Source organism: Globicephala melas, chromosome 20 (genome assembly GCF_963455315.2).
Source record: "Globicephala melas chromosome 20, mGloMel1.2, whole genome shotgun sequence".
NCBI classification, from domain to species: domain Eukaryota; kingdom Metazoa; phylum Chordata; class Mammalia; order Artiodactyla; family Delphinidae; genus Globicephala; species Globicephala melas.
This window is the reverse complement of record NC_083333.1, coordinates 14,133,863-14,204,852: the sequence shown is the minus strand read 5'-3', so window position 1 is coordinate 14,204,852 and position 70,990 is coordinate 14,133,863. Positions and strand designations below refer to the sequence as shown.

Below are 70,990 nucleotides of genomic sequence, written 5' to 3'. Positions count from 1 at the left end.
CAGCGCCCAGAGATCAGAGCATGCTATCATATTTTGTTCTAAGCACAGGCGCATAAAGATCCATAAATATCATTTTTAAAAAACGGGGCCGATCATACCATCCACGCTGCTTTTTAACAATAGGATGAACATGCTTTATTGTTGTCGCTTATGCAATTGTCTGCCTTTCTCAGTAAGTTTTCGCCTCCGTGTGAGCGGCACCCAACTTCACCAGGTTCACTGTGCCTGCTGGACAGAGACCCCAGCACATGGCCGTGACCCCATAAACGTCAGCTGGAGAGATGGCATGTCCCTCAGGATACTCTGGGGTTGCAAGTCACCCAATTAAGTACCCAATTAAAACTGGCTAAAGCAAAAAGTCTGTATTAGCTAAAAAAAAATCTGGGATGTTCAGAAATAGTTCTAGCTTCAAATGAGACTTGACCCAGTAATTCAAACCATGGCATCCAGGACCTAATCAATCTCTGCTCCATGCCTCTGTCTCTGCCTCTGTCTCTCTCATCTTGTGTGGTGTTAGTGGCACCCTTAGGCTCCTCCTGGTGGCCCAGATCCTCCAGGTACACTAGACCTCATGTCCTCACACCACATGGTCCAGGAGAAGAGAGCAGATCACTTTCAGTAACTGCAGCGTACGTTCCAGGGGGCGGGGGTGGGGTGGGAAGGAGAGGCCACTCTCTCTTTAGCCTAAATTGGGGTACATGCCTTTCTCTGAACCCATCCCCGTGGCCAAGGGGATGCTAGAGCTGGGGTGGGGTCAACCCCAGCCAAGCCCCAAGAGTGAGAATAGAGAATAGATGAATTCACAGAGGAAACTGGGATTGTACTGAAAGGGAGAGGAAAACACAAATGCCCACTAGAAATGAATGACCACAGATGGATGGACACTGTGGAAGAATGAATCAGCTATTGAGGAAGGTAGGCAAATTATCTTCTGCTGAGATAGTTTAGGATCTAATAAAGGAAAATAAAAGGAAGGAAGGAGCAAGCCTCACTTTGCCCCAAGCTCCCAGCTCACCAACAAGGTGCAGAAGCAAAATCCAGTGACACCCACATCAGTCACACATCCCTGGGATTACACTCTTCAAATATGAAGCGAAGCGTTTCTCCTCTCTCTCTCTCTCTCTCTCTCTCTCTCTCCCCCTCCCTCCCTCCCTCTCTCCTCCCTCCCCTTCTCTCTCTGCATGCAAGTGTGTTTTTCTCCATCTCCTCTCTTTGCCTTGCTGCTTTCTATTAGGTATTTGAACTTTATCAAACGCAGCTACTATATTATCAACCAAGTAGGCACTCAATATTTGTTGCATGATTGTAGAACTTAAAATCTCCTTTCTGATAAATGAATCCTGCTTCTTTCCATAGACTACAATGTCTTAAAACACACTTGGAATGTAATTCAATTTTTAAAAGAGCCATAACGCAGGTCTCCTCACAGAGATCAAAGGCCCCACTTCCTGCAGGTGGTACACGGGGCTGTATCTGTTTGTTGGCAAAGATAAGAAGGGCCAGTATCTAAGCTGAACTAATTTCAGAGCACGCCCAGCAGACTTCTGGTAAGTCTTTTAACAGACTCTGTTAAAATGTGTCATAGCACTGTCTTGCAGCCACCGGAAAGCTCTGTGCTCTGGGTGGTGGTAGGTTAGGGTCATTTCAAAGAAATGCTCCCCAGGCAGAAACAGGGAATCGGGAGCCAAGTGAGGAAGGGGCTTTAGGCAGGAGGACATACTATTGACCAGGAAGCAGGGGCAGTCATTTCTGGGTCATGTGACACTCTAGTTCCAGGTCACCAAAGCAACGTCTGACCCATACCCATAAGGAACCTGCCCAAGGGATTACGGATTTTTTACACTTAGCTCCCAACTTTGGGACCAGAATCAGGACCTTCCCCACAAATTGTCCTTTTTCTCCATAAAGGACCATCATTATGGCAACGAAAATCATTCTGTGGGTGAAACAGACTCACAGACTTAGAGAACAAAATTATGGTTACCAGGGGGGAAGGGTGGGGGGGAGGGATAGTTAGGGAGTTTGGGATTGACATGTACACACTGCTATATTTTAAATGGATAACCAACAAGGACCACCTGTATAGCACAGAGAACTCTGCTCAGTGTTATGTGGCAGCCTGGATGGGAGGGGAGTCTGGGGGAGAATGGATATGTATGGCCGAGTTGCTTTGCTGTGCACCTGAAACTATCACAACATTGTTAATCGACTATACTCCAATATAAAATAAAAGGTTAAAAATAGAAAGAAAGAAAATCATTCTGTGGGTGCATTTTCCAGGCCAGCACAGAGCTGGGCATCTCTTCACTTGTTCATTCATCCTACAGTTCTTTATTGGCAAACTACTGTGTGCCAGGCTCTGTTTGAGGCGTTGGGGATACAGTGATGGGTAAAATACATAAAGCCTATGTTCTCACTGGGCTCACATTCAAGTAGGAAGAGACAGGTCATTTAAAAATGAGTAAATAAACACAGAATATCAAGCAATGAGAAGTGCTTAGAAGAAAAAGAAAGCCGAGTAAAGGGATAGAAAGTGAAGAAGGATGCCATTTCTGATAGAGTAGTAGTACAATCTTTAGGATAGGATGCAATTTGAGAGAACCCTAAAGGCAGTGAAAGATCAATCCATAGGAGAGGGAAGGACAGTCCAAGTGGAGGAAATAGCATCAAGAAAGGTGACAGCTGATTGATTTGTTGGAGGAAGCTGGGAAGTCAGTAGGCATGGTGCAGAATGAGCAAAGGGGAAAGGGTAAAACACGAGACCAGGGAGGTCAAGGGCCATGTAGGAAGGATGCAGACATGGGCCTTTATTCTGGTATCATCGGAGAGTTTTGAGATGGGGAGAATCTTGATATTTTTTTAAAGAATGGTTCTAGCTACCGTGGGGAAAATAGAGTTTAGGACAAGAGCGGAAGCTGAGGCATCAGTGAGGCTGCAAATGCAATCATCCGGGTGACAGACATTAGTGATGACCCCAAGGGTGGAGAGGAGGGTGGATTTCAGAAGCGGAAGCAATAGGATTTGCTGCTGAATTAAGTACAGGAGAGAACAATAAGTCGAGGACGACTCCAAGGAGTCTGGCTTGAAGAACTGGGAGAGCTGGTGGTGCCACTTCCAAACGGAAGGAGCCCGTGGGGAGGGATGGAGGATTTGCCTTCACACGGGTTATCGCATGTCGGGGCTGGGTGCAGAGAGAGCAGAGAGGGCTGAAGACTGAGCCGGGGGTAGTTCGATGTGTGATGGGAAGATGACGATCAGGCAGAGGAGGCTGAGAAAGAGTGCCCAGGAAGGCTGAGAGGGACCTAAGAGAGACAGGTGGCCCCTGCCCGCAGGAAATGAGTATTTCAAGAAGGGCCTGATCAGCCATGTCCAAAGCTGCTGGTAAATGGAGCAACAGAAAACCGGGGATAGACTTTGGAACTGACAAGACAGGCCAGGAGAGGCTGAGTAATGCGCCCAGGGCCACGTAATCAGTGAGTGGTGGGGACAGGATTGGCACGCGGAGGTATCCGTTCTACCATCAAAGTCATCACACCCCAGCCACCCAGGCTCCTCAATCCGCGGCCCCTGAGAAGGCAGCCTTGAATTTACTGCAAATGGGGTAGTGTCAGCGTGCAGTCCTTCTAGAAAGTAGCTTGATCCGGTTCAAAACATGAGCCTGGCATTTCATTTTCATTGTTTTTACTCCTAAAACTTACTAGACTTTCTCTCAGCTTAGCTTTAAGATGACATCTTAAAAAAGTCATTGTTTCTAACTGGACCATAGGTGAGCAAGTGTTGAGGGCTAACTCTGCCACCCTTGATGACCAGGGGAGGAGGTGGCTGCTGTCTATACTACAGTCTCAATTCTATAGCCACTCTAGCCTGAGGAGAATCCCACCCGCAGTCTCCTCTCCCAGGTCCTGCCAAAATTCGGTCCCACCTGGTCCCAACTTTCCCCGCCCCTTCTCTGTGCCTCCTTGCTTATCATTCCCTTGAAACTGATGCAAAACGACAATGATTAATTTTCTATTCCTGCATCTTTGGATTGTCTTATCGATTCCAGCAAACATTAGCTACTTTTGAAATACATTTTTTCAGCTTATGTTATTTTTTTTGACAGCTCATTATGAAAATTTTCAAACACAGATCAAAGTTGAAAGTATTGTGCAGTGACCACCCATATACCACCACCTAGAGTCTACATTTAACATTTTTTCTACTTGCTTTATCCCACATCTATCCATCTATTCATCCCTCTGTCCATTATCAATCGATCTTATTTTCTGACACATTTTGGAGTAAGAGGCAGATGTTAGTACACTCTGTCTCTAAACACTTTGGTGTGTATATCATTAACTAGAGTTCAATATTTGCTTGAGTTTTTTTTTTTTTAGATAAAGTTTGCAAACAGAGAAGTTAACACATCTCATGCATACATATGCTGAATTTGGACAAATGCATACACACCTGGGCAAGCGAAACCTCTACTGAGATACAAAACATCATCACCACCCCAGAAAGTTCCCTCATGCCCTTTCCCAGTCGGTTCCCACCCCCACCCCAGAGGCAACCGCTGATCCGATGTTTTTCACCATAGATGACTTTGACTTTTCCAGAATTTCACATAAATAGAATCCTAGAGCGTGTACTCTCCGTGTCTGGCTTGTTTAGCTCAGCATAACGTTTTTGCAATTCGTCAATGCAATAGCGTGTTATTGGTAATCCTCTTCCCTTTCTTGCTACTCGTATTCCATTAATGACTATAACAGATTGTTTATCCATCCTCCTGCTGACTGCAATGATTATTTTAATAAAGGAAATTATCCTTTAATGAATTTCTAGTTAGGATGTTAAGAATCCACTCATCATCTGAAGCAGACTGGGTCTGAGTCATGGCCGTGAAGAGCCTTGTCTGTGAAATCAGAAAGCTCTGGTTTCCAAGTTCAGCTCCAGCTGTTCTAACTGGGAGCCCTCAGGTCAGTTACCGAGCCACACTGTGCCCTACTTCTCACATCTGAACACTGGAAATAGAAATATCTAAAGGAAGTGAGATGCTTACTAGGATTAGAGCCGTGTGTTCACTCCTGTGCTCACTCATGTACAGCAGTAGTTAACAAGTGCCTGCTATTGTGACTTCGCTAAACGCGGGGAAAACAACAGGAAACAAAAACAGGCCCAGACCTCATAGTGCTTTCAGTCTGGTGGGTAACACAGACACCAAACAACTAACTGCATAATTAATTGTTTAACTGCATTGTTATCAGTGCTGCAAGGGGAGCTGTGACAGTTGCTGAGGGCACGTGACAGGGTCGCTCAAGGCGCTGAGAGTGGTGTAGGAGCCAGAGAGAGGCGGGCAGAGGGGAGCCTTCCAGGCGGGAACTGCCCACTGGAGAAGCCGAGGAAGGCTGTGTGCAGGAGGTGCTGCGCGTGGCAGGAGTTGGGAAGGAGGCGGACAGGGCATGCATAGAGGCGACAGGCTGGGCTTCCTGGACCGTGTTCCAAATGCAGGGCTTTACCCTCAGAGCCATCGGCAGCCAGGGCGGCGGGGCTGTCAGCGTCACACAAGACTGTTTACTGTTCCATCCCTCATGCTCAGAACTGCCTGCATCAATTTGAGGAAGGGACAGGGAGGCGGGTCTGCAAGCAGAAGTTTGAGATGTGTCTTATGCAGAGCCCGAGTGCGAGGAAGCTCAGAGCCTGCTGGGGCTGCTCGGGGGCTGAAGTAGCAGAAACGCATCTTCTCGCAGTCCTGGAGATGGGAGTCCAAGATGGAGGTGCCACCAGGGTTGGTCTCTGGAAGGTCTCTCTTTCTGGCTTGTAGACGGCAGCTTTCCACCCTGTCCTCACATGGCCACTGTGACCACTGTGCGTGCACAGAGACGGCAAGATCTCTGACATCTCTTCCTCTTCTTAAAGGGACCCAGTCCCATCAGATTAGGGCCCCACCCTTATGACTCTATTTATGACCTCATTTAACCGTAACTATCTCCTTAAAGGCACTTTCTCCCAAGGCAGTCACATTGGGGGTTAGAGCTTCAATACATGAAAGGGGGTGGGGGGCAATTCAGTCCACAGCAGGGTGGGTGCCGGGAAACCAATCAGGAGGTTAGGGAGGAAATGCCATCGGCCTGGACTAGCTGTTGGCAATGAAGGTGAAGGGACCCTGGACAGAAGAGTCTACCAGAACCAGTGGTGGACCAAATGAGGAGAGAGGGGAAGGAAGGTGTCAAGGGTAACTCCTAGGTTCCTGTGGGTGCAGTGAGCTGAATGGTGGCCCCCAAAAAGGCCCATCCACGTTCCACCCCCTGGAGTCTGTGGATGTGACTTTTTAGAAAAAGGGTCCTGCAGATATAACTGAAGATCTCGAGATGAGATGATCCTGCGTTCCCCAGGTGAGCCCAAGTCCAAGGACAAGTCTCCTTATAAGAGACAGAGGGGAGAAGACAGACACCGAGAAGGCAAGATAAAGGGGCAGAGCCTGGAGTAAAGTGGCCACAAGGGGCCCCCAAAGCTGGAAAAGGCAAGAAATGACACACTCCCTGCTGACACCTCGATTTTGAACTTCTGATCTCCAGAACTGTGAGAGAATAAATGTCTGTGGTGTTAAGCCACCAGTTTGGTGATCATTTGCTAAGGCAGCCGTATGCAAGAAACACAGAGTCACTGAAAAGGGGACAATGCCACTCGTGGAGGGAGGGAAGCCTGAGGGGTGGGCCCTGTGGGATAGAGGAAGAGGACAAGTTTAGGGTCAGAAATGCACAATTTGTGGTGACTGTAAGATGTTGAAAGGGCAGCAGCCGGGCTCATGGTAAATACTCAATAATTGATAGCTATTGTCATTATTATTTACTTTTGGAACGCTCCGATATTAGAAGCGATGGCTCTCTTTAAGCATATCTGATTTTCCTGGAATCCTGGGATGGCAAACAGTTTGAAGCTCTGCCAGGACACAGCAAAGCTCAGCTCCAGGTCAGCAACACCCCTGCTGGGACCACGTTATTTCCTGGTACAAAGTTCTGTTTGTACCTCTTCACCTCAGGCAGATACCAACATCATACCCACCCAGAAAGGCTACATCACAGCCACGCAGGCGGAGCCGAGGGGAGCACGGCCGGCCCACTGTGCCCTCCTCCCGGCAGAGTTGTTGGAAGCAGAAGCCCGCCACCTTGTGGACACCCACATTTCTCAGCCCGGTCCAAACTCAGAGAGTCAGGATTGGAGAAGAAGGGGGCTGCAAAGACACTCACCTTTTCCTACCTCCGAATACAGCTTCATCTAATCAGCCTCTAAAAGTCAAGGTTTGGGTGGAAAATCCCTCTGGTCTTGAAAATAGCTAAGAGATAAGCAAGCTGGCATCAAAGCAGGCCCTGAAGGACTGCCCCTCCAGCCTGTGTCTATGGATGACCCCTCAAAGCCTCCCTCTCCCAGCTCTGGTTAGGAGCAACTACTCAGTGAAATGCTTCTCCCTCACGGGTGGGAGAGCTTTGGGCCTACCTTGCTCGCTGCTTCCATGAACCCATAGAACCCAATTCTGACTGGCAGGTCAGAGAGCTGGGGTCTTTCTCAACCAGTGTATTTAAAAGCTAGTCTATGCCTCAGTTTCTTCATCCATTCAATGGGGGTAATAATAGTATCTACCTAATTGACCTGTTGTGGACATGAAATGAGTTAATCTAGACAAAGTGCTTAGACTATTGCCTAACCCAGCAGGCCCAATACCTGTTAACTAGTACACACTCCCCGCTCCCATCAAACCCAACTTTCAGCAATATTCTTACAATGCCTCAAGGCATCCCCACTCACTGTTGGATACCATTGGTATCCAGGTATGCCAGGTACTGTGGGAGGGGAATAAAAGTAGGTAAGTTATAGTCCTTTTCTCCTGCCATTTGTGGGACAGTCCAGGAGTGTGGACAACACATGTACACACGTAACAATCAGTGCAAGGTAAAAACTAAGAAGTGCTATAAAAGCAACAAAAGCGAAGTGTAAAAAGAAGCAGGAGAGGAGGACTCTCATCCCCACATGGGGAGATAAACTGCTAACAAGCCCTGATCTTCCAGGGAAACCGCACGGAGCCAGGGAAACAGGGAGGAGGGGTCCCTACATGGGCAGGTGCCAAGGTGAGTCCACCTCCTCCTGCAGCCAGTCCTCAGCCATGAGGCCCAAACTCTTAACTATGTCCCCGCACACAGCCCTGTGGTTCTACCCCATCGAGGTGGCTCATCCGTGCTGCATGGTGTCTTTCCTGGTCTCCTGCAGGGACCTCAGAGCCAAGCCCCCTGCTGCTCTGGGCTCTCCCAACATCAGGGATAAGCCAACCTCCCGAGGCGGCACCTCTCCAGCCTCCTCTGTGTCTACACATGCCCATGCCAGCCCTGGAGAGCTCAGGGCCAGTATCACCGCATTCACCCCTTCATCTTTCAGGCCACGCCCAAAAGTCACCTCCCCAGTTTCTCGAAGCCCCTGATAGAGGTCCGATTCCCCTCGTTGACACATCTCCCCGAGCGGCCCTGGCTTTTCCTTCACAGCTCGAACTGCTGGGACCACCTGACTGTTTGGGTGATTCCTGTGAGGTCTGTAAGCTCTACAGAGCAAGGCCTGTATCTCTTCTGTTCACGGTCACGTAATCAGTTATCAGCTCAGTGCCTGAACGTAGTTAAGGCCTGTATAAATGTTCAGTGAACAGATGAAATAAATGACTCAATGAGTGCTTCACTCATTGAGGGACACAGTGATGAAGGGGAACACATGGAGGGTGCCTTGAACCAGCACACATTCTCCTGCTGGAGGTGTAAGGGGACGGCCAGGATTTCGAGGAACGTTGTTTGAGCCAGGTGTCTTTCAGTGTTAATCGATACGAGTAAACTTAGGGCTTTCATGATATGGTCTACGTTTCGCTAACAGGAGAAACCTGAGTCCTTCACGGAGACCAGATGGGTTTGGCAGAAGCAAATCAATCCCTGCCCTGGTGAGGTGCGTGTCTGAGTTCAGAGACCTTAGGAGCAGCCGGTACAGCCCAGGCAGAGTCCCTCTGCTGTCCTATTCCAAACCCCTCCCCACCCCAGCTCCTCCCCAACACAGAACCAGCAGACTATGCGAGGGGGAACCTTGCTGAGCCGGGTGGTGGACAGAGGGAGGTGGACGGGCAACATCGAGCACGGGGCATGACTCTTATTCCAGCATCCCTGTCCCCAAACACATCATCTGGTGGCCATCACCAACACCCACGCTCAAGCAAGCACCTCTAGTTCCAAGTTCTCAGAGGACAGACGTCCGCATGCCACCCAGGCACTGTCGGGTTCTGGTGGAGAAGCGAGTCCCCCTTGCCTGGCGCCAGTGGCTCTGACTGCTCTCATGACGCTGCCACTGACCTGGCAGCCCGGGAGCAGCCTGGCAGGATGAAGGTCCCGCATGCCGCCCTTTCGGCAGGGGGAGGCCAGCGTTGACAGGCCCCCGGTCCCTTCCAAACCTCCTCATCCCCGCAGCGTGTGACACCGCAGTTAAAAAGGGAAATGGAGTGAGCTCCCAAGCAGAGCTCTCTGGGATACTGGACTCACTTAAACTTATTTCTCACGACTTTTCAGGCTGAGCCTATGTTTGCAAAATCCGGACAAACATGCAGCGGGAGGTTTAGAGGATTTCAAGCAACGGCCTAACTACTGAATAGTGATTTTACAAGTCATCATTCTATGTCGTGAGTGACAAAAGGCTGACTCACACAGGCTTGTGTATGAGGAAGGGGCTGAGATGGCTCACGAAGCTGCTGAAGGGTGGTGAGGCCGTGCCCAGCAGTCGGCGGGGCTGGACCCAGAGCCTCGCTCACGCCATGTTACCAGGTTCCTGCCTTCCTTCCCTCTGAGCTCTGCTTCCTCTACCTGAGCTCACCCTCCGAAAAGCCTTCTCCTGGCAGCTCCAGCTTACATGCTACCAGTCTAACACCCTCAGCAAAAAGAAAGCTTCTCTTTAATGGTCCAGCTAGGGTTACCAGATTTAGCAAATCTTTAGGACACACTTATACTAAAAAATTATTCCTTGTTGATCTGAAGTTCAAATGTAACTAGGCTTCCTGTATTTTATCTGGCAACCCTCCCTCCAGCACAGGACTGAATCTGGGCAACCTGCATCACATATCATCCCAGACCCAATCGCTGTGGTCAGGAGGATGGGCTACGCCAATCGGCAGGCCACGGTCACCTGCCCATCTCTGGAAAGGCGCCAGCACGCCAGCCCTCCTGGTATACATGCCCTGACAGTGGGAGCTGGGTCCTTCCCCAGTAACTGGGATGCTGATCCTATAAGAAGGGGAATGAACCCTGCGCCAGCAAAAACAACACATGTCCACACAGTGACCATGAATGCCCCAGACAACACTGAAAAATATAAACTGCAGGGGAGTTGCACAGCACACAAGTTTACAAAGTATTTTCACACCACTCTCTCCTTGCCACCCACACCTCCGTTTGGTTGGCAATGATCACTTCCTGTATTACTTTGCTAGGACTGCCATAACAAAGTACCACAGACTGGGGGACTGAAGCAACAAACACCTATTTTCGGACCATAATTCTGGAGGATGGGAGGGCAAGATCAGAGCGTCAGCAGGGTTGGTGTCTCCTGAGGCCTCTCTCCTTGGCTTGCAGACGGTGGTCTTCTCGCTGTGTCCTCACGTGGTCTTTCCTCTGTATACGTCTGTGTGTAAATCTCTTCTCGGACACCAGTCATATTGGATAAGGGCCCACCCACATGACCCCATTTTAACTTAATTATCTCTTTAAAGACCCCATTTCCAAACTATCCCGGAGAGCGTACAGCAAGTCCCTTTCATGGTCCCTGCACCAAGCACGGGGCCAGGCATCCGGCAGACAACGTTCTTGAAATAAGCATTATTTGAAAGGAATGAAACACAGAAAGAAAAAAAAAAATTCCTAAAGAGTTTTAGGAGATTTAGCGAAAAGGAGTGGAGCACAGGAGAACAGGCTCATGATTTGAAATGATAAAGACTCTTTAGAACAGCAAAAATGATGAGGCCTATGGATGTGTAAATGAGCCCCGGGAAGAAGTAATCAGAAGGGTAAATTACAAAACAGAAAAAGACCATAAAACAAGTGAGGAAAGAAAAGTGAATATTTCAAGTGTCTTTGGTTCATAAGAAATTCATGAGCAACGCGTGTGGAGAATTTGTTGGTTTTGGTGGTGGGAAAGAATTGTAAATATGTATAATATGTAAATACCTCTGATAATAAAAGCCCATGAAGATAAACTAGGCTGTCTTAAGAAAAGCTGTGAGCTGTATGAGATGCTAATGTAACTGTCGTCACTCTAAGAGATTACCATAATGCTTACAGGGCTTTGAAAGTTTCTGAGCTTTGGAAAGAAATGCATAAACACTTACCAGAAAGCGCGTACGCATACACACGCATACACACACACACACACACACACACACACGCCTCTATTTTTCTCTTTCCTTCTTTCCTCCCTCCTTCCCTCCCCTTTAATTTCCTCTGATTTTTTTTAAATGTGAAGAAGGCAGCTTTAGTGAAAACTGGCATTGGAGTTGCACCTTTTTGGGTTCAAATGCGACTTCCTGCCCCCAAGGACGAGCTGTGCGACGCTGAACCAGCCTCCCCGGCGCTCCGTCACTCACTCTCCGAGTCTGAGAAATGGGCAGATACCTACGCCTCTCTACGTTTGACGAGGAGCGAATGCGGGCCCACAGGAAGGCCCGACCGGCGCCCCTCCCACCCGGGCGCTCGCCGGCCAGTGGCCCCGGGACCGGACGACCGAGGGCCTTCCGGGGATCGGGCCGGGCGGAAGGAGGGGCCGCGGCGTGGACCGCGCCGCCCGACAATGGCGCTTGCGGCCGGGCGCGGGGCGCCGGGTCTGTGGCGCGCCTGCAACTGGCTCATGGGCGCCTTCTTCGCGCTGGCGGCCTTCGTGCAGGTCAGCGCCCCGGGCCGGGCGGCGGGCGGCGGGACCCCGGGCTCCGAGCTCCGCCCCAGGCCCCGTGCACTGTAGGCCGAGCGGCCGGCGGGGTCGCAGGAGCCGGCCCTGTACGGGGAGGGCTGGAGCCAGGGTTGGTGATCCCGGAACCCGCACTCTGGCTCCAGCTGAGACAGGTGTGATCATATGGTCGCGTTTGCTCACATGCTGGAAGGAACTGGTTCGGCGCGTGTCCCTTTGCAGGGACCTGAGCAGAAGCGGCCCTGGCACCTTTCTAAAAACGCAGCCTGGGGGCGAGGCTGAACTCACGGCCTAGGAGAGGAAGCAGAGCAAAAACCCTTTGCAGCTAATTATCCTTCCAAGCCTGCTTTGGGGCCCCTTTGTGGTAGCTTTCCTCATTCCTTGAGACTGGAGGGCGCTTAAGACACCCATTCTGGGCTTGGCTCGCCCTTTGTGGACCCCCTGTGCCCTTCTTTACAAATAGGTAGGTGTGGCTGTGTGTTCAAACCAGGTGCTGGGTTCAGCCAGAAGCCCCTTCCCCGTCACCATCGGCTACACGCTATGTCATACTCCTCCTTGTATCCTCGGTCCCTACTGCAGCGTTTAGAAAATGACTGAACTGAATAAAGAGCAGACCAAATGCTGGAATGGAACATGACAGCATGTCGCTAATGCTGACGTTTTGGCATTCCAGGTAAATGATCCAGATGCAGAAGTGTGGATGGTGAGTAGGAGCTGCCTTCCCACACCTGAAAGAATTGTGGGGCTGCGTGAAACACGCAGGTTTATCTATTTGCCCTCCTCCCTGCTTCGTCTACTTAAAAACTTAGAAATCAAATCCTTAGTAAGTGCTTTTTCCTAAAATATTAGGAGAAGGATCAGATTGAGTAGTCAGAATTTTCCAGATATAGAGGTGCCTTTCAGCAGTATTCCCTTTGAATAAAATGGGCCAACTGAGGACACTTTTCTGAAGACACAGAACAGACCTCTCAAGGTTAAGTGAACCAATCCTCATGAATTTCTATCCAGAAACTCCAACAAACATTTGACGAGAAAATGGCAGGCTTGAGTTATGTGGTTCTGCTAATTCAGTGAGTTACATTCATAAAAAGTAATTAAAGCCCATAAAACCTACAGTATACATTGAACCAATGCTCTGATTGAATCATTTAGAGGAGGGGGAGTTCATTCCACACATTTTTGGAAATATCTAAATTTCGGTTCTTTCAATACAGATATACAATACTGTACAATATCACTGATGAGATGATTTTAGGCTTTGGAATAATGTTGACTGTGTATAGAGTAACAACAAGTGAAAGCATTTGGAATTATATATAATGTAATATATATTATATATATATGGTTATAAATATAACCACATTCTGATATTCTTACTCTCCAGATTCACATGCCCCTGACTCTTCCTCAGCACTATGATCCATGTCCTTAGTTCCAAATGCTATTTCTCCTGCAGTTCCAAATATCCAGCTTAATGCCGAAGTTCCAAACGACTGCTACATCTGTCCACCTGTACGTTACAGTGGCTCCTCAGATACACACAAGGTCCCACCCAGCATCTTTCCCTCCAATGCCCACTCTTCCTTCTGACTCACCATTTCTGTTATCAGCAGTCATTCTGAGCCATCCTTGCTCAAAACCTCAGCCATCTCTAACATCTCTGTTTCTTACCACTGTCTTTGAGATCCCCTCAGAAAACAAAGAACAAAGCAATTCAACAAAAAACAATGTAGGTCTAATTGCTTATCTGTACAGTATCGGCACATTTTACCCTTCACCTCATGCTTGGATGATGTAATATGAATAATAAAAAACACCAGGCCCCCAAAGACATCCTCCCTCACCCCCAGTTTAGCCCTCCATTCCTCCCACACGGACCCTTGTGGGTCCTTCCTAACTCTTCGAGCTGCCTCTAATATCTTCCATTCCTATAATACTCCCCATATATTGCTTCCTGCTTCAAAAACTTTTGTCATTTCCCAAAATGTCTAAGTTGAAACTCCCAACTTGGCATTCCAAGCCCACCACAATACGGCCCTAACCCACCTTCCCAACTTGGTCTGGGAAGCCCAGTCCACTTCTTGCCTTGCCCTGAGAATTCCTGTATGTCAGACTCTACTCAAGCTTCCAGGTCTATCTCAAATGCTATCTCACCTGCAAAATCTCTCTGCCTCTTTCCCATAAGTTCCAAGCATCCTTCCTTTGAACCTTTACTGTACCACTAACTCATTCTGCTTTGCATTAGAGTTGGCTCTGTATATGCCAGCTCCCAGGGGTCAGAGGCCAGTTCCCTCTTCTTGCTGGTCCTTAGGCAACCTAGCATAGAACCTTTCTATGGCAGTTCTTCCCATACTGATTCTTGACTGAATAAAACAATAAAGGCACAGATGAATCAATTACATGTTACCGGGCATTGGGGGCTGTACTGTACCTGATTTCCATGTTCCCTACCACATCTTGCTTATGGAGGATACTTGTATCAGGATGCATACAGGAGCAAATAATAGAAAATCTGACTAGCATCAGGTTATAAAAATACAGACCATCTCACAAGAAGTCTAGAGGCAGGTGCTTAATGGTCAGCAGTGTCATCAAGGACCTGGGCTTTCTGTCTTGCTTCTCTGCCAATCCTCAATGGGTAGGTGATAAATCCTCTCATGTTTACAGAATGGCTGCTGCAGCTCCAAACATCTCATGCCCAGACAAGAGCATCCCAAGTAGGAAGAAACAAGGCAGGAGGCAAAACCAGTTTTCCTCCTGTGCTTTTCTCCCTTTCATCAGGGAGGAAATGTTTCCCAAGAAGCCTCTAACATGGCTTATGGTCTGGGATCCATTCTGCTTGGTGAGCACTCATACATAAGTGCTCAGACCCCTTAATCTATTAATCACAGATATCTGATACATTTGAATGCACATTTAAAAATCTCTGCCAAACATTTCTTATGGAGAGCACAATTAAATACTGCATGATGTGTATGTGTTTAACTTCTGTCTGTCTCGATGTCTCTGTTTCTCTCTCCCTCAGTAGCTGAGTCATGTAGTTCTTCACTAGGGGGAAACTAACCCCTTACTGCTCTAAAAGTGGCCCTTGGAACAACAGCCCCAGTATCCCCTGGGTGCTTGTTAGAAAAGCAGAATCTAGGGCCCTACCCCAGACCTCTGGGATCAGATCTGCATTTTAGTAAGATCTTCAGGTAATTCATATGCACACTAAAGTTTGGTCTAACCCTCGGCAGCGTGACTGTCCTTGCAAATGCTGATACTGGCTGATATTCTAGTCATCATTTGGGATGGAGTAGGAAGGATGAACATGGTCTGTAATCCAGATGCTTTCTCTCCCCAGGGTCAAGACAGACATGTTTTCATAGTGACAGCAAATCACTTAAAATGTTCAGCTCTGACAACTTCCTTATAAACTAAAGGTTTCTAACTAAGCATCACAGTTGATGTTAAGCAGCTACATCTCTGGGGAGGCCCCACGCTTCTTATAAACCTACCACCCCCTACTTGCCCTCTGCCCACACCACACAATAGGTTTTTCCAGAATCTGCCTGCTTGCCGTGAACGAGGCTTGAAAATAGGGCCTCTTCGGGGCCAGCCTTCCCAACTCCAAAGCAACTTACAACAGTTTCCAAAATGAAGGGCCTGATCTTATTGGGCACATCTGATCTGTACACTGTCATAATCTTTATGTGGTCTCACTCGCAGAGATGGAATATGGGGCTGGATGGTCCATGGAGCTAGACCCAGCAGGGCCATGTGGCTAATTATGGCTGCCCCTGCCCTGCTTTTCTAAGAGCATTTTTTGAAAAGTAGGGAAAGGCCATTTAGGCATGGATGTTGCTTGCGAGAGATTAGGAGGTCACTGTGTCTTGAGACCAAAACTCTGCTCAATGCTAGAGCTTGAAGATGGAGAAGTCTTTCCTGGAATAGCCTACAGTCTAGGAGGAAGGCAGATAGAATTACAGCCTGACACGGTAAATGCCATAAGGCAGAGGTCACCACTTCCTCAGCTGCTACTGAAAGCTAGAGGTAAGTCACGGAGTGTGGTGGCCACTGCTGTCATCTTTCTTTACTCCCTACACATCTCTGAACACCTCCTATACTGGGCATCCTTCTTTCTTTTTTTTTTTTTCTCTTTTTGGGCATCCTTCTTAACCCATATAATTTCCTCTTTTTCTGCTAACAGGTTGTGTATACAGTTCCTGCCGGTCTGACCCTGCTTGTTGGACTTAACCCTCTTGTCACAGGTATGAACCTTGGATTCTGAATGGAGATACAGCAAATCTGATTTCCTTTCAATGACGACAGTCTATCTGCCAACGCCCAGGAGAAAACTGGAGCTCTCCACGTCTCTCTTCTCCCTTCTGATCATAAGAGGAGGCGAATGCCAATCTAGATCGTCCTCACCCATCTTCAGGAAAACTTGATAAGGCCGTGCCATACTAAGACAGTCTTTATCAATTTGGAACCCAGGATCTCATACTGATGCGGTACAGCAGTTATGCCGTTTAGCCCCTGAGAGAGAAGGGCTTCAGTCACCGCGTTGACTTCTTAAGCCACCAAGCTAATGGAAGATGGGCAACAATCAAACTGCTAACCTTGTCTCCATACTTAGTGGTGCATCATTGTCTATTATGCATTTACTCTATACAGTTCTTCTCCCAGTACCACTCCCATTAGTCATTTTCTGATTTTGAATTCATTTAACGCCTATGGATCTGAACTGCTACTTTTGTAGAGAAACTGTCTATAATGTCTATAACAAATCTTTAGATTTTTCACTGATACATGTTGCTCTCTCTAATCTCCTTACGTACCATCACAGTAACTCCAGCAATTTCTTGCACACTTTTATATATGTTTCCTCCATCTAGGCTGTAAGCCCCTTGAAAGGATCATGTCTAACCCATCTTTGCCCAAGTCTAGCTTAAACATGGCCAGGAATATGGCAGGTACCTAATGTTTGTTGAGTCAGTGAATGGCTCTAACACAGAGGCTTTATCGTGTTTGTTTTGTAGCCTGCTCCTTGCATTCCTTACATGTATATCCCAGGTGAGTATACACATAAAAAATTCACTTAAAATAGCGGTTTGTATTGCCCACAGGCCACCTACCTCAGTTAGGGGCAAAATGTAGCTGCTTCACCTTTTATGGCCCTAAAAACTCAGTAAACCTTAGTTAGACAGTTTCATTCTATGAAACAGTGTCTTAGAGCAGAAAAAAAATTTTTTTTACATTGTTTACTAACATTCTCTTATTAATGGGGAATGTTAGTCCAGCAGGTTATTTGTCACTTTCTTTAAATCAGCTTCTACTAGTGGGGCTTGAAAATTCTCAGGGCCTTAGAATAAAGACTAATGATTCCCACCTGGGTGGGGAAAACTCCCATCCCCCAGATGCTCGGGCTCCTTGTACAAGGCCCCTAGATCTCTGTTTACATCTTCAAGGTGTATCAGTTAGGACTCCATTAGTTGCAAGCAAGGAACAAACAACTCAAATGGCCTATAAGATGAAGGGAGATGTACTGGGATCCTTTACTGAAAAGGCTGGGATGGTGCTGGCTTCAGGCACTGGTGGCAGCTCAGAACTTAAATTTGTCTGCAGTCTTAGTTCCACATCTACTGCACTTCAGCCCTGGGCTCCACGTGGTAGCCCTGCCACACAAAGGTCACAGCTTCACCATGCTGGGTCCAACAGAATCTAGAAGCCACTTCCCTGATAGCTCCACAAAAGCTCAGAATGGAGTTGTTGGCCCTGATTCGTTATCTGTTCATCCTGAGACAAATCACTGTCACTGAGGGGATGGAATACATTAATTGACCTCACTAAGGTCCAGTTGTCTGGGACACATAGACCAGGAGTGTGGGAAGGGTGGATCCCCAGAAAAAATAAGGGTCGTCATCATAGGAAGGGGAGATGCTGGACAATCAAAATAATAAATGTCCACTTAAGTTTATAAATACTGTTTTAACCTCTGTTTTAACCTTTTGATTTGAGGGCAAATTGAAACAAAAAAACGCCAGCCTTTTCTGAATGCTTTACTTGAAGGCAGATTATGGCAAAACAATACAAAGAGACCATTTTTCTCTGGGATGTGATTCCACGATTAACAGCACCAGGATATCTGTTTTTAGGTAACTTTATTTGGAAGAGTGTCTCTGCAATACACATATTCTTCTGTATCGTGTGGGCTGTTGGCTTGGCGTACAACCTCTTGCTTCATACAAAACAGAACATCTTGCATGAGGAAGAAGGCAGGTGAGCAGTGATTTTTTGCTCTTTGGAAGGGGTGGGGAAGAACTGAGAAATCTGTTCCTTTACGACACCTTATCTGTGCATGACGATGATTTAATTCCCCCAACACCATAAGGAGCAGGGAAGATATTATCTCCTTTATAAGCTGAAGAAACTGAGGAAATGATAGAGCCAGCATTCAAAGCCAGCACTGCCTACCAAACCTGTGATCACTGCTACACGTTGCATTATATTATCGTCGGGCAGATGGACCCTGACCCCCTTGTAACGAGCAAGGATCGCGTACAGTAACATTCAGTCCAGTCTAATGAGGTGAAAACTCCATCAGCCTTTGTATTCAGTCCTGGTTCAAGCCAGAATCTCATTTACACGTGTGATCAGCCCCATCAGAGGTCAGCCTCTGCCAGCCTTGCCCTTATATATCTCATGTCCTCTCCTCCTTTTGTCACCACCATTGGCTCTTGTTTTATCACCTCCTCCTTTGCTTCCTCCCACCCTTGACTCCCTGGTCTCACGAATAGCCCCCCTCCTTTCCTTTCTATCCCACTGGTAACATCTGCCAACACCAAAATTGAGAGACCTGTAGCTTAAGTCCCACTGGTGAGGTGCTGCTACATTATAGGCCCTAATCTTTGGAAAACTACATCAGGTTGGGTCAGTTGATGGGAATGTGGACCAAATGGTTTCAATCACCTCCACCAACCTGAAGCCCATGAGGCACAGTGAAATCCAAGTGGGGGCTTCTGGTGGTATTTGGCCAAATACTATTATTTTCTACGCTATGTAAAAGATACAACCTTTTAACACATATTTCTAGAAGCATATACCCACCCCAAAATCATTAGACTCACACTACAAGTCATTCCACTCCACTAAGACGTGACCCAGTCTCCTGCAATCTGTGCTTAAATTTACTGATTTGAGCTCAACCTGCCTAACAGTGACCCCTCTAACACAATGTGAAAAGAGTGCCTGATCAAATCTGGGATTGTCTTCTTGGTTGTGGTATTCCTCCCCGTGACATGAAGTAAGTGATTTATATATGTTTTTGTTTGTTTTTTGTTGTTGTTTCTCTGTTCACCTATAAATTGGGGAACAGTCATGAAGTTCTTATCTGCCTCATAAGATGAAATTTATTTTCATATAGGGCTTTAAAAGGTCTGAAAAAAGTAATTTATGAGTCATGGTTAGACGTGAAAATATTTTGTACATGCTATATATCTTGGAGGAAGTCATCAGACAGTCAGCAGAATCAAGGGTCAGGGAGAAAATGACACTTCGCAGCCACTTCAAAATATGAAATCTATGCTATTTTATAGGGAGCTCTTTGGTCTGGTGATTATCACAGCATGGCTGAGCCTGTGCCACAGCTCATCAAAGTAAGTTTTCAACTCAACTGTTAAAATCAGATGCGTTTAAGGTTGGTCAGATCAAGTAGGTAAGTGAGAATATTGACACAACTGGAAACAGGAATCTTTTGAGAGAAATCTTTCCTTTTCGCAAGGGAAGCTAACAAGAGTTGGTTCAGTGTTTCATGATCATTCATACTTTTATGAATACCACAGTTTCCTGTGTCATCACAGGTAGTTGCCAGTCTATTCTCCAGAGAGAAGGAAAGTGATCTGAAAAGGATCCTTGGATATTTAGGGAAAAGTGAATAGCAAACAAAATATAAAACTGTGGGTACATGTAAGTGAATATTAACTTTATAAAACAATAATAGAAAAAAAAATACATGACAACCGTAGCATATAAGCTGGAAGGGTATAAATGGGGCTAAAGTGCTCTAAGGTCCTTGAATTATCTGGGAAGGTTAAAAGTATCAATTTATATTAGATTTTGATAAGTCAAGGATTCATGTGGTAATCCTTAGGGTAACCACTGAAAGAAAAGGAGTACAGAAGGCAGGAAAGGAGAAGAGAAAAAGAACAGATGGGGAAAATAAGAAGCAGATGTTAAGACAGAGAATTAAACTCAAATATATGAGAAACTACATTAAATGTAATTGTTCCAAATATTCCAATAAAGATTTTCAAAATGGATAAAAGATTAAAAACTAAACACTGCTTACAAAAGAGAACACAAATATACAGAAACAGAAACACTGAAAGTCAAAAGATAGAAAAAACATACTATACAAGCACCAATAAAACGGAAGCCAGTATAGATAGTTTAATTTTAAAAAGTAGATTTTAAGGTCAGCATTAGAAAAAAGGAGGACTTTTTGGCAATTAAAAAAAATTCTGCTTTAATTTTTTATTTTGAAATATTCAAACACATTCAAAAGCAGAGACTAATATAATGAATCAGATGTACTCATCACCCAGCTCCAACAACTATCATTATATATCCAATCTTGTATCATCTATCACTGTCCTAATTATTCTGAAATAAATCTCAAACAACATGTTGTTTTATGTTTTATATATTTCAGTATGTATCTCTAAAAGATAAGCACTTAAAAAATAACCACTCTACCATCATCACACACAAAAAGTAAAACAGTAATTCCTCAGTATTATGAGTTTTCCAGCCAATGTTTATATTTTCACAATTGTATTACAAATGCTTGTTCCTCTGTGCTTCATGTTTCCTATAAATTGGTGGTAAGATCTAGAAACTTGGCCAGATTCTGGTCGTCTTCTTCTTCTCCTCCTTCTCCTTCTTCTTCTTCTTACCATCATCATCACTAAGCAAGACCACTTCATGGGTGGTGGTATGTACTTCCATCATAATGTGCATAACACCTAGCTGTTTCTCTTTAATGTTAATATAAAATCTTTGATGATCACTGCCTAAATCCACTAATTCATTTGAGTTGCAAAATGGTCATAATCTAAGTATACCATTCCTTGATTATTATCTGGAAAACTTCCACTTATCAATTCTTGGACTACTCAGACACAGATCATAAGAGGAAAAGGAGTTGACTCTCTTAATTCACCAGTTTTCAGAATAATGAGTTTTTCTTGCCTGGGCACCTTCCAAAAGTGACCAATAGTTTTGTTTATTTAATAATACCATTATAAAGTCATGGATTTCAAGATATTTGATGTTTCTCAGTCCATGGCAGTTGCTGAAACTGTCTCATCTTTGACCAGGGGCACTTATGCAGGTTGGCACCAGAACTCTGTTTGACACGACCCTAGTAAACGTTGATTGCTTCCTTGCTTTCTGGTATGACAAAATGTTCCAAGCTAAGATTATACATTTTATGCCCCAGACCTGGAATCAACCATTTTTCCAAAAAGCCCTCATTACTTTCAGTAGGTAATAATGGTATTTAGAGGTCACATTCTGGGCACAAATGGTGCTCACTGCTACTGGGTTGAGTTGGGTTCTTTTAGTGGGCAGAACTAGGAAAATTCACGTTATGTGTGCATAGGTATGTATATATATGTATGTGTGTCATAAATATATATATATACACATATGTATATGTGTGTGTATTACATATATAAAGATATATATATATATATTTTTTTTTTTTACGTATATAGTTAAAGATAAAATCTCTTATGAGTTCATATCGATCCTAGAATTCAAATTCAGGAACACAAGTTTTCATCTGACCTTATCAGCAATCTTAAATCTGTATTTACTTTTAATCATGTCAAAAAATCTCTAGTCTCAGTGACCTCAACATAACTCATCTGACTCATCCCACAATACAAACACAATCTCAGAATAACAATATAATTACTGAAAATAGGTATTTTGTGTTGCTGGTTCTAGGGAACATCTCTCTAAGGGATGTACATTCAAATTACTTGGAATAGTAACTGTGTGCTAATCCCACCAAGTGAATAGACAGTTAAGTTCATTTATTTCATTTTACTTTCAATTTCTAGGGATACTTTATTAAAAATATATTAATTTTGTTTTATAATTATATAAAACATCTACGTGGTTCCAAAGTCAAATCTACAAGACAGAGTACCTTCAAAGAACTCTAACTTCTCTATCTCCCAACCCTATGTCCTCCCTTTCTCTATAGGTGAAACTTTTTTCAACTTTATGGTTCATCCTTCCATGGTTTCTATTTTTTTTTTTGCGGTACACGGGCCTCTCACTGTTGTGGCCTCTCCCGTTGCGGAGCACAGGCTCTGGACGCACAGGCTCAGAGGCCATGGCTCACGGGCCCAGCCGCTCCGCGGCATGCAGGATCCTCCCGGACCGGGGCACGAACCCGCGTCCCCTGCATCGGCAGGCAGACTCTCAACCACTGCACCACCAGGGAAGCCCCCTTCCATGGTTTCTTAATGGAGCAAATACGTACATTCATTGGTATTCCTGCTTGTCTTAGCTAAGTGGTAGCATATTATACACAACTGTATTCTTGATTTCCCCTTACTACATCCTGGAGATCATCCTGTGGTATATAAAGACTTTCCTTATTCTGCTGATAGGTCCACAGTATATTCATCCAGTCCTCTACTGTTCAGGTTGTATCCAATCTTTTGTGATTCAAAATAGTGCCAACAAAGTGTATTGTCAAATTTTTGAATTTTTACTAATTGGATAGTTGAGAAATGGGTAGTTTTCATTTGTATTTCTCTTATTAGGAGCAAAGGTAAGCATATTTTCATATGATTAAGAGCCATTTGCATTTTTTTTTCTATAAATATTGGTTCATCTCTGAGAGTACAGGTTTAACCAATTTCTAAGGTTGTTGGTCTTCTCTACTTTTAGAAGCTCTTTACATACTAGGGCTATTAACCCTCTGTGATATAATCTGAAAAATTTATTTTGCAGTTTCTTATTGTCCTTTTACTTTGCTTATGCAAAGTACACTTTGCCATGAAAAAAAAAATTTTTTTTAATGTGACCAAATTTATCGGTCCATTCCCTTATTGCTTCTGGATCTGGAGTCATAGTTAGGTAAACTTTCCTTCCTCTCAGGTTGTAAGTAACTTACCTAAGTTTTCTTCTAATACATGTATGGTTTCATTTTTACATTTAAATCTTTGACCGATTTAGAGTTTATCCTAGTGTAACAGCAAAAAGAACGGATCCAATATTATCTTTTTCCTTTTTGGCTCTCTGCTGATCTCAACACCACTTATTAAAAAGCATACATAACTAATAACATAGCCTCAAAATAGATAAAATAAAAATGGACAGAACGAAAAAGAAAAACTAAAATATTGACAATCATTTTGGGAGACTTTAATACACTTCTTTCAGTTACTAACAGAACAAGAAGATTTAAAAAATCAATAAAGATATAGAAAATTTGAACTACACAATAAGAAACTTGACCTAAAGGACATATATAGAATACCAGCACCAAGAATGGCAGAATCCACTTTTTTTTTCAAGTAAACGTTGAATATTTGCAAAAAGACTTTATGTTGAGCCATGAAATAAGTTCCAACAAATTTCAAAGAACTGAAATCTTATAGAGGACGTTCTTTGACCACAGTGCAACTAAGCTAGAAATCATTAACAAAAATAATAATCAGACAACCACTGTATGTTTGGAAATTAGGAAATGTATTTCCAAATAACATTTGGAACACATCACAATGAAAATTAGAAAATATTTTGAACTGAATGATAAGGAGACGACTACATATTAAAATTTGTGGGATGTGGGTAAAACGCATGCTTAGCATTATATACATATATTAAATATGTATATTTAATATACATATACATATATTATAGCATTAAATACATATATTAAAACAAAACAAAACAAAACAAAAACTAGGCAGGCTGAAAGTCAATGAGGTAAGCTTCGAAGAAGTTAGGAACTCTCCAGTTCAAGAAGTTAGTAAAAGAACAGTAAATTAAGCCCAAAGAAACAAGAAAATAAATATAAAAGCAGAAACCAATGAAAGGAAAAAATCAGCATTAAAAAATAAAGGAGTAAGAGGGACAAATATTCATTCTCTGAAATGATTAATAACACTGATGAACCCTGGCAAGGCTAAAAAGGGAAAAATAATTAAAGTGAGAGCAAGGAAAGGAAGGCACAAAAATAACTAATCTCGGATGAAAAAGACAAAGATATTTACCCATGTAACAGACACTGCAAAAATCATAAGAGGATATTATGAACAACTTTTTCCCAATAAATTTGAAAATGTAGATGAAATGGACAAATTCCTTGAAAGATACAATTTACCAGAACTGACACAAGAAGAAATCCTCAGAACGGTCTCATAACTATTAAAGAAATTGAGGGTATAATATAAACTTTTCTTAAAAGAAAACTCTAGACCAAATGGCATAACTGCAGAATTCTACCTAACATTTAAGGAAGGAATAATGCCAACCTTCAACAGACTCTTCCAGAGAACAGAAAAAGAAGAAATATTTTCCAGTTTATTTTATGAGGGCAGAAAAATCTGGACACCAAAAGTTGACAAGAACATTACCCACCCCCAACCAAAAAAAACGAAAGAAAAAGGAAGTTACACAGCAATCTCACTCATGACCACAGATGGAAAAACCCTAAACAAAATATTAGCAAAAAATAAAAAACATTAGCAAATCAAGTCCTGCAATTCATGACCCAGCCACCAAGTTGTGTTTATTCTAGGAATACAGTTAGTTTAACATTTGGAAACCAACCAGTGTTTTTCACTACATTAACAGAATGAAAGAAGAAAATAAACTATCTTCTCAGCCTATACAAAAAGAGCATTTGATAAAATTCAACATCCATTCATGATAAAAGCTCATAAAAATTGATTTAAAAAGGAACTTACCCTGTTAAAGGGTATCTATACCACAGCATGATACTTAATGGTGAGCAGCTGAAAACTTTTCCTCTGAGATCAGGAATGAGAAGTAGCCACTGTTGCCACTAGTTCTACTCAACACTGTTCTCTCTCTTGTCCTAGCCAGTACAGTAAGGCGAGAAAAAGAAATAAAAGCCCCCAAGGATTGGAAAGGCAAAATTAAATTTTCCTTATTCACAGATGACAAAATCACATATGTAGAAAATTTCTAAACATCTAAAAAGTTATTCAAATAAGTGAGTTTAGCATGATGGCTGGATACTAGGTCAATATACTAAAATCAACTATTCTTATCAGCAAGTAACAGAAAATGATAAAAACAAAAAGTTATCATTTATAGCATCAAAAAATCAACTCCCCAGGAATAAATCTAGCAGACATGTGCAAAATCTCTGCATACAAAACTATAAAACATTATGGGAGAAATTAAAGACCTCAATATTAAAATAAAGAACACCTAAATAATTATCCTATGGCAGTATAAGATAAACCCATACTGGAAAAATAAATGAATGAAACAACAGAATCTAGAAACAGATCCATATATATATATATATGTATGTATGTATGTATATGGCCTTTACTTAGGACAATGGTGGCACTCCAGGGTAGCAAAGGAAGGCAATCTTTTCAATAAATAGTGCTGGAGCAATTGAATATCCATATGGAAAAAAGTGAAACAACCCCTACACCTTAAAACTTTCATAAAAATCAGTTCTAGGTGGATTATAGATCTAATGTGAAAAGCAAAACAATAAAACTTTTAGAGAAGATAATCTAGTATCCTTAAGACCTTGGGGAAGAAAAGTTTTCTTAAACAGGACACAAAAATCATTATGTAAAGATCCATTTTAACATTGCTTTATCAGTGACCTTCAACTGAGGTCACTGAAATGCAGAATTATAAATGCAGAAATAAGAATTATATTTCAATTTAAAAAATTAAAAAGACCGTACAAAAATGTAATGATGTGTTTTAGTAAAATCAATCTTCATATTCGTTACCAAAGCAATTCATAATTTTTATTGGATTGTTATTTATAATAATTTTTGTGTGTCTTTATAGGAATCCAGTTGGTGGAAGAATTCAGTTGGCTATTGCTATCATAGTTGCTCTTTTCCCATTTATCTCATGGGTCTATGTATATATAAACAAGGAGATGCGGTCCTCCTGGCCAACTCACTGCAAGACAGTAATTTAAATGAAGAATCCTGTTCTTAAAATGAGAGTTTACAATTTTTTGTAAACATGATTGTAACATGCCAGTTTTCTAGGAATTTATTTCAGGTAATTTAATACTAGAGATGATTTTTTTACAAAATCCTAAGTTAGGCTGCCTACAACACAGGACTGGAAGGGACTAGTAAGAGAAGGAGTCTGACATTCTGTTGTGTCACAGTGTAGTGGAAAAGGCAAAACACAAAAGTTCAGAAATATGAATTCTAACTCAGCTACGTTACTATCCATGTGACTTGGGCAAATGTGTAAACCTCCCATGGATAATTCTTTATCTATAAAATAGGGTTACTACCAGACCTCCTACTTATTTATATAGTTGCAAGGTTTATAACCGAGATAATATGAGAGCATTCAAAATATAAAGAGCTGACAAAGGGCTGCACCTGATAACATAGAGGGAAGCAGGGTTTGGATAATGATAGAAAGAGTTCAGGAGAGGGCTGTACCCCTGAACTAACCTCAGTATACTGAACTGGTACAGTGCTGTGAATTAAATGAGGACTCCAGATGAACCAAGTGAACAAGCATGTCTTGGAAAGAAAGTTAGCTAGAATAAAGGAATGTGGGACCAAAAAGAAGGAGAGAGAGAATATTAATTACATTTTAAATGAAAAATAAGACCAAAATCTAGACACATATTTTTAATGTCAAAAGTAGCCCTGTAGAGAAGACCATTTCAGAGCTGTGCAGTCTGGTGGCCACTAGCTGCATGTTGTATTGAGCGCTTGAAATGTACACTGAAGAAGTTTGAATTTTTTCATTTTTATTTAAAAACATCAATTCAGTTATGAGAAAACTTATAAGTGTGTTTGGAACACTTGTTTTAAGTATGTTTGGAACAACTTGGATATGTGAATCTACTTCTTCAGCTGCAAATTTTATGTCTAAATACGGACCAAGTACTTCCAATGAAAATTTAGTGTCCAAATGGATGGATTATAAGCATAAAATATACACTAGATTTTACAGACTTAGTATAAAAAAGAATGTAAAATATTTTTATATTGATTACATGTTAAAATAATATGTTAGATGTATTGGGGTAAATAAAATACATAATTAAAATTAATTTTATCTATTTCTATTTACTTTTTAAAATGTGACTGCTAAAATATTTCAAATTACTTATGTGGCTCACATTATATTTCTGTTGGTCAGTGCTGTCTTAGAGCATCTGGATGGCAACTCTTTTACATATGCTAGCATCAAACTCCATAGTGGAGACAGTTTCATGAGATTTAGGAAATATTTGACTCAAAAAGTATTAGTAGAGTGAAAATGAGTCTGGTAGTTTGCCTATTTTTATAGCCTTTAATACGATATTAAGTATTTTATAAATATTTGTTAAAGGAGATAGGCATGTTTTTTGTTTTACATAATGACCACTGGATAGTCAGAAATTCTCTATCAAGATTTAGAGGGTAAAGGAAAAAAAATCTAGTTGATATTAAAGCAATTAAAGTAAAATTTATTTTAAGGGTCAGTGAAATACAAATAAAGGATTTCAGTTTTCTGGTATATTTATGGTTTTTATACCTCCGTTAGTATAACTATTAGTCAGACATGAAGAAACAGATTTATTTCCAAATTCTATATAGGACCTACCCATCCTCCAAGTAATGCCTGATTCTGTGCTTAAAAGACTATAATGTTTCAATTTTTTTTAAAGTAATGTCCAAAATACACTTTCATCATATTTGCATCTCCCATATAACACTATGAATTTTGTGAATATACACAGTTCCTTTCGTATCTCCAGAAGCATGTAAAAGGCAGTAACTTGGTAAAGTACTGCCTTTTGAACAGTATTACTGAAATTGCTTTTCAACTCTATTTTTCAATTGAATTTAAGTATTATTAGTAAGTTTAATAGTTCTTTGTCAAAATCTCTGTCCTCCCACCCTCACAATCTTTTTTCTCCCCATTGTCATTCTCCTATATCAGCCTCTCATTATCCACTGCCTGGAATTGACACAAATTTCCTCACACATTCCCCAGCTCAGACACCGGAGGGTTCCTCACTGCCTGACAAGTTTAGTTCTAACTCTGGCTCGTCACTCAGGACAAGCCCTAGCTTGTCCTTTCCCACTTTACCGCCTGCCATCCCCCAGCGCTGTTTGGTGAATCCTCATAGCATTACTTGCAGTTCCTGAACTCAGCATATCCTATGACGCTACGCTGTTCTGTCTACATGAAATGCACCTGCACATCTATTTAAACCATTTTTCTTCCTTCTTCAAGTCATCCCTATTCCCTTCAAACAAAATTAAATCCCTCCTCCATGTTGCCACTGTCCTTTCTTCATACATTTGTATGCAGGGTTGTTTCTCTCTCACTTGTGGAAAGTCAGTGAAGGCAGGGAGCGCATTATAGTCACGTCAGTGGCTGAATAATGACCCTCAAAGGTATCCAGGTCCTAATCCCCAGAACCTTTGAATGTTACCTTACATCACAAAATAGACTTCCCAGATGTGATTAAGGATCTTGAGATGGGAAGATTATCCTGGATTATCTGGGTGGGCCCTCAATGTAATTACAATATAAGAGGGAGGCACAGGGATATTTGACTACAGACGGAAGGGGAGAAAGGCATTGTGACAACAAAGCAGCAAGAGACTGGAAAAAGCTGCATTGCTAGCTTTGCAGATGGAGGAAGGGGCCATAAGCCAAGACATGCAAGAGATGCAGCTCTAGAAGCTGGAAAAGGCAAGGAAACCGATTCTGCCTCCGAGAGAGCATGGCCCTGATAACACCTTGATCTCAGCCCAGTGAAGACAATTTCAGACTTATGACCTCCAGAATTGTAAGAGAACAAATATATGTTGTTTAAGCCACCAAGTTTGTGGTAATTTGTTACAGCAGCCAGCGGAAACTGATACGCCTCTGCAGCCCCACAATGCTTCGGTACTCAGCAGACACACTTACGTTGACTAGTACTGGTTTTTTGTCTTCCTGTTTTTCAGGCCCTGAATCAAACTTTTTCTACATTTGAACAGTCCCCATTTGCCACTGAGTAAGTGTTTCTGCAAATAAGTCTTAGAATATATGACAGCTCAGTTAAACATGCCCCGTTTGTCTATAAAGGGAGTCAAGGGTAAATTCATCTACCTACGATAGTCTCCTATAGCACCAGCTGGGGGCCCAAACAGACATGCTGGCAGGCACACAGCTGCACTGGCACTCGGTCCTGATTTGGCTGAACTCACAAGAGGTTCACAAGGGAGACCACACATTCACCTGTGTGAATGGGGGTGCTATTCGTTCACCTGTGAAGTAACTAGTGATGCTTTTGGCTTACGAAACAGGAGTATAAACCTATAAAAGTACAAATATGATGGGTACTCTGAGCATAAAATGTCTAAAGCTCATTCACACAACTGGGTAAACGGAAAAAGTTTACCTGAGCTTATTTTATTTCTTTTTTATTATGAATTTTAACTTACATAGCTAATACAGTGAATGAATACATTCTCCTTGTAAAAAGTAAAAAAACCTCAGGTAAGGCTAAATAGAATCTGTTTGGAGGACTGTATCCCCCCCACCTCAGTCTCCTCCCTGGTTTATTCATGCTACTTTCATTCATTTCCTTTCCAGTTTTCAACACGGGATATATTATCCAAAAATGACATTTCAGAATATCTTACGAGCTAACACACACTGAAGTCAGTTATGGCCATTTGTTATGCAAACAATACTAAACAATGAGACTCAGGATGTGGGGAGAGGAAGGCGGAACAAACCCACAAAGCCAAGTCAGTCTCTTTCTATAAAAGTAAACAAATAAAATCACACTAAAAATGGAGAGCTTTTTCCTTCTTGTAATTCATAATTCTGTCTGGAACTCTGCCCCTCCCTTTCAGCACCATTTTGTCAGGATAGACATGAACTGTGCCAAAGGCCTGGCTGTCTGGAGCCGTTTCAATAACCCCTTCTATGTTGACGTGGTGCACACCAAAAGGATCCTCAGAGTAGCCACCATCGTGAGTGTGACCGGCGAAGAAACACACCACACACTTGTGAGACCAAATGACTGCCAGGGCGTCTCTGTAATTCCAGGCCAGGCACACACTGTCAGAGGCCTCGGGATAAATGGGAAGATGGCCTGTTAGTTAAAGAGAAGAAGAGTTATGAGCCAATTAAGAAATACCTTTTTCACCAAAAAAAGGCTAAAAACTAGTACTCAGGATAAAGAAAATGTGTATTGCTACTCATATGGACCGAGACCAGAGAGAATCCACATACATGAAAAACTAGATCATCTAGAGCCACGTTTCTGGAGCATAAAGAAGGGCGAGACAGTTTGCATCCAAGGGGAGAGAGGCTGCTGTATACGCAGAAAGCCTGAGATCTATGGCCTACAAAGTCTCAAGATGCACAAGCACCACCATGGGAGACTGAGGGCATCCCGGGCAGGGCGGTCCGTAAATGCAGCCAGAGATCAGACGGATGCTGCACTGGAATCCAGTCTCACTGACTTCCCTAAGAGTATGAGTGTTACACACACAGAAAGAGCTACTCCCAAGTAAAAGAACAGTTTAGGGATGGGCCAATGGATTTTATATATATATGTCATTTATATAAACACTCAATGTTTTATAAAGAACTGACTTATGCTACTTGAAATACCTCCATGAGATCAAGGTGGCCATAGCCATTTTACAGATGAGAAAACTAAGTTAAAGAAGGGAACATTCATACTAGCTTCCACCGGAGATACAGCCAAGAGAATTTCAAATTCTTGATCTCAAGGCACCTACGAGGCCACATCAACATCAGGCCACGGTTTCACTCCAACGTACAGGTACAACAGCTCACTGGTCTTTGATTCTTCCCATTAAATCATTTTCCTTTTTTCTCTATTACTGTTTATTTTTATCCTGAAATTTTATTCTGAAAATTTTATTCTGCTTAATATCTATTAGTTTATAATAAAAGTAAAAAAAGGGGAGGTAACAGAGCGCGCGCGCGCACACACACACACACACACACACACACACACACACACACACAAAACCACTCTTCAAGCTGTGATAAGGGCTGAGAGTCCCAGGAGGCTGTGTGACTTTGTAGACCCAGATGCCATGCTGGACTCATCGGACACAATTCGTCGCTTCCTCCTCTTTGAAATGCTTGGCTTCCAGAACACCGCTGTCCCCCTAGTTTTCTCCCAACCTCAACAGCTTCTGATCCTCACTCTGCTGCTTTCTCACTTCCCTAGTGTCCTGTCAGGAGTGCCCGAAGGCTTGGTCCTCAGGCTTCACTACTCCGTCTATACCTAATGGCTTGGTGATCTCTTAGTAATTTACAGTTTTAAATACTATCTGTATTCTTTCAACTTCCACGTTTATATATCTGACCCAAACTTCTATTCCGAATTTCCGACTCATACGTCCCTACTGCTTACTCACCATCTCTCCTGATGTCTAATAGGCATCTGCAACTTCGTATTTTCAAACCTGAACTCCTGAACTCTTCACTCAAAACCCCTCCTACTGCAGTGTTCCATATCTCAGCTAATAGCAATTCTATCCTTCCAACTGCATGGCCAAAACTTGAGCAGGCCAAATACTTCCGAGAAGCCAAAATGAAAGTGAAGAAGCAAACAGAAACAAAAGAAAATGTCTATTAGCCATTTTAAACTTTGCTAAAGAAAACCCGAGGCACTCAGTTGTTCATCCAGTGTCTGAGCTTAGAGCAAAATGGAAGAAACGTACGAGACGCTAACGCAGACAGGTGCACTGACAGAAGTGCAAAGAAACGGGAAGAATACGGTACGGAGGGAGATGACGACGAAAGGGGTCTCCAGTCTCAGGAGCTCTATGACTTGACCTACGTAGTTTAATCTCTTTGGGTTCAGTTTCCTTATCTTTAAAATTAAAAGGTTTGACTATATGATCTCGAGGTCCCTTTTAGCTCCAGTATTCTCTACAATAACAGGTACATTATGGCAGTGAAAACTAAAAAGCAGAGACAAGAAGTATCCCATTTTGGAAACCACTTATTACAGAGCCAAACAGTGTCACATCATGCCTATAACCCGAGGGCACCTTATAATTTTCTAAGCCTTGAATGACATTTGATATTCTAGAAATACCCCTACTCCATCTCATATCTTTACCACACCAGTGAAAGTTAAATAAGTAAAAACTGATTAGTAGAAATATAATGGTTTTCTTTTGGCCACACCGAGTGGCTTGCCGGATCTTAATTCTCCCACCAGGGATTGAACCCGGGCCTCGGCAGTGAAAGCGCCAAGTCCTAATCACTGGACGGCCAAGGAATTCCCTGAAATATAATTTTATATTACCAACTATCTGAAGAGCCTGTCATTTTCAAAAGGATTTCATGTTCATAAGTCCATTTGATACCATCCTGAGAACCTGCAGTTTGCACATTCAACATCTGTCCAGAGTCACACAGTTCATAGAAACAAGAGCCAGAATGGCATGCCGTCCCTGTGACCCTCAGTACTATCTTCTCATCCATCAGGCCACATCGATTTTAACCGAGAGAACTAATCCCAGCCCCCAAACCAAGTACACCAGGCATACTGCAAATCCAGATTCAGTTCTTCGTGTGTGCGTGCGTGCACGCACGCACACACGCTCACATACACACACGTCTATTTTAAGCACCTCCAGGTTCCTATAACCTCTAATGGCAGTATGTCTGTGGAAAACAATTCTAAACGAAAACAACACATTTTATTTCCTTGCAATCATATGGTGGACACAGTTACAGACCTGCCAGATGAGCCTCTCACACTCGTCCCAAGACACCAGCTTTGCTTTCACCTCATCAGCAGAGGTCACTGCACTCACAGGTAGGTCTCCTGAGGCTGGGATTTGGTCTGGGGCCTGGATGGAGTTTTTCACTTATATGTATTACTACACCAATTGAACCCATTTGGGGAAATACTACTTTTAAACTTAAAGGGCCAACTCACAGGCTCTAATATATGGCAAGATGTTTTATTTTACAATTCTTTCCTGACTCAAGCTTAAATGTTAATTTTACATTCAGATTGTTTCTCAATAAAAAATTTTAAACTAAGCTTTCATTTTATAAAAATATCACAATATTAAATATTGTTAGTATGTTTTAAAACCTAACTAGACCCATTCTCTAAAATGCCAGTGTAATCAAATCATTTAAATACTTACTCACAATCACCACCTTTTCTTGGTTTCTGTCAGAGAATGTAAGAACTTCATTCAGCCAGTTCAGCTGTTCTTGGCTGAATCCTCCATTAAACTGGACAAACTGGGGCTCAGCAAGTCCTGAAACAAATTTAGTAATTTAGACCCATCAAATGCTGATTTTCCCTCATTTGGGCATTCAAACTTAGCTAACAATTTAGAGCAGTGTAAATCACACTGTATCTTACTCCTAATCTCAATTCTCCTCTGCTTACTTCCCCCGCTTCCCGTTACACTAAATATACAACAGACTGTTTTCTGTGTCCACTGAGCCACTGTAAAATCACCTTGCACCCCATGGGCCCTTCTGTGCTCTTCAGTAACAGTGCCTTACACTGCTTTGCGCCTATGCACTGGTTTTTGTCTTGAGTGCTCTGCCCCACCCGCTCTTCCCAAGGCTGACTCCTTCACATCACTTAGCTGAAATGCTTTTCTCCTTAGAGAGGCTATTTCTGGCCACCTGACTAAAATGGTACCCCTAGTCGTTTTCTATAATATTGTACTTTATTTTCTTGGTGGCACTGATCACTTATTTCTGTTGCATTTATTATCTGTCCCGTCCACTTTCCTCTTGTTTCCTCTACTCCATCCCTAAAAAAGTGGGACTGTCAGTATTGCCTACGCCTCTGAATAGCTGCCCTAGAAAAAGTACCCGGCCAGAATATCAGGCACTCAGTTATGTGTTAAATAAATGAATCTTGAACCAAATGCCACCAATCCATGTGCCATGAGGCGTGTGAGAAATCCTGACCCTGAACAACAGGACAATATACTTTTACCTTAATCGTCCATCTTCCTGCTGAATAAAAGGTAGCTGAAGAATTTAAAGACAATGTATTAGATTCTCAGCTCAAAGGAATAATTCACCTTGAGGACTATTCAATTCCGCATTTGGGTTGTGCTCCCTCAGTATCTTCAGACACTGCTGGTATTTTGGAAAAGACGGATCCACGCCCAAGACACTCATGTCATAAGCATCGAGTAAAATGAACCGGAATTTAGGGAACGGTACAAAGTGATAAGCATAATAATTCTCTGAAGGCACAGTCTCAGGATGATGGGCAATCTGGTCCTCCAGAAACTTTGTGTTAAGTTTGGAGTTTGTTAAATAGTCTCTGCTGAAGTTATAGAATTCGTGATTTCCCCACGTGTGATGAACTGGGACTTTCAGCCTTTGGAATGTGTTCATGATGAGTTCTAGTGACTTTTCTGATGCTTGATACTGTGCATTATATCCATCGATGATGTCTCCAAGCTGAAGTACACAACTGGGTGGGCTGCTTTCTTTATTCCAGTGTTCGATAGCACCCTGTAAGTGAAGAAGACTGTATCTGTAGTATCTCCGTCTGCTTCCTTGGAAATTATAGCCATCTTCCAAATCAGCATACTGAATATCTGCTATAACTCCAAAGGAGAAAAGAAGTTCTGAACTCTCACTGAGGGGTCCAGGTTCGGGCTTAGCATCCATAATCTCCAAATAGTTTTCTAAATTAAGCAAGGAAAGTGAGAAAGATAAAGTTATAAACATCTCATTTTCTAACTGGACTGAATAAAATGGTAAAATGAATATTAAACTTAATAGTCAATCCACTAGGTAGCTTGGCACAGAGAAAAGTGCATGGGCTTTAGAGTCTGATGGTCTTAGGTCCAAATTACCAAGTCCTCAAAATGCTTCAGTTTTCTCATCTGTAAAATAGATGATAACCTCTATTCTGCAGAAGAACAGCAAGTTACAAAAGGGTATTATCCTATTCGTGAACAGGCATTCTAGTTCTAGTAAAGTCAAATTCAAATCTGGTATAATTTGTAATTTTTAATAAATATACACTAGTTTTAAACAAACACACACACACACACACCCCTTCTTCCACAAACACCAAAATAATTCTATCAAAAGCTCAAGATTTTTTTTTGGTGGGGGGAGTTGTATATTACACTCATTCATTGTACTTTATACATTAGTTCCCACTAGGAGTATATTAGGTTAGGCTAGATCTTTTCTCTTTGTTGATGGGTAGGTCACCTCAAATAATTTTCTCATATTTTATATATGCAATAACACAGAGAGGAAAAAAAGATGAGAGGATTAATTTAAACAAAAAAATCCGGCACAAAAACTATGATATTGATATGACTGTTTTCACTTCTGTGAGTAGTGATGCCTGGTTCTTCAAAAGTTGGATTCAAATTTGTACCAGCTTTTTAAAACCTGAATAACACATTCCCCTTCTCTCTAAACAAAACAGGAAATATGTATTCTTTTTTTCTCATACATGATCTCTTCCTCAGTGGACCACAAATGCTAGGGATTTAGACTTTAAAAAGCTATTACTTTATTAGATTGTTTACAATCTACATTTATAATCATTTGTAATCTCTTAAAAGTGCCAAGAACACTAAGGATTAAAATAAAAGGCTAGGACCCTAAATTATCAACTATTCTTGTTATAAAAACTACAGTAATAAATTGTGTTGTGGTGTCTAGGTTATTAAAACCTAGTTGTTTCTAAAAATTCACTTGTAGTTTCTAAAATTACTTTCAGACTCCTGGTCTCCAGTCATTTGCTGAATATTCCTACTGAGTTCTTTTTAACACTCTACAGACATGTGAAATCCTGTCAGAGTGCTCCTATGAGGTGGAGGTGACAACTCCACAATCAGCAACAAGGGCCAGATTTCTATTTGACACTTTTGAGAATTAAGGGTCTCTTTTTGGTCTAAACTGTTGGTCAATAATGACACACTTTCTATGTGATCTACCCAATTATGAGCTAAATTCCTTCCTTAATCTGGTTGGGTAGAATGAGCCCCAAAACAGGTAAAACAGAACCAGAAAAAATGATGGAAACCCTGAAAAATTCCTTGGTGTTCTTATACTTTTTTGTTGTTGTTGTTCATTTCTTCCTGCAGTCCCATCTGAAAAGCCCACTAAATACCAACTCAGTTAATATGTACGAGGGATAGTATAGATGAGATAATCTGATTTGAAAGGTGAGATACAATTAAAATAAATACAAAACTCATTTAAGCTGAAAACCCCTAGTCTTTTAAGGCTTCAAATATTTGGGATTCCAAGTATAGATTAATAAGAGAATCAAACCAGAAGATAATTTAGCAAGTGTTATCATTGGAACGTTATCACCAGAGTTTAAGAGAAAATGGTTTCTGGGAATGCTTTTATCCCCTGCTTGTTTGTTTTTACCTTTAAACTCAGCGCCTTTAGGGTAACAATATGTACTGTACATCTCCTAGAGGGTATTTTGTCCCAATTAATTTGATCTTGTCCAGTAGACACCTGTCACTGCCGACCCAGCATTCATTTCCTGTTCTGGTCACAGCATCCCAATGTCTGTTTAGGCACCTACCCACTCTCACTCTCAGTCTGTGTGGTTTAACCTCAACCTCCCGCCTGGAGAGGGGCAGACCCAGGACCCAGGCCTGGCCTCTAAAAGCCCAGTTTCCCTCTGGTCAGTGAGATCAATAAGCATGAGCCCTGGGACTTTCACTGGAACTACTAGCAAAACTACTGGAACTACTTCTGCTAAAACTGATAACTAAGACTGGAGCTGCTAGGGAAAAGTTAACTGAGAAGAAACCCAACCTAGAAGGAAGCAATGTGACCGATGGAAGGAAGTCAAGTCCTGGAAACACTAGTTGAACACTTGGATCCACCTGTTCCTGCTAGAACTATTCTTGGTCATTTAGTTTTATCAGCCAACAAAATCTCCTCTGAGTAAAGCCAAAGTGAACTGGCTTTAAGGTTTCTGTCATGCGATACCAAAAGCCCTATCAGATGCACCTTCCACTGGAACACAGTTTAGTTTAGGGAAACTCCAGGGTATCTGAAGATTTGCCAGCTTTTTAAAGAAAGTTAAGTAATGTGAAGAGAACCAGCAAGGGCCACATACTTCAAAGCAGTAATGTGTTCTAGGGTAGAAAAGAGATTCCAAATGCTCATTACATATAGCTTTCAAAGATAAGGCTAAGGATAGAAAAAAATATGCATTTTATTAAACACAGAAATTATTTTGTAAAACAGAAACTTAAATTTATACCGTGATCTGTTAAAGAAAAGATAAGAGATAAGGGAGGACAAGACCACATTCACGGAAAGACAATTGGAATCAACAGTGAGTGAGTCAGGGCAAAAAAGAACCAAGTGGGCCGGGAATTGACTCTTCTGGCTCATTTAGAGTCTTTTGTTTTATGGTTCAGGGAGATGCCAGGGAGCTCAGAAAGACTGATCCTGGGGGACAGAGAGATCAACAACTCAAAGACACCTCCAGTGGGGAGACTTAGAATTAACAAGCATTCCAGTGCCATAGAACTTTTTCAAAATACTCCCCATCCTTCACCAAATACACACAAACAAGTAGATGAGTAGAGAATAATTGTTAAAGCTAAAATGGGTACATGAGGTTTATTCTCTCTACTTTTATGCATGTTTTTAAATGTCTATAATATAAAGTTTTTAAAAGCATTCTAAAGTTTAGGGAAAAATGAAGTCTGGAAGAATTAGAAGATCTAAGAAAATAATTTGCTTTTGAAAAGACAGCAAAATAGCAAGTTTCTAGTGAACTTGGTTCTGGAAGTTTTGCCTGCACCATTTACATATGCTAAGTTATCTAAGTTTTAGTTAAGGGGTATTATGATGAACTGCTGGAAGCTGTGAAGCTGAAAACCTAGAACTGATTGCAGTTCCAGTTTCTTAGAGCAAAATAACCCTCATCACTTGTGAGATTCAACTGAGCTCTAATGCACAGTGGTCTACTTTGTAAACCATAAAGCACTCTATACGTGTTAAGAAAATTATTATTATTATTATTTTTTTTTTTTTGCGGTACGTGGGCCTCTCACTGTTGTGGACTCTCCCGTTGCGGAGCACAGGCTCCGGACACGCAGGCTCAGCGGCCATGGCTCACAGGCCCAGCCACTCCACGGCATGTGGGATCTTCCCGGACCAGGGCACGAACCCGCGTCCCCTGCATCGGCAGGTGGACTCCCAACCACTGTGCCACCGGGGAAGCCCAAGAAAATTATTTTTTAATTATATATCTGCCTAGTGAACCTCAAGATAAATGAAACTACCCCAACTTTTTATAGACCAGAATAATGCAGAAAACTTAACAAGATTTCCTCAAAAAAGGTCCTACAAAAATTCATGGTGCAGGATAAGCAGTCAGCATTCTGCGAAAACCACCTTAGGCACCAATGATTTTCAAGAATAGAAGGAAATGCCCAGGGATGCTTACTTGCTGAAAACTTGCTACAAGATGATATAAAAAACTTCTATGATAATTAAGACTGGCAGAAGGCTGAAGGTCCTTGTAGAAAGCCCTCAAGAATCTATGGTGAGGATGTGAAGAAAGACAGCCCTTCAAACTACTGTCAAAGGAAAAAAATGTGACAAGCCTAGACTTTACTAAGGAGAGACACTTAAGGGGAACTACTGCCATAAAGAGATGCTCGAAGCCTAAGCCAGAAGCATCTCAGGGAAGGGATGCGTGAGCCAAGTTTTTTTTTTTTTTTTTTTTGCGGTACGCGGACCTCTCACTGCTGTGGCCTCTCCCGTTGCGGAGCACAGGCTCCGGACGTGCAGGCTCAGCGGTCATGGCTCACGGGCCCAGCCGCTCCGCACCATGTGGGATCTTCCCGGACCAGGGCACGAACCCGTGTCCCCTGCATCAGCAGGCGGACCCTCAACCACTGCGCCACCAGGGAAGCCCGTGAGCCAAGTTTTTATACATAGACCCATGTGGGCTAGGTAGCTGTGGAAAAAGAAGTGGGGGGGGGGGATAGCCTTGAAATTCACTGTGCTAGATACAGCAATAACAGGCAAGGTGAGGCAGGAAATGTTTGTGGCTAGACACGCAGGGCGAGGGCGGAGATCTGCACCTGAGATGAAGCAAGTGAACTACAGGGCCGGGAAGTTAGGCCTAGCTGTCCTAGTCAAACAGCCTAAGGTTATGTCAAGCACAAAATTTGATCAGCCTTGTCACTGTTGATAGAAAAAATACCAGATGATAGTATCTACATCCTGTCTCGTTCAAGGAAAGTATCTAAATTGGGGGAAAAAAAGAAAAAAAACTCGTTTGTGATCTTGGTGGTTTAAGAGGAGTAATAAAAGTGTGTCAAACAAAACACAATGCAGGAGGCTACAAGTAAGAAATGAATTTATTTGGGGTCTTAAGAACTGCAATTTGGGAGACAGATTCAGGTAGAACTGAGAGTGTTCTGGGGAAGAGAAAGAGTCAGGGGCTCATAAATACGAAAAGCCACAGAGTTAGCTGCCTGTTGAGAACCGTGATTGACTCTGACACAAGTCAAGAAATATTTGTCTTTAAGGAATCACGAATTATTCCAGGCTAGGGGTCCGCTAGGTATCGTGAGTTTCCAGCACATGTTCTGGATGACTTCATTAGGACAATAAATGGTCAAAGGTCAGATTCCATCCAGGCTGAGACATGCCTAAGTCACACATCCTCAAGGGCCTCCCGACTCCATTTCAGTGAGCTCTCTTAGCAATACCAACACCATTCTGATTTTCCTCTCACAAGTGACAGGTGTACACTAGACAGTGTTTTAGGTATCTTTTAACACTAACGTTTTACAGGTGCATGAAGTCAGGCTCAGAGGTGTTAGCAATTCATCCAATGTACAGCTATAAAACACCTACTTTCAGCCAGGAACTGTTTTAGAAGCTAGTATTTTATTTAGCATTATAAATTTAATATGAAGAAGTTGTATAAAAATGCTTTGGTAAACAAATAAAGGGTCCAGCTATTAAAAGAATCACTCTGGAAAATAAAAATTAACAGACCAGCTGAAAAAAAATCTTGAGTTCAATTTTAATGTATCTGACGGCTGTCTGATCAATTAACCTACAACTGAGCAAAGAGGTGAACAATAATTTTACACACGCACTGCCTGAATAAGCAGGGTACTTTTGTGTCTTTTTGTCAATTTGAGGACTACCTTCTCCCTGGAGAAACAAACACAGAGAAATAAGGTGGGGGCGGGGGAGAAGATCTGAAGCATGGGCAAGTTCAAGACAGAAAAATCAGTTTGATTAAAAATGATTTGAAGTGCTGAACATTTACTTTGAGCCGATATTCCAGAGAAGTCCAGCTCAATTCAGGAATCAAGAAACACAGGTAATTACAGACTACTACAAACCTCCTGGTGGGCGAGCAGAGGAGAACACTGGCTGATGATGCCAGTTCATAAAAAATTACCCCGCCCCGGGGCCACCATCACCAGGCATCGGATGCTTCTGCTCAGCGGACGCCCTGAAAAAGGCCCCGCGGGAGTGGGATCCAAAGTTAAGAACGTTAGAAGGCTTTTTTTTTTCCTCCTTTTTTTGTATTTTGCACATCTGCACGGAGGCGGGGAGGAGAGAGATTAAGACTGCAGATGCTGAGACAAAAACAAAGGCAAGACAGAATGAACGCGAGTTAAACTTTCGCAAGGAATGAAAAGTCAACCTACGAACGCTCTCCGCCTCGTTAACAGGGGGCTTGTGTAAATACAGGCTTGTAGAAATCCTAGGGCCCAGGGAGCCCAAGTCATGGGCTGGGACATGACGCAGGAGAGACACCACTCCGTACAGTGCCGGTATTTCTATTCAGGTTCCTTATACCCTGCGAATATAAATCCCAGGCAGTTCAGTCATACTTGACTAGTCCTTGTCACCCTAACCGCTCAAATATCCTAATCAGCAAATGTGTTTAAAAAGTCGCACAAGGCTTCCCTGGTGGCGCAGTGGTTGAGAGTCCGCCTGCCGATGCAGGGAACGCGGGTTCGTGCCCTGGTCGGGGAAGATGCCACATGCCGCGGAGCGGCTGGGCCCGTGAGCCATGGCCGCTGAGCCTGCGCGTCCGGAGCCTGTGCTCCGCAACGGGAGAGGCCACAACAGTTAGAGGCCCGCGTACCGCAAAAAAAAAAAAAAAAAAAAGTCGCACATTATTTCAAGCGCAATGGGTCCGCTTCTACGTTAGGGGTGTAAAGCAGTCAAGGACCGGCCTCCAGGCTGAGGACGGAGACTGCCCGGTCCCGTCCGTCTCCGGACGCCGTTTTCTCTTTTCCGAGGCTGGGGGCACCCGGTGGGGGAGGAGAGGCTGCGGTCGCCGAAGCCCCGGGCCCCTGAGCTCCACTCAGGCCTCCCGGCCCAGCTCCCGCCGCGCAGCCCGATCCCCGGTGCGGCCCGCTCCTCCGGGCCCTGCCAGCTCCCGAGGGCCCTGCCGCCCGCCCGCGTAGGCCTCAGCCCAGCCCGGCCCACCCCGCCCCGCCTCCAGCCGCGAGGAACCACCTACCGCGCGCCGACTCCGCAGCGAAGGGCTCCCAGACTACCGGCTAGCCGACCGCGTCACCATCGAGCGCAGAGGAAAGAGCGGCTCTCCCTCACTTTCTGAGGAAGCGGAAACGGTGCCGGAAGTCGAGGGGCGGGGCAAAGGAGGCGCGGTCTCTCGAGCTCATGGCGGGTTTGTTGCGCGCGCCCGGCCGGATAATGCGGCTTCCGAGTAGCAAACTTTGGTTTCTCTTGCCTCGCGGCCTCGGGGTTTGGGGCCCCGGGGAGGGGACCGCGAAGGTCATGCTGGGGCGGCTCCGCGCGCCGCCAGAGGAGGCGTGGCGGGCCTCGGGGCTCGTTGGCAGCTGCCTGCGGTGCCGGCTCCTCAGCACGGCGAGGCAGCCCCCGCCCGGGTCGTCAGGACTGGAGCCGAAGGGCGGCGGAGACCCCACGCGCCCCTCGCAGCCCCGGGTGAGTGCACACCTGGAGCCCTGCCTTTGCTCGCCAGTCAACCCTGCGCGCCCTTCCTAGCCCACTTGGTCATAACCTCAGAAACCACTCGGCCTCAAGTTGTCCTCCACTCCGCCGGTTGACCTCCCTGGGTCACAGAATCTCATCCCGCATTTTCCTCCGGTTTGCACGGACCCTCAGCGGTAAAGAGAACCTCAGAACCGACACCCTCTCCACGTGGTTAGATACCCGGGCTTGGATTTTAGTTAGCTTTTGCGCCAAGAAAATAAGTTTCAGGTGTTCTAAGCGTGGGGGCTGGGTCTCAACCTTAAGTTTCCCAAGATTGAAGCGCGTCAGAGCATTTTTATTATTTATCACTTGGCTCTCCCTTCGGAGGTCTGGTGTGTATATGCTGAAATTGAGCACATGTGGGTCGTAGTGGCGTGCTGGATATGCCTTTTTTCTTTGGTTTCTCCCGGGTTCTAGTTCTGACCCCAAAAGAACTTAAGAGCCATTAGGCTCTAGTGATAGGCAAGAGAAGTGGTCTTCGGAGCTGGGGGAAGGTTAATGAGTTATTTTATCTTGGGACTTGGAAAAAGTACAAAGAAATAATGATGCAGTTTGCAAGACGTTCCACTTTTAGCTGTCTTCTACTTCGGCTTTGTTACTTTTGGAAGCCAGAGTTAGGTTAACCTCCTAAATTTATTTGGTTTATTTCTATGTATTCTCAGTATCAGCACAAGCAGGTGATTAACTGGTTTTTAAATCAGCAGGTGGGATCTGGGTCACACGTGGTAACAATCATGGTGCTTGAGCCTTGGGTCTTTTTTTCCACATGAAAAGAAATCGACTTAGGGAACCTTCCCTTGGAAAGAAGTGCATTTGTAATTGTGTTAGGAGCCCAGATGCAACTGCATCCCCAGAAACTTTCAGTATTTTCTCATCCCAAAGTAACGTGAAACATGCTGTCCGTTTAACAAGATCGAGGCCTGTGTGTAGGTATCTTCAAAAATACTGTAATAAGTTTAGTGTGATTAAATGTTTTCATCTTTTTAGTATTTTTATTTTTGAAATCTCTGCCCCAGTAGCCTGTTTCCTGGAAGTCCTTAGCCATCACATTTGCTATTGGAGGAGTTTTACTGGCTGGGATGAAGTACTTCAAGAAAGAAAAGACAGAGAGTAAGTAGATATCATCTGGTCAGCGCTGAATAAAATCCTTCCTGGCTGTGGACTGTCATCTTTTTGTCATTGTTGTTTTTAAGCTTTTTATCTAGAAATAATTTTAGGTTTACAGAAGAGTTGTAAAAATGACAGTTTCCATGTATCTTTCCCTTTCTTCCCCTAATGTTAATATCTTGTATAACTATGGCTAATTTATCAAAAGTGAGAAATTAAAGTTCATACAGTACTGTTCCCTAACCTACAAACTTTATTTGGATTTCACCTGTTTTTCCACTGTCTTATGTGTTCAGGGCACCACTGTCTAACCATGTGAAAAGACTTATTGTGGACAGATCTGGATGTAGATAGTAAGAAGTCTAGAGGGTGCAAAGATGACTAAGGTGCAGTCCAGCCACTGAGGCGCCCATGACAGTGAAACAGACACAGAAGTGAAGGATTCACTAGATGAGGTTCTGCCAGGCCAGAGGGAATTTCACCGCAAGGAATGGCTCTGGACTAACACTCAGAGTGTTTAGAAACTGTTTACAAGAACTTTATATTTTAGTGAATATTTCAGGACTTTTAAGATTTGTTTTAGAAGTTTCCAGTAAACCTTTAAAGTATCACTTACTCTGTTTTGATTCTTTAGAGAGTCTCTTTTGATGACATTATATAAAGGATAATGTTTACAGCTGGGAGTGAAAATTCATAGGCTTTAGAACTTTAGGAATATAAGATCCATATTGATATACAGGTATATTTCTTTTGTGTAGCAAGCAGTGTTTTATTGATATGATTTTCATATTTTAATGAACAGTTAAGTTCCTTCAATTTCAAAATGAAACAGACCTGACAAACTAGGAAAGTAATGGTAGGGACGATTGTAGAAAAAACCAAGCTTCTTATGACTTTAGTTTGGAATTTCACCTTTAGTTAATAATTTTGTTTTATAAAAACTTGTATTATGAAACAGTATTAAAAGTGTGCCTTGGGGCTTCCCTGGTGGCTCAGTGGTTGAGAATCTGCCTGCTAATGCAGGGGACATGGGTTCGAGCCCTGGTCTGGGAAGATCTAACATGTCGCGGCACAACTAGGCCCGTGAGCCACAACTACCGAGCCTGCGCATCTGGAGCCTGTGCTCCGCAACAAGAGAGGCCACCATAGTGAGAGGCCCGCGCACCACGATGAAGAGTGGCGCCCGCTTGCTACAACTAGAGAAAGCCCTTGCGCAGAAACGAAGACCCAGCACAGCCAAATAATTAATTAATTAATTAATAAACTCCTAACCCCAACATCTTCTTTGAAAAAAAAAAAGTGTGCCTAAGTTGTTTGAGAGTATTTGCTGACATGATGCTTCACCATCTCCCAATACTTTGTGTATTTTCTACAAACAAGGACATTCTCCAACATAACCACAATGCAGCCATCAAAATCAGAAAATTAACATCAATATGTTAACACCGTTCAATCTTCAGACCTCATTCAAGCTGTGCAACTGATGCCCTCCTTTATTTTACTTATTTTTAATTTTTTTGGCTGTGCCTTGTGGCATGCAGGATCTTAGTTCCCCAACCAGGGATTGAACCCATGCCCCCCACAGTACAAGCACAGAGTCTTAACCACTGGACTGCCAGGGAAGTCCCAACTGATGCCCTCCTTTTATAGCAGAAAGATCCAGTTCAGAGCCACACCTCATACCTAGTTTTTTCTTTGGTCTCCTTCAGTTTGTAACAGTTTTTCAACCTTTACCGGACTCTCATGACCTTGACAGCTTGGAAGATTACAGGCCAGTTATTTTGTAGACTGTCCCTTCGTTTGGGTTTGTCTGATGTTTTCTCATGGTTAGATTCAGGACGCTGTGTTCTCATTGCATTTAGTCAGGTGTCATATGATTTCAGTTTGTCCCATTACTGATTTAAGTTCAGTTTGATCACTTGTTTAAGGTGGTGTCTGTCAGGCTTCTCTACTGGAAATGTAATTAATGTGTATTTTGTGATGTACATTTACACATGTAAATATTATGTATTTATACATGTAAATATTCTGTTCCCCATCAAACTCTCAATTCATTTATTTATATCAGTGTGATTCATGATTTCCTAGCAAGCCAGTGAGTTGTAATCCATCATTCTCTTTGGTTTGACGCTCACATCGTCCCATATTGGTCAGTGGGAGCCCCTTCGACACAGGCTTCTGTTTCCTTTTGACATGCCTCCTATGTGCTTTGGGTTCTTCCTTAATTCTGACATAGAAGGATGTTCTAGGTTCGTGTACTTTCTCTGCCCCAGTCCTGGTATCAGCCGTTTCTCTAAAAAGCCTCATTTCCTTTTAGTGGAGGATATTAGAAGTCAGGATATGAGCTCATTGCTATTGGGGTGTATCCACCCCTGGGTCCTTTCAGTGGACAGAGCTAGGAGAGAGATGTGCTTATTTACATCTATACTTATTTCTGTATCTATATATATTGAAACTATAAGTTTGTATTGTACCTCCCATTTCTTTCCAATACTTCAGTGTTCATTCTAGTTTTCTCTCCTTCCATCGATCTAACTCCTTTTTCATCCATAGCTCTTTAATGTATTTACTTATTTGGTCAAGCCCCTGTGTGTAACTGAGCTCCCATCGCTGCTGTCCTCTCCTCACACAGCTGCCCTCCTCAGCACATTCAGGCTCAGACACCCACTGCCAGGCCACCCACCTCGCCCACTTGGGCTCAGACATTCTGCTCTGCCCTGCCCTCACCCCCATCGTGGCCACACCTGATGGCTAAGGACTGAATTGTTCTGGAGGAGGAAGAAAATAGTTTTACCACTTTCTTTTCTTGTAGTCCTTACTATATACAATAGCGTTTGATTTTATTTTATTGTTTTATGCTTATTTAAAAGATTTTTTAAGCTTCTTGAAAACTGAGGCTATTTCTTCCATATTTTGTGCCCTCAGTCAGTAGTATAGAATGAACCATAGATCAGGCATTTGAGTACCTGTGGTTAGATTGACTTTTTTTTTCCCCTTCGGTGTGTGTTCGTGTGTGTTTAAGAGCTGGAGAAGGAACGGCAGCGAAGCATCGGAAAGCCTTTACTTGGGGGCCCATTTTCCCTCACAACTCATACTGGCGAGCCCAAAACTGATAAGGACTACCTCGGTCAATGGGTATTGATTTATTTTGGTTTCACTCATTGCCCTGATATCTGTCCAGAAGAACTAGAAAAAATGATTCAAGTTGTGGATGAAATAGGTAAGAAAGCCATCTCTTGCTATAAAAAAGTATGTGTTTACTTGATGTCCCTAATGTTACTATGCTTTTCACATTCTTATATTACTGTTAGGTGGAGGGTTGTAATTATTCAGTTTGTGAGAACATAAATCTCAGTGTTAGGCTTGTTAGTGGCTGTGATTCCCATGACCTTATTCTTTACCAAAGGAAGCTTGTTTTGATGCTAAATGTTAGGTTGCTTAAAAATGTTGGTGTGGTCTGGGTCTCCCTTAACTCTGCTTTGTGTCCCTTTCTTTTTGTAGCCTTTCATCACTGACACTGCCATTGCTTTTTCCCTGGTGACTGATGGTTAGACTAGGAAATCTGTGGTATGGTCTGTGATGTATATCCTTCGTAAAATGAATTGTTCCAGGATATTCAGTCCTTATCAATAGTTTCTTTGCCCTTGAGAAATGGTGGGTGGGGCGGGGGAATCCTACAAACATTGCATTGGATTAGGAGACAGGATATCCACGTGATGTGATTCTGAGTAACAGCATGTGTGCAGGGGTGCAGATATTTGATAGGCTATCTATCTGATTGCACCACAGATATATATATATCTGCCTTTCCTGGAGGCTGTCCCATCCCCTTCCCCATCCGTGTTAGATGTCCCTCTGTGTTGCCTTAACACCTTGCTGTAGCACTCCCTACACGCTGCTGTAATTGCTGTTTTTCTTTTCCCTTAAAATGTGAATACTGATTAATGAGAACTTTCTTTCAGATAGTATTCCAACTCTGCCAGATTTAACTCCACTTTTCATCACTATTGACCCGGAGAGGGACACAAAAGAAGCCATCGCAAATTATGTAAAAGGTGTGTTTATTCACAATGGTTTACATGTGTTTAGCTCTTACAGTTTTTGAAAGATCAGCTTATTTGGACCTTGGAATGCTTTGTAAGATACGGGGGATATATGGTACTGTCACCAGTTTTATAGGTGGATGAAAAGAGTCTCAGAATTGTGACTGAGGCCGGTAAGTAAATAAATAAGGAAGAGGCCTCTCAGTTCCTGGTGCAGGGCTCTTTATTTTGTCACAGAGGAAAGATTGAACTTCATATATCAACAAAGTAAAGAGACCCTTGAATTGAGGGGACACATTGCTTCTGATTACCTTACTCTTCCCTTTGTAAAATTAGGACAGACAGACATTCTGGGAATATGTTCATTGGGAGATTAAAGAAAAATTATGAAATATAAGCACATTTTGAATTCATAGTGTATATTTTATAAATCTAAAATATTAATGATAAACACATAACCATTTTAAGGAAGAATTTCAATTCAGACATCTCAACATGCACTTAAAAACTATTAGAAGGTACTTTTTTTTAAGGAATTTTGCCTTTTTTCTTTTTTTTTCAAATTTTATTTATTTGTTTATTTATTTATTTATTTATGGCTGTGTTGGCTCCCGTTTCTGTGCGAGGGCTTTCTCTAGTTGTGGCAAGCGGGGGCCACTCTTCATCGCGGTGCGCGGGCCTCACTATGGTGGCCTCTCTTGTTGCGGAGCACAGGCTCCAGACGTGCAGTCTCAGTAATTGTGGCTCACGGGCCTAGTTGCTCCGCGGCATGTGGGATCCTCCCAGACCAGGGCTCGAACCCATGTCCCCTGCATTAGCAGGCAGATTCTCAACCACTGTGCCACCAGGAAAGCCCTAGAAGGTACTTTTAAAGACTATAAATTATGCTAGAATTAAGGGTGAATGTTTAGGTTCTTGTGAGCTTGGGTAATTTCTCTGAATTCAAGTTTCTTAAGCTGAAAAAAGTGATGAGAATAAAAATCTGATCAGACAGGTTTTGTTGTTGTACTAGTGTGTGGAACATGCGTGCTTAAAAATCAGGAATTTCCATTTTAATTATGGTGGAATTGATTTAAGCTACTGGTCAGAAGGACTAATGAATAGTTTTCTATTTATTTTTATTGTATGATACCTTCTAATGCATATCCACTAAAACTTTGAGTTATTTTAAAATGTGTCTTATGTAAGACCTGTATATTTTATTATTTAACTCATGTATTGAGAAATAGTTGCCATATAAAAAGAGTACATACTTAAGGTGCACAGTGTGTTACCTTTTGACACATGTGTGCACCTGGGAAACCATCACCACAGTCAGAGTGAACATATCCATCACCCCCAGCAGCTTCCATGTCCCTTGCTAATTCCTCCTTCATGTCCCTCCTCTGCACCCACCTCGTGTCTCCAGGCAACCACTGATCTGCTTTCCATCAATATAGATTAGTTTGCATTTTTAGAAGTTTATGTAAATGGAATTATACAGTATATGCTCTTTCTTTTTAATGACTTCCTTCAGTGTTATTCTGTTGAGATTCATCCATGTTGTAGCGTGTGTCAACAGTTCATTTTTATTGCTGAGTAGTATCCCATTGATGGACATTCCAGTCTTTGGCTATTACAGATAAAGCTGCTGAGCACTCATGTACATGTACGTCTTTGTGTGGACACACGCTTTCATTTCTCTTGAGTAAATACCTGCGAGTGGAGTGGCTGGGTCATATGATAGGTGAATGTTTAACTTTTTAAGAAACTGCCACTTTTTTCGGAAGTGGCGGTACGTTTTTACACTTGCGCTGGCAGTGTGAGAGCTCCAGCTCCTCCACATCCTCGCACACTTAGTAGGGCCAGTCTTTTTAATTTTAGCCACTTCAGTAGGTGCTTAGTGGTATCTCATTGTGGTTTTATTAATGCGTTTCCCTTAATAACTTTTAACATTAAGCATCTTTTCATGCCATTATTTGCCATCTGTATGTCTTCTTTGGTAAAGCGTCTCCACATCTTTTACTCATTTTTATGGGGCTGTTTATTTTTACTTATTTATTTATCATTTATAGTCCTGATACAAGTCTTTTATCAGGTGTATGATTTGCAAATATTTCCTCCTGGTCTATGGCTTGTCATGTCAGCCATGGCTTTTGAAGAGCAGTTTCCATTTTGATGAAGTTCAGTTTATTAGCTTGTTCTTTTATAGATAATTTTTTTGGTTTCATATATGAGAGATCTTTGCCTAACCCAAGGTTACAAAGGTTTGTTTTCTCGTTGAAGTTGTAGAGTTTTTATTATATATAAGCAGAATTTATGTCCACAGTTTACAGGTATGTCAGAAACTTGAGCAATAGCATCGTTATTTTCTAAAGCAGGTATAACTCATTGGGTGATAAATGATCTCCAATTTAAATGTGTGTTGGCAATTGTTTATTATCACATATTAACCAAACCTTAGATAATCCCCAAATGAGTAGACATTTGAGTTGCCGTACTTAATGGAAATACCAAAACCTTACAGTAATATTCTTCATCAGCAGGTACATACAGTGATTGATGATATGATCATTTCTAGTTGCATTTGGGGGGGATTTTTAAATATTTAAGTTGGTATTTAGAAAATTAACTGCAATTTCAACAATTTTTTGAAAAGGTTTGGATGTGCAACTAATTCAGGCTTCACTCACCTTCTCTTCATTTAGTCAGAGCGTAGGGAAGAAGAACAAGCCACCTTGCTTTTTCAGCACCTGAGCAGTTTTCCAATTTAGAATGAGTTAGTCCAAAGAATAAAAATAGGCTACCTCTACCTTTGGAAGAAGGTACTGCTGCTAAATGTTGGACTCGGCTCAGTAGTCTGATGAATCCAGGTCTTTTAAGTGACTTCCCCAGCTTACTTACATGAATTCCAAAAACTTAATAGCAAGTGCATGCGGTGAGGTTTTATGTTAGAAAATGAGATACAGGTATTTTGATCTGGTATGAACTAATTGTCAGGCAAACTTTTTTCTCATATGATACAATGGAAAACTGTCATGCTTAATTCATAATAGTATCTTTAAACTTTAGCATATCTCAGAACTACACCTAAATATTTAAGAACCACTAAATTAACAAAAATTATGATTTAAATAATTAGAATATATTCCCTCCAGCTCTTTACTAGTCATGAAAGGATTTGACTTATATATTACCAAAAACCAACTTTTGGTTTCATTGCTCTTCTCTATTAATAGCCTGTTTTAAGTTTCATTGATTTCTGCTCTAATTCTCTTCTTCTGCATACTCTGGATTTAATTTGCTCTTTTTCTAGATCCTAAGGTGGAAACTTATATTATTGATTTTAGATCTTCTTTTCTACTATATGGATTCAATAAGTTGTGTTTCCATTTTTATTTTATTCAAGATATTTTTTAAATTTCTCTTGAGATTTCTTCTTTGGCTCATGTGTTATTTAGAAGTGTGTTTAATTTCCATGCGTTTGGGGATTTTCCAGATATCTTTCTGCCATTGATTTCTAGTTTAATTCCAGTGTGATCTATCTTGGTGAATGTAACATATATTACAGAGGAGAATTTTCATTTGTTCTATGCGAATTTGTTTTTCCTTGAAACATGAAGAAATGTTTAGGGACTCACAGGAAGAAAGTGGCAGTAGGGCTGCTGTATAACGGATACTGTTTTTTGAAGTGTAGGGATGGTTGTTTCGCTTGCTTCTTTTTCACTGTCTTTCTCATTTTTTTATTTAGAATTTTCTCCCAAACTGATTGGCTTAACTGGCACAAAAGAAGAGATCGATCAAGTGGCCAGAGCATTCAGAGTGTATTACAGCCCTGGCCCCAAGGATGAAGACGAGGACTACATAGTAAGCAAATGCACAGCTTTCAACACCTGGACAGGCTCCCAGGTCCCAGACATTCACATAGCTTTCCGTGATGACTGGCTTTAAAAATGAAATTAAAACGAAAGATAATCTGAGATCATAGCAAATTCCTTAATAATTAGGGATGTTTGAAAGGATAGAAGAAGTATATATATTTTTTGAAGGATGATTGTTTAATTTATATTCATTGTTCTTAGAGTTTAATTGCCTGCTTTTCTAGTGGCACATAAAATTATAGAGCAATATAAAATCAGGGATATCTTAGATTCAATATAATATAATATAATCGTTTGGGGCAAAGCTCATTTTAGTTGATAAACATCGTATTGGTTCTCTCTGCCCTCAATGAAGAGGTATAAGAAATATACTCCTTTTGAGAAGTAGTGTTAGGCCGTAGGGAACTGCGTTTTTGGGTTGAGTGAGTAAGAATTCTGAAAAGCAAGAGAAAAGAAAGCCATAGGCAACTAGACTTCCCATAAGATTTCTTTTCATACCAACTATGCGTTTGCATAATTTTCTGTTTAGTTGCATTTGCAGCTATTATGCTCTACATAATTAGGATTAATTAATTAATTTTTTTAATTAATTAAAAACTTAATGAAGTTTTTTTAATGATGAAGAACAAATTCTATCAGGTTGTTCTTCTATAGCTGTTACATTAAAGAGCCATCTTCACGTTCATCAGCACTGCCCAGGAGTCCTGGGTCACCTTGTTCCTGTTCTAGTCAGTGGTTTCACAGTGAAGCATAAGCGCCACCCCTACGCACCCAGTTTCCTTCTCAGTGTGGACGTTTTTCCCTATCACATGAAGAGTTGACATTGTATTTTAGTATCATTTCAGGTTTTTTCCTCAGTTGTCATGCTCTAGTTTCTCTATAGTATTGGTTAGACAAAGTGATTAATCATAAGAGCCTTTCCAGCCGCAGAGCTGGTTTTGTAGGAAGAAAGATGGTCAGGATCCTGAGTCGTTGCTCTTCCCGCAACGCCATGGCCAGCTCCCAAGAGTGACATGCAGAGGGGACATCCCACTGTGGTGCTTTGTCTCTATGGCCCACTGTGATTTCCTCACCACTTTTGAACCTGGAGCACATGTGCCCCTGTAGCTTTTTTTTTTTTAATGTTTTATTTATTTATTTATTTGGTTGTGCTGGGTCTTAGTTGCGGCAGGCGGGCTTCTTAGTTGTGGCATGCGAACTTTTAGTTGCGGCACGCATGTGGGATCTAGTTTCCTGACCAGGGATCGAACCCAGGCCCCATGCACTGGGAGCACAGAGTCCCAACCACTGCGCCCCCAGGGAAGTCCCAGCACTGTAGCCTTTGGCCTAAATTAAAAGCACGTTTCTGGTCCCTTTGCCTTAAGCCCACACATTTTCTAGTTGTGGTGCCTCATAGACTTAGGGAAACTTGGGTTCATGGGAGAAAAAGACAAGAAAGATTAGCATTTTCTTCTTACACCCTAAGTTTAAGGAAAGTAGAGGGACCCTACTGTGGTTTCCTCTTGTCACACCAGCAGCATGAGAAGAATGAGAGGAGAGCAGAAAGGAAGCTGTGGAGAAACAAGAGCTTTTCAGAATTCGTTACTCTTCCTATGAAAGAGTTGTATTGACTGGTTTTGAGGTTTAACTTATGATGATAGTGGGAGCAGTTGAGCTAGTCAGTCTGACTTCCAGTGCTGAATAGTTTTATTAAATTGTTTACATATGTACAGTTGTAAACTAGGTAACACCCTTTAGTCTTGTTGCTCATAGCTCATAATTCTAGAGTTAAAATTAATTTTACAAATTAGAGGAAACAACTTACAAACAAGTAAAACATGGGCTTCCCTGGTGGCGCAGTGGTTGAGAGCCCGCCTGCCGATGCAGGGGACACGGGTTCGTGCCCCGGTCCGGGAAGATCCCACATACTGCGGAGCGGCTGGTCCCGTGAGCCATGGCCGCTGAGCCTACGCGTCCGGAGCCTGTGCTCCGCAATGGGAGAGGCCGCAACAGTGAGAGGCCCGCGTACCGCCAAAAAAAAAGAAAAAAAGAAAAAAAAAACAAGTAAAACATTCAGTTAACGTAGTAAGAGATACTTGGCTGAAACCGAAGCGCTGCTCACCACAGGAATGTGATTTGAGACACCCACCTCTATAGTCAGCCGCCCCTCGTGGTTTTTTATTTAAATTACTTTGAAACCTTTCATTGTGTAGCCTACGTGTGTATATGGCGAGGTGCCAGTGAACTCATAAACATAAATCACATAAGGTTTGGGCACTGAGATTTGCACTCTAAGGTAGCCATGCAGATAATCCAGAATATGGATATTAAGTTTTTTAGTCTTAAAAATCAAGATGTAAATATGTACGTCTTACAGAGATTCTTGGATCCTCTAGAACCCATCCCAGACCCCATTTTGACAAGTAAATACTGGTCTACTGCCAGAAGAATGTGACGTTTGATAAGAATCAGTGAGTTCACTGCTGTACATTTGCCAAATCAACCAGTAGGGGGAGACACTCTCCAGTTTCTTGGGTTTTTCATTAGTATGACTTCTGTCCTTTGAGGTTACAGATTTTAATCCGCAACATGGTATGGGAAACTTCTCTTAAGATTTAAGGACATGAAGGGAATGAGGGAGTACCTTAAAGGTTGAGATATAAAGGAATGAAGTTTTCTTAATCTTGATAGCAACAGAGGTGAGCTTCTGGCTTTGAATACGAGTGGCATCCTCTGACCTATAGTATATGTAACGCAGGTTACAAGCGTTTAGAATTCCACTGAAAGCTAAATGTGCACATCATTGCGTTATATGTATAGTATTACATTATTTTCTAAAAATTAGGAAATACTCTTGCAAAAGAATACAAATAGCTTTCACACCTAAGAAAAGATGTTCTGTTTTATTCACAATAAAAGAAATGTGAACTGTATAATGTGATGCCATTTTTCACCTGTTAGATCAGAAAGGCCAAAGATACTGTCAAAATCTAATTTAGGAAAAGAGAAAATGCTGCAGTGTTGGAGTGAAATTGGACGAGCTGGCACTTCCATGCATTGTTGATGGGAATTAAACTGATACGCCCTCATAAGGAGGCTGTTTGTCAGTATCATCAGCATTTAAAGTGGAATACTTTTTAGGTTAGAGACCTCATTTTTTGGAATTTGTCTTACAGAGATAACCTATAGCATTGTTTGTAAAAAAGACTGGAAACCAAGCAACCATTCTTTAAAAGGCTACTATATATGTACTGATACAGAACAACGTCCAGTATATTGCTAAGTGAGAAAACAAGTATAGTGTGTTGTTAATTCTGTCTAAAAAGAAATAGGTGGTTGTCGACACACTAATAGACGCAGAGGGTTTCTCTCGAAGAGTAACAGCAGGAACTGGTGGTAGTGGTGCCCTCTGAGGAGAACTGAGGGACTCTGGGAGTCTGGAGGGAGTGGAAGACTTCATTGTATACATTTACTGTGTATTCTTCCATTCTTATTTACATATGATTTGCTCTGCCCACAATCCAAGTGAACACTGAGACGTGACCACTGACAAGTTTGACAGTTTGAGTAGAACAATTTTTTTATTATGTATTAGAAAGTAATTTATGTGAAGAACACTCATAAAATAAGCCCAACACATGCTGAAATTCTGGTCTTTTAAGGGGGAGAGAGAATAGACAGAATAGGAAAGAGGAAGAAATGGGGAGAAAGAGAGGTGTAAGCTGTGGAGTAGGGCTTTAAGAGACACCTGGAGACTTAGTTCTGACTGTCAGACAATTGGAGAAACGCGGGTTCCCTGTCCTCCCGCAGTGAATTACTCCCAGCCCCCTCAAGATCACCAGCTGTCTGAGCCCTCTGGGTCTACATTCTTTCCTTATGTGAATAAGCAAGTGGCTCTTTCCATGTACTCTCTATGAATGTGTGTGTATAAAAGCACGGTAATCTAACAGACACATCGTGTGTCTGGGTATATTTGGGGTGTCTCCAGCTTGGTATGTATGATCGCATTCCTGTCTTTCTTTTTGTTTTGCCAAACAGCAATCAAGCCTGGAATAAATTCCAAGGATTCTAAGTGCCATGTCTTCAACTCATTTAAAATTGGATTTGTGGAAGCATATAAGTAAAAAAAAATTGATGGCTAGTCTAAACTTTAGGTGGAGCTAGGAACACTTTAAGAACTTTGCCATGAAAGTGGATAATGGATTTAAGGTAACTCCTTGGGGGTGTAGCACTTACAGCTCCTGAGGAACTTCTGGGTGATGTGCTTCAGGTAGGATTGTTCAGCGTAGTAGGATTGTTCTTAGGGAAGGACAACACTCGTTGTCATGTTTCCATTTGAATCACTAATATGAGGACTAAATACTGTATTAGAATTTATATATTATATATTTAGTGATTACTTTTCTGTTTTTGTTTGTAATATAACATGGTAAGCAGAATTTAGCCTGTTGAATGATCACCAGTTCTTCCTAAAACATAAAAGAATATACCCTAGAACTTAATAAAGAAAGTATTTTTCACCAACACTTTTAATCCCGTGCGGTATCTCTTTATAATATGGTTAAGGGATCAGATGAAATATTTTAGTCATAAATGTAGGCTCTTCCCAAGCAGGCTTTGCTGTTCCCCAAGCATTGGCTGTTTAATGAAGGCTGGCAGTGGCCATTTCTTAGAAGTGCATTCTTTTCTCAGAAATTGTGTGGATGAGTGTGTTAAGGATTGAACCAAAAGAATTCCAAGTTCTAGCTGATGTGTCAGGCAATAGTCGGCAAATTTCTGGAAAGATTTTAGATAATTCGTTGCTGTGTATTTAGTATAATAGACTCAGGCCTGTTCCATAAATAATAGATGCTACAAAGGTTGCTTAACTAGTAATGTGAAGTCTCTTATCCTGTAGCATTTATTCAGTAAAATAAGCAGCTTATTTTGGTGAACTTTTTGTCATCCTCTCCTTCCTCCCTTTTCTCTGCAGGTGGATCATACAATCATAATGTACTTGATTGGACCAGATGGTGAGTTTCTAGATTATTTTGGCCAGAACAAGAAGAATGCAGAAATAGCTGCTTTGATTGCTGCGCACATGAGGGAACACAGGAAAAAGAGCTAGCCAAAGCAGCGCGGCCGTGCGCTCTTCTGCTAAAGAGGAAGGAAGCTTTGTCTCCCGTAGGGGCTGATACTTATATGTGTATACATGCAACCTACAGAATGGCCTTCGTACCAGGAGAACACCTAAATTTGGGGCAGGGCATGCTACTCTTGGGTTCAGCAAGGATGGATTCTTAACCAGAAGTCTCCCAAATGGTCGCCTTGAGACCAGAGGACCAAGTTGCCGTGAAGCCAGCGGAATGGACCTCAGGGAAGGACACAGCTGGAGAAGACGCAGCCGTGGGGTCTCCACGTGAGCAGAGCCCTCTGATCAGCATGGCTGTCCCTCCAGTGTCTTGGACTCTTGCTCTGGCAGGTTGTAGTGAATTTCCAGGGAGAGCGTAACTTCCATAGTGACCTTGCTTTCCTCTTTGAGTTCTTGGTGGCTGATAACAATCAAATTAGGCTCTCTACATTCACAGTTAACCTTTATGCTTGAAAGCATTAGTGTAGTCTTGCTTGTTAATGAAGACCACTGTCAGGTTTGCATTGTGTTCCCCTGTCAGCAGGTGCTGATTTTATTAATGTAGAGAAAAGCTGTTGTTTGGGGCAAACCATTAGATCAGATTCCCTAGGGACCTTTCATGTGATTTTTAGCTGAACGATGTGCCAGGCTTTCAGGGACCTGCCAAATGGGTGTAAGAGGATACAGACCATGAGTGTGTACAGAGTACCCTCCTGCCTGTACCGGATTGCACTTGTCTGAAATAAAGGTGTGCTTTTGCAGCTTGGACAACCGTGGCCTTTCTTGTGGGTGCAGAGATGGCAGCTTATAGCTCTCTGGGCTGAGACCCCCAGACTCGAGGGGGCAGGTAGGTGGGTGCTTGTTAGAGTGCAGGTTCCCAGGCCCAGGGCTGGGTTCACTGAGCTGAGGAAGGATGCAAAGACCTGCGTTCACACCTGCCACCCCAGGTGCCTCTGATGCGGTGGCTGGGGGACTGGGGCCTTGAGAGACTGTTTTGAGGGTGGAGGGGGGCAGGTTTGCTTCTGGGCGAGTTAGGTGCGTCATCTTCTGGTGTATCCATCCACAAAGTGCTAGGCAGACAGCCATTCAGGAAGATGCTGGCTTTTGTTTCTGAAACAAAAACTACTCAAAACTTCCCTGCTGTCTGGACTTGACCATTTATCACCATTCTCCACCTGAAACTGCTGCAAAGCCTCTGAAAGTCTCAACAGACCGTAACAGGTGTGGCGCCTCATCAGACATGGGCTTTCCTTGCACATCAGTTCTGTGCTCTGTGCACGTGGCATGGCGCTGTCTTTTGGTTTTTAAATTCTCAATGTTAAAACCTACTATAGATATTTATGTCAAGGCATGTGAAAAAGAAAAGTCATAAACTCTATAGTGGTTATGGGCCGAACTTTCCCCCAGATTCATGTGTTTGTTGAAGTCCTAACCCAATGGAGGCAGTCTCTAAAAGGGTGATGAAGTTAAAATGAGGCCTTTAGGGAAGGCCCTCATCCAACATGCCTGGTGTTCTTATGAGAAGATATTGGGACACAGGCACAGAGGAGACCATGTGAAGACACAGAGAGGCCTCCAGAAACAAGCCCTGCCGACCCATTGATCTGGGACTTCTAGCCGCCAGAACTGCTGAGACAATAAACATCTGTGGTTCAAGCCCCGGTGCTGTGGTACTTTGTGAAAGCGCCCTAGTGAACTCATACAGTGCCATTCTCCTTTTAGGTTCCCTTACTAAAAAAATACCAAGATTTAGTTTATATAAACTTCAACTCAGTAGTTGGTTTGGAATGACTTTCCCAGGAACCTTGTCAAGAACGTGAGGAACTTAATAAAAGACTACTCTCATGTAACAAAGATCTTAAGTATCTAAAATGCCAGACGTTTGAAAAGATGGTCTGTTTTAAGCCACAGAACATTTGTGTGGATCACTTGGCAGCAGCTTGTGCCGGAGAAAATTCAGTCTTCATTCTCAGCTGTTGCAGGTTAGAGCTTGTGTCATGATCCAGGAAAGGAACAGAAGCTTTTGAAGAAACTTTTATTTGCTCTTCATTCCAGTGTCAAGTTTAGAGGCTTAGAAGCAGGGAAAGGCACCTCAGAGATGACAATCCAAATCTCTCTACTCATGAGCGGACAATCCCAGAGATTAAGGTGCTGGCTTCACTCCTGAATCTAGATTAGAACTTGGGTCCCAATATCTAGTCAGGTCCCTGCCTGTCCCAGTGCTGTGGGGCACTCATGGGGACCTTGTGAACCCAGACAAAACGGGGGCTCTGTGCACCCATGGGGCAGCCTTTCCATTGTGAATCTCGGGAAATTAAAATCAAGGCTGCCTCTCAGCAAAGTGCCACTTGCAGACCTTGACCTGGATGGGCTATGGTGTTTGTGCTGGACTGTTCAGCGGAATTAATATTCTAAGAAATGGCATTTATTCGAAAATTATAAGAATGCTGTCCATGCAGCAGGCCCGGAAGTACTTTCTGCATCTGGCTGTCCGTGAGGTAGCTAATACCTCAGGTGTAAGAGCCGAGACTCACTGAATACCGGTAGAAAGCCCGTGTGGGGTGGACAGCTAATGGGAACCCAGTAAATGATTTGAAATTGTGAATGCATCTGCATGAGAGACTGTAAAATATCTCATTGTTTTTAAATACAAGATTAAAAAATTAAAATTTTCAAATCAATAGTGCTCTGAAGAAGTGTTTTATTTTGCATATAGCACAATTTAAATTGTGTGTGAGAGAGAGCTACCTTTTCAAAGAGCAGTCACACACAAGCATTTTTCATCCATTTAGCTGATACATTTTACTCTTAGTTCTGAGTTACATTACTCTGTAAAGATACGGGTGGTTATTCCTATTTATTAATGAGGTACAATTAATAACCTCTAGCCACGTGTTCCTTCATACCCTCTTTAGAACTTAGGTATTTTCTGTTCATTTAAGAATGTACTTTAAAGTTTGTCTTTCCATGATTATAACATAAAAATTTGGAATATACAGAAAAGTTGAAGAAATTTTTAAACCACCATTGTTCCACCACCAGGAAACTATTTGGATGCATTTCCTTTGGATCTTCAACATTAATCTTTTCTTGTGGAAATCCACCGGTGTGTTCCTTTAAAAAATTAGACATGGCAGGTCAAGCTCAAGTCTCTGTAACCAGCACTGCCCCACCTTCCTCATAGGCAACTGCTGTTTAGTGTTGGGTGGGTATCATCCCAGAGTATTAAGGACCCACGCAGGCTGTGTTCTCAGGCTCCAGTTATGAACACTTGTTAAACTAGCTCAGTGCTGCTCAGTTTTTATGTAGCTGTTATTTTTGTTACATTTTGTGTAATTATATTATTGAACTTGAAGGTAGCCTGAAATAGCCCCCTCTTGCCAAGGTTAGGTAGTGGATTCACTAGAGGAAAAAAACAGCTTTCAGGGCAAACTTCAGTTGTCCCCTCACCATTGTTGATTGATGGCATCATTTCAGGTGTGTTGGTGGAGAGACTTCGTTCTCTGGGAATGGTGACGTGGAATTGGGGACCACACGGCCAGTAACCCTCAGAGCTGGCCGGACTCGGGCTCCTCCCCTGCAGGGGTGGCTGGTGTGCAGCGCCTGCACGCAGCCTGTCCATTCATCGTGCGTTGCTCTTCAGGAGTTCATTGCCCTGAAACCAGCCTGGTTTCCATCCTGACGATGCTAAGGTAACCTCTCGCAGCCTTACTTTTCTTACCTGTCACCTGGGGATATAATAGCACTGGTGTGGTAAGGTCGCTGTGAGGGTTAGAGAAGCCGTGTGGAACACCAGCACATGCTCAGGAGGTGATGCCTGGTGTTATTTTTGGTCCTGATGAGGGCAGTGATTTGAGGCATGCTTAACAGGTGGTGTCAGCAAGTGGGTTTGATGATAAGTGTTTTCTACCCTGCCTCCACCCCCCCTGCTCCCTACACTGGAGTCTGCCTTGCAGTATCCTAATTCCTGGAACTCCCCCATCTCCTGTCCCCCACCCCCACCCCATACATACCTGAGCCTGGAGCTGTTTGGTCACATTACCTTAATGAACTCTTCACACCTGTTTTCTTAAATGGTATTCAAATATAGAAAAAAAAGTTTCTGGGAAAAACCATCAGGTTGAAACCAGAAGTTTTGGGGCGTTTGGTCCTGACAGGAACAGCAGGGCATGAGTACACGGTCAGAGCAGCTTCTTCCTCAGGAGTGGGGTGGGTGCAGGGGCCTGTTAGTCTTCAAGCAGCTCTGAGTCTTCCAAGGAGGAGGGCAGTCCTCCACGTTCTAGAATGTGATGCTCAGGAGAGCGGGTTGTTGGAGGGCTGCTGGCTGCAGCGAGGGCTTCGACCACAGGTGCAGCTGCTCTGTCAGATGGTGACTGTTCCTATCGAGGATTTCTGGCTTTAACAATGGAGTGTCACTCCCACTTTGACCTAAGGGGCCAGTTGCTGTGTCTGGCTGCTCACATTTTCCTGGGCCTAGTTTCTGCCAGTCTGGGCCAAGTTGGTTTAATTCTGTGCCATCTCTGCCTGTGCTCGGCTCACAGGGTGGTGCTTACTTGCCTTCGAGGGTCCAACAACAGGTCATGAGCGAGCTGTTCATCTGTTCCTTCAGTATTTATCATGCATCTGCAACGTGCCAGGACTGTTCTCTGTGCTGGGAGACAGGAGGGAACCCTCCTAGCTGGGGGAGCTCGTCTTTAGTATGGCAGACAGACCATCAACAGATAAATGCATAAAGTGGGGTCATAATCGTATAGTGGGGAAGAAAAATAAAAGAAGGTAAGGGCTTGGAGAGTAACGAGGATGGGTATTAGTGTGACTGGTCATGGAAGGACTCTTTCAGGAGGTGACCATTTGGAAACTGGGAGTGAGCCATGTGAGTATCTGGGGGGAAGCCCCTGACCCCAGAGTGAGCATGGGACGCTCAAGAAGAGCAAGGAGCCCAGCGTGACAGTGGCTGGTGAATCAGGGAGGGCAGGAGGCTGGAGAAGGGGCCGGAAGCCACATTCATTAGGCGCTGGAGTCCATGGCAGGGACTCTGGCTCTATTTTGAGTGTCGGGGAGGCCCTGGAAGTGCCGAGGGCAGAGCTTCATCTGATCCATCCGCCAGGCGCCCACCGTGACCGTTGCTTTGATTCACGTTAGGAGTCTGAGGGCGCTAATGTTGCCCCTCCTAGGGGGTCTTAAAAGTCACTCACTTTGTGTCATACTTCAGGAGAACGTCTCTGTGGATATTTAATTGAAGGAAAACTTGAGTTTCCTTTTTATTGTGGGAAATTTTAAACATACTCAAAGAGTGGCCTAGTTTAGTGAACTTGATACGCCCGTCACCAAGCTTCAGTAACTCTCAACGCGGCTGACCTTTTTCTTCTACATCTCCACCCATTCCCACCCCACCCAGTCCCACATGTGTGCACATCTATAGAAGATACCAACTCAGTCTTTTAAAAATAACCACCAGGCTTCCCTGGTGGCACAGTGGTTGAGAGTCCGCCTGCTGATGCAGGGGACACGGGTTCATGCCCCGGTCCGGGAGGATCCCACATGCCGCGGAGCGGCTGGGCCCGTGAGCCATGGCCGCTGGGCCTGCGCGTCCGGAGCCTGTGCTCCGCAATGGGAGAGGCCACAACAGTGATAGGCCCGCATACTGCAAAAAAAAAAAAAAAAAAAATCACACCAAAAAGATATCTATTTTTGCTTAATATCACTGAATATGCAGTCAGTGAAAAGTCAAGTTTATAAATTGGGTCCTTTGCTTTCAGGGAGCTGCAACACCTCATCATGGAGGTGCAACACCTCATCCTGTCCGGGTTGCATATGTGACTGTGTTTGCACCCAGTCAAGGAGGACACAGGGGTTACCACTCCCACTCATGGGGGAGGCAGTACTCAGGTCGGCCTCTTACCCAACCAAACTTGGGTCCACTAGCCCACACGCAGTAAAGCCAATGCACTGACACAGGGTGTGGGTGAAGTGCAGCATTTATCACAGGGCACCGAGCAAGGCGTCCAGGTAGCTAGGGCTGGAAAGGCCCAAACTCCCCTGACAGCTTTCAGGGAAAGGTTTTTAAAGACAGGGTGAGGGAGGGGCGTTGTGGGGTGCGTGATCAGCTCGTGGACACTCTTCTGATTGGTCAGTGGCGAGGTAATCGAGAGTCAACACTGTCAACCTGGTTCCAGCTGGTCTGAAGTCTACCTGCTTGTGATCAGCATGCGGTCAACTTTTTCCACCTGGTGGGAGTTTCAATATCTGCAAAGCAGCTCAAAGGAAATGGCTCAGAATATTATCTACAGCCCTTGAGGAGGAACTAAAGGTCCCTGACTTTAATAGCTAAACTCTTCTTATTTTGTCTTACATGACTCTTTTCCTTTCGTCTGTATTTTCTTCTCTGATTAATTTTTCTCTTTGGAACTCAGGGAGAGCCTAGGAGGCTAAAACTCTCCTGCGGGTGAGAGGCTGGTGGAGGATCTGGGCGTGGGGGAGGGGTCTGTTCTGGGAAGGCCCCACAGGGTCCTGCTCGGGTACAGGACCAGGTTAGAAAGACCAACTCACTTGTCTTGGATTTTTTATTTGTAGAACAGGGATAACTGAGGATGAGATGAGATGCTGTGAGAACAGGGAATACTAATCTACAGTGGTGATGAGAACAGTGCTCACCTGCGGCAGGAGGTGGGCGGTTACTATGAGAAGCGCAGGCGTCCTTCCGGAACCGTGGAGACGCTCTGTGGCTGGATCTGGGTGATGACTTGCGTAGCTCAGGAGGTGTTAAGTATAAACTTCGGGTGTTTGCATTTGATTGTCTGTAATCTATAACTCAAAAAAAAAAGAAAACAATTGAGGAGGGGAAGGAGAGTTCCCACGAAGGGCACTTGAAAGAAAACAGTGCGATGTGGAGAAGGTATCGGCCATCGCGCAGCGATTCACTGCAGCTCGGACACGGGGAGGCGAGGTACCAACTCCTCCAGGTTGCAGGTGAGAGCCGGCTGAAGGAGCCTCTCGGAGAACTCTGGAGAGCTCTGACGGAGCAGAGGCGGGATGGGGCCGGGGGTCATGCAGGCGGCCAGATGAGGGTTCCTCGGCCCCACTCAGCAGCTCTGGTGACTCGAGCTGGAGGGTGGGGCCAACACGGACCGGCTCAGAGAGGCAGAGCAGTTTGCTCAGTGGCCATGGGGGCGCTTTTTGGGGCCCAGGACGCCGAGCGGGGAACGAACTGCAGGGGAGAGCAGGCAGTTTCCCCTCGGGCTGCAGGTAGCAGCACTGGGTCAGTTTCAGCTGCGGGACTGGTGACTCTTGTGCCCGCCGAGTCCCTTTCTGTGGACCAAGCCTAGGCGCTGCCCTTACACATGAGCCGTGTGAAGTACTGCTTGAGGGGGTGGTCCTCAGCTGGGGGCCCCCTATCCAGTCTCCACTGGGATGATGCAGAGGTACGGGGCCAAGCTGAACTGTGTAGGTGGTACGAGAGCCTCCCAGTCTCGAGAGCCTTGGGCTCTGCATCTGCTGGGTGCTGAGGTCTCTCGGATGACCTTGAGGTTGTTGTGTCATCACGGTATCAGACGTGGCAGAGACCATCCCGTATGTCCTCGCTGTGTAGGAGAGGAAGGGCCATGGGGGACCTGTCTGCAAGTCTGCAGCAAAGCTAGGCCTCCCTCTACAGCCTTGATGCCCAGAAGTGGTCCCTGGACCAGCAGGATCACCTGAGAGCTGACTAGAAACGCAGAATCAGGCTCCATCCAGATGTCCTGAGTCAGAATCTGTAGTTTAACAAGATCCCCACGTGATTTTTATGCACATTAAGGTTTGAGGACCACTGCTCTGCAGCACATTGGCTCCCCCCCCCGCCCCCAACACCACGGAGCCTACTAATTTTCTCCCAATAGAGAAGAGAAAAAGTTAAGAATAATGAAGTAATTCATCTTCCCCTGACCAGGAAGCTCTTTAATTAATTTTGCTTCCTTGAAACACATAATTTGAAAGCATCTCTCAAGTAAACAAATTCCATTTTCTGGTAATTATTTGATCACTCCATTTAAAATTTTTAATCAAAGACATATATCATTCCCTATCAGAACTTCTGTTCAGCATAGGATACCAAGGGTTCTCCACTGAGTTGCTATAATTCCAGCAAAAAGGAGAAATAGGCTGTTTGGTTAGCCTGTGAGGCTTTATCAAGGCTAAATGCAGTATTTCCATTTGAGCATTTTCAAATACTGAATTGAAACCAGATTGAGGACCATTTGACTTCCATCCTGCCCTTGCGCAGTCAGGCTGATGAGAACAGCCGATGTAATTAAATGAAGCTGAGGGAAGCTAAATCTGCCCGTCTCCTGGTCAGCTCAGACGCCAGAAAGGCTCTCAGTTACAGAAGAGAGTGGGGCTACGGAGCTCTGAGAGAATCAACTTCCACCCTTAACAGGGACAGGCATGAAGGGTATAATTTAGTTTATACATACACACCTCAATAAACTTTAAAAATTTGCAGGGGTGTTTTTTGGGAGCTCAACAAAAAAGATTCTGAAATTAATCTGGAAAAATAAATGTGCAAAATAGTTCAAGGAAAGATACAGGAAAGTAAGGGAAGACAGTAAAAATAATAGCAAGGAGAAAAGACTTGTCTTACTGTTACTAAAATATATTACAAAGCCATAATGATTTGTTAAAGTGTAGTGCTTACCTAGCATTCAACAGGTGGATCAAGTCACAAATGAAAGTATGGAAACAGATACATGGCTTACAAAACTTGACTGCGTAACAAAGGTAGTATATTGTACTGGTGGTGATTACTAAAAATTAATACTGGAACTTAATGAACTTAACGAAATGAAGACAGAGATTCTAATGCTACATCCTCCTTTAAAATGAACACACCGGAGGGCAGCAGCCCACTCACGCGGGTCTCTGGTGGGCAGTGCAGTCTGCTGCACCACACGGTCAAACCCTCCGCAGCCCGGAGCCTGCCAGTTCACAGCTGGACCGGTCCCAGCCAGCTCTGGAGCACGGACAGAAGAAGGCTCTGCCGATGAGCAACAGGAGCTGAATGAAGCAAGAAGGTCATGACGAGGAGGGGCCGGAGCCAGGCCAGCGCAGCCACCACGAGCTGGGTGCAAACCATTCAGAAGAGGAGGTCTGTGGGTAGAGCAAGAAGCTGGCGGGCAGAGACAAGTGGGGCCTCAGAGTCAACAACTTGACACGCCTCCTCCAGTGCACGCATATTTACTTCCTTGCACACCTACATGTACTACTGCACAAACATTTGGCAAGTGGTTGTCAGGGGTAGCATGTGGGGAAAAAAGCAGACATCTGAAAGGATGAGATAACAAATTAATGGTATTATTAGCCCAGGTGATGGATACCTGAGTATTTGTTTTATTATTCTATAAACTGAACACGTATTTTTGTACATCTTACGTACGTTTGTTCCAGTTTCCTATAAAAACTATAAACGTATATGTACTCAAGTAGGAGGGCTGATGTTTTCTTCCCACACTGCAGTGTGGCGTGTGCTCCTGAGTCTGGAGACCAGTGCTTTCGGCTTCCTGGGCTTCCCGGATTTTCATGTCACCTACATCCACTCTAACAATTCCCCCCCTCCCCATCCCACCTCCTTTCTGTGAAGGTTCTGCATGAGCTTCTGTCTTTTACGACCATAAAATGCAGGCTAAAATAGTAGAGAAAGCTTTTGTAAACATAATACTAAAGACAAAAAGCATAGAGTAAGTCATTGCTAGGCCTGATCAAGATTGTAGAGTTACTATCACTAACATATAAGGAATGTTTACAAATCCATAAGGAAATAGAAGATGAACATCCCAAGATAGAGTGGGGCAAAGGACATAAAGAGTTTGGAAAAGAATATCAAATAGTTAACAGCCATACATACAAAAAAAGAAAGATTACTAGTGATCAGATAATACAAATTAAAACGGTGGAATTTTTGTCTCACATAGAACTGGTGGGCTATACAGTGTGGCAGCCTTTCTGGACAGCAGTTTGTCAACGTAGAGCTAAGCCCACTGTTCCATGTTTATGCATTTTATCCACAAAAAGAGCGGTAAGTTTGCACGAAGGTTTGTTCATTGCAACATTTTTGTGATAGTAAATAATGGAAATAGTAGATAATGGAAAGCAACCTATTTGCCCAACTATGGGGATAAATAAACCATGGTACATTTATGAGTGGAGTGCCGTGGAACCTTGAAAATGGAGGAGTTGATTTATGTTTAATGATATGGAAAGTTGTCCAATATATGCTTTAACTGAATAAGCTGCAAAAGTTTGATCTCATTTTTTGTATAAACACAAAATAATACACACCAAAATGTTATTACTAATAATGGTATGTTTATGAATGATTTTTTTAATATACACTCTTTTTACTAAAACATTGAAAAACTTCATACACACTAAAATTCACTGGTTTTAATGAACGTCCTGTAAGGTTTGACAAATGCAAAGCACTGTGTAACCACGACCACAATTAAAAGACGAAACAGTTCCATCAGTACCACCCCGCCCCCAGTCAAATTCTCTCAGACTCCCTTTGTTGTCACCCCCCACCCCGCATTCGGCACAGGCAACCACTGCTCTCTCCTCTGACGCTATAGTTCTGCCTTCTCCAGAAATGATGTGATGCAAATGGAATCACACCGAATGGAGGCCTTTGGCCTGGCTTCCTTCACTTGGCGCGCACAGTGGAGGTCACCCATGTAGCTGCGAGCCCAGGGAGCTTGTTCCGTTGGTTTGCTGACTAGGTTTCCATTATCTGGAGGAAGTAGTTTGAGACTCCATTCCCACTCGAGGGTCACGTTGGTTCTTTACAGTTTGGGGCAATTACCAAAACTAAAAGCATTTGCAAAAGTGTTTTTGTTTTTGTGAACACTGGTTTTCTTTTTCTTTTAATTTAATTTTATTTTTTTATACAGCAGGTTCTTATTAGTTATCCATTTTATACATATTAACGTATACATGTCAATCGCAATCTCCCAATTCATCACAGCACCACCACCCCCTCCACCACGTTCGCCCCTTGGTGTCCATATGTTTGTTCTCTACATCTGTGTCTCAATTTCTGCCCTGCAAACCAATTCATTTGTACCATTTTTCTAGATTCCACATATATGCGTTAATATACAATATTTATTTTTCTCTTTCTGACTTACTTCACTCTGTATGACAGTTTCTAAATCCATCCATGTCTCTACAAATGACCCAATTTCATTCCTTTTTATGGCTGAATAATATTCCATTATATGTATGTACCACATCTTCTTTATCCATTCGTCTGTCAGTGGGCATTTAGGTTGCTTCCATGACCTGGCTATTGTAAATAGTGCTACAATGAACATCAGGGTGCATGTGTCTTTGTGTGTGTGTGTGTGTGTGTGTGTGTGTGGTACGCGGGCCTCTCACTGCTGTGGCCTCTCCCGCTGCGGAGCACAGGCTCTGGACACGCAGGCTCAGCGGCCATGGTTTACGGGCCCAGCCGCTCCGCGGCATATGGGATCCTCCTGGACTGGGGCACGAACCCACGTCCGCTGCATCAGCAAGTGGACTCTCAACCACTGCACCACCAGGGAAGCCCACATGTGTCTTTTTGAATTACGGTTTTCTCTGGGTATATGCCCAGTAGTGGGATTGCTGGGTCATATGGTAATTCTATTTTTAGTTTTTTAAGGAACCTCCATACTGTTCTCCATAGTGGCTGTATCAATTTACATTCCCACCAACAGTGCAAGAGGATTCCCTTTTCTCCACACCCTCTCCAGCATTTGTTGTTTGTAGATTTTCTGATGGTGCCCATTCTAAGTGGTGTGAGGTGATACCTCATTGTAGTTTTGATTTGCATTTCTCTAATAATTAGTGATGTTGAGCAGCTTTTTGTGTGCTTCTTGGCCATCTATATATCTTCTTTGGAGAAATGTCTATTTAGGTCTTCTGCCCATTTTTGGATTGGGTTTTTTGTTTTTCTAATATTGAGCTGCATGAGCTGTTTATATATTTTGGAGATTAATCCTTTGTTGATTCGTTTGCAAATATTTTCTCCCATTCTGAGGGTTGTCTTTTCATCTTGTTTGTATTTTCCTTTGCTTTGCAAAAAGGTTTTAACTTTCATTAGGTCCCATTTGTTTATTTTTGTTTTTATTTCCATTACTCTACGAGGTGAATCAAAAAACATCTTGCTGTGATTTATGTCAAAGAGTGTTCTTCCTCTGTTTTCTTCTAAGAGTTTTATGGTGTCCTGTCTTACACTTAGGTCTTGAATCCATTTTGAGTTTATTTTTGTGTATGATGTTAGGGAGTGTTCTAATTTCATTCTTTTACATGTAGCTTTGCAGTTTTCCCAGCACCACTTATTGAAGAGACTGTCTTTTCTCCATTGTATATCCTTGCCTCCTTTGTCATAGATTACTTGACCATAGGTACGTGGGTTTATCTCTGGGCTTTCTGTCATGTTCCATTGATCTATATCTCTCTTTTTGTGCCAGTACCATATTTTCTTGATTACTGTAGCTTTGTAGTATACTCTAAAGTTAGGGAGTCTGATTCCTCCAGCTCCGTTTTTTTCCCTCAAGACTGCTTTAGCTATTTGGGGTCTTTTGTGTCTCCATACAAATTTTAAGGATTTTTGTTCTAGTTCTGTTAAAAATACCATTGGTAATTTGGTAGGGATTGCATTGAATCTGTAGATTGCTATGGGTAGTATAGTCATTTTCACAATATTGAATCTTCAAATCCAAGAACATGGTATATCTCTCCGTCTGTTTGTATCATCTTTCATTTCTTTCATCAGTATCTTACAGTTTTGTGTATACAGGTCTTTTGTCTCCCTAGGTAGGTTTATTCCTAGGTATTTTACTGTTTTTGTTGCAATGGTAAATGGGAGTGTATCATTAATTTCTCTTTCAGATTTTTCATCATTAGTGTATAGGAATGCAAGAGATTTCAGTGCATTTTTTGTATTCTGCAACTTTACCAAATTCACTGATGAGCTCTAGTAGTTTGCTGGTGGCATTTTTAGGACTCTCTACATATAGTATCATGTCATCTGCAAACAGTGACAGTTTTACTTCTTCTTTTCCAATCTGTATTCATTTTATTTCTTTTTCTTCTCTGATTGCCATGGCTAGGACTTCCAAACTATGTTGAATAATAGTGGTGAGAGTGGACATCCTTGTCTTGTTCCTGATCTTAGAGGAAACGCTTTCAGTTTTTCACCATTGAGAATGATGTTTGCTGTGGGTTTGTTGTATATGGCCTTTATTATATTAAGGTAGGTTCCCTCTGTGCCCACTTTCTGGAGAGTTTTTATCATAACTGGGTGTTGAATTTTGTCAAAAGCTTTTCTGCATCTATTGAGATGGTCATACAGTTTTTATTCTTCAATTTGTTAATATGGTGTATCACATTGATTGATTTGCGTATATTGAAGAATCCTTGCATCCCTGGGATAAATCCCACTTGATCATGGTGTATGATCCTTTTAATGTGTTGTTGGATTCTCTTTGCTAGTACTTTCTTGAGGATTTTTGCATCTATATTCATCAGTGATATTGGTCTGTAATTTTCTTTTTTTGTAGTAACTTTGTCTGGTTTTGGTGTCCAGGTGATGGTGGCCTCATAGAATGAGTTTGGGAGTTTTCCTTCCTCTGCAAATTTTTGGAAGAGTTTGAGAAGGATAGGTGTTAGCTGTTCCGTAAATGTTTGGTAAAATTCACCTGTGAAACCATCTGCTCCTGGACATTTGATTGTTGGAAGATTTTTTTTTTTTTTTTTCTGCAATACACGGGCCTCTCACCGTCGTGGCCTCTCCCATTGCGGAGCACAGGTTCCAGACGCACAGGCTCAGCGGCCATGGCTCACAGGCCCAACCGCTCCGGGCATGTGGGATCCTCCCGGACTGGGGCACGAACCCACGTCCCCTGCATCGGCAGGCGGACTCTGAACTACTGTGCCACCAGGGAAGCCGCCAGTGGTAGTTTGATAGCGATTGCATTGAATCTGCAGATTGCTTTCGGTAGTAGAGTCATTTTCACAGTGTTGATTCTTCGAATCCAAGAACATGTTATATCTCTCCATCTATTTGTATCATCTTTAATTTCTTTCATCAGTGTCTTATAATTTTCTGCATACAGGTGTTTTGTCTCCTTAGGTAGGTTTATTCCTAGATATTTTATTCTTTTTGTTGCAATGGTAAATGGCAGTGTTTTCTTGATTTTACTTTCAGATTTTTCATCCTTAGTGTATAGGAATGCCAGAGATTTCTGTGCATTAATTTTGTATCCTGCTACTTTACCAAATTCATTGATTACCTCTAGTAGTTTTTTGGTAGCATCTTTAGGATTCTCTATGTGTAGTATCGTGTCATCTGCAAACAGTGACAGCTTTACTCCTTATTTTCCGATTTGGATTCCTTTTATTTCCTTTTCTTCTCTGATTGCTGTGGCTAAAACTTCCAAAACTATGTTGAATGAGAGTGGTGAGAGTGCGCAACCTTGTCTTGTTCCTGATCTTAGTGGAAGTGCTTTCAGTTTTTCACCATTGAGGACGATGTTGGCTGTGGGTTTGTCACATATGGCCTTTATTATGTTGAGGAAAGTTCCCTCTGTGCCTACTTTCTGCAGGGTTTTTATTATAAATGGGTGTTGAATTTTGTCAAAAGCTTTCTCTGCATCTATAGAGATGATCATATGGTT

The 70,990-nt window shown here is 42.8% G+C and overlaps 3 protein-coding genes across 7 annotated transcripts; 2 read left to right on the top strand and 1 right to left on the bottom strand.

The window, feature by feature from the left end:
- Positions 1-11,562: 11,562 nt before the first annotated feature.
- Positions 11,563-27,268, top strand: TMEM220 (transmembrane protein 220). 3 transcript variants are annotated; one of them, XM_030861409.2, is made up of 6 exons: positions 11,563-11,928; positions 12,623-12,652; positions 16,139-16,199; positions 18,087-18,210; positions 19,527-19,586; positions 26,026-27,268. In XM_030861409.2, exons 1-6 carry the CDS (start codon positions 11,563-11,565, stop codon positions 26,159-26,161), a joined length of 777 nt encoding a protein of 258 aa, XP_030717269.1. In that variant the 3' UTR covers positions 26,162-27,268. The 3 variants fall into 3 exon arrangements, with proteins under 3 accessions (XP_030717269.1, XP_060146298.1, XP_030717270.2); XM_030861410.3 differs by lacking the exon at positions 12,623-12,652 and having other exon boundaries at positions 11,786-11,928; XM_060290315.1 differs by lacking the exons at positions 12,623-12,652; positions 19,527-19,586 and having other exon boundaries at positions 11,782-11,928.
- Positions 20,153-41,779, bottom strand: ADPRM (ADP-ribose/CDP-alcohol diphosphatase, manganese dependent). Its single transcript, XM_030861404.2, has 4 exons — positions 41,711-41,779; positions 34,266-34,883; positions 33,363-33,479; positions 20,153-30,301 (listed from the first exon to the last, which is right to left on the bottom strand). Exons 2-4 carry the CDS (start codon positions 34,864-34,866, stop codon positions 29,991-29,993), a joined length of 1,029 nt encoding a protein of 342 aa, XP_030717264.1. The 5' UTR covers positions 34,867-34,883; positions 41,711-41,779; the 3' UTR covers positions 20,153-29,990.
- Positions 41,780-41,850: 71 nt separating this feature from the next.
- On the top strand, positions 41,851-57,064 carry SCO1 (synthesis of cytochrome C oxidase 1). Of its 3 annotated transcripts, XR_009560386.1 has the most exons (7): positions 41,851-42,156; positions 43,224-43,314; positions 46,334-46,531; positions 47,274-47,366; positions 51,085-51,200; positions 55,232-55,402; positions 56,166-56,301. XR_009560386.1 is itself a non-coding variant. In XM_030861407.3 (6 exons), exons 1-6 carry the CDS (start codon positions 41,872-41,874, stop codon positions 56,298-56,300), a joined length of 918 nt encoding a protein of 305 aa, XP_030717267.1. In that variant the 5' UTR covers positions 41,851-41,871; the 3' UTR covers positions 56,301-57,064. The 3 variants fall into 3 exon arrangements, 2 of the variants coding, with proteins under 2 accessions (XP_030717267.1, XP_060146688.1); XM_030861407.3 differs by lacking the exon at positions 55,232-55,402 and having other exon boundaries at positions 56,166-57,064; XM_060290705.2 differs by lacking the exon at positions 56,166-56,301 and having other exon boundaries at positions 55,232-56,159.
- Positions 57,065-70,990: the final 13,926 nt, after the last annotated feature.

What these genes read in the sequence shown, in the direction of transcription:
- SCO1 (XM_030861407.3), top strand. Translation starts at nt 41,872, where the DNA reads ATGGCGGGTTTGTTGCGCGCGCCCGGCCGGATAATGCGGCTTCCGAGT. An exon ending in CAAGAAAGAAAAGACAGAGA is followed by an intron (nt 43,315 to 46,333) that starts GTAAGTAGATAT and finishes TGTGTGTTTAAG; the next exon opens with AGCTGGAGAAGGAACGGCAG. An exon ending in ATGAAGACGAGGACTACATA is followed by an intron (nt 51,201 to 56,165) that starts GTAAGCAAATGC and finishes TTTTCTCTGCAG; the next exon opens with GTGGATCATACAATCATAAT.
- TMEM220 (XM_030861409.2), top strand. Translation starts at nt 11,563, where the DNA reads ATGCGACTTCCTGCCCCCAAGGACGAGCTGTGCGACGCTGAACCAGCC. An exon ending in CGCTGGCGGCCTTCGTGCAG is followed by an intron (nt 11,929 to 12,622) that starts GTCAGCGCCCCG and finishes TTGGCATTCCAG; the next exon opens with GTAAATGATCCAGATGCAGA. An exon ending in TTGCATGAGGAAGAAGGCAG is followed by an intron (nt 18,211 to 19,526) that starts GTGAGCAGTGAT and finishes GCTATTTTATAG; the next exon opens with GGAGCTCTTTGGTCTGGTGA.
- ADPRM (XM_030861404.2), bottom strand. Translation starts at nt 34,866, where the DNA reads ATGGATGCTAAGCCCGAACCTGGACCCCTCAGTGAGAGTTCAGAACTT. An exon ending in GGAATTGAATAGTCCTCAAG is followed by an intron (nt 33,480 to 34,265) that starts GTGAATTATTCC and finishes AATTTGTTTCAG; the next exon opens with GACTTGCTGAGCCCCAGTTT. An exon ending in AGAAAAGGTGGTGATTGTGA is followed by an intron (nt 30,302 to 33,362) that starts GTAAGTATTTAA and finishes TTTAACTAACAG; the next exon opens with GCCATCTTCCCATTTATCCC.